This window comes from Sander vitreus, chromosome 3 (assembly GCF_031162955.1).
Source record: "Sander vitreus isolate 19-12246 chromosome 3, sanVit1, whole genome shotgun sequence".
NCBI lineage: Eukaryota > Metazoa > Chordata > Actinopteri > Perciformes > Percidae > Sander > Sander vitreus.
Genome location: NC_135857.1, coordinates 10618157 through 10690245, shown reverse-complemented (window position 1 = coordinate 10690245; position 72089 = coordinate 10618157). Strand labels below are relative to the sequence as shown.

The 72089-nt window shown below is 40.2% G+C and overlaps 5 protein-coding genes across 7 annotated transcripts in view; 3 read left to right on the top strand and 2 right to left on the bottom strand.

Annotated features, from left to right (window-relative positions):
• The window catches only part of tmprss5 (transmembrane serine protease 5), a 9823-nt gene extending 5480 nt beyond the window's left edge, over window positions 1–4343 (top strand). Inside the window, exons 5-14 of the mRNA XM_078245010.1 lie at window positions 155–235; window positions 785–898; window positions 1290–1425; window positions 1632–1745; window positions 1849–1892; window positions 2051–2213; window positions 2358–2542; window positions 3671–3769; window positions 3891–4033; window positions 4176–4343. Coding sequence (XP_078101136.1) covers window positions 155–235; window positions 785–898; window positions 1290–1425; window positions 1632–1745; window positions 1849–1892; window positions 2051–2213; window positions 2358–2542; window positions 3671–3769; window positions 3891–4033; window positions 4176–4343 — 1247 coding nt within the window. The remainder of the gene's footprint in view (window positions 1–154; window positions 236–784; window positions 899–1289; window positions 1426–1631; window positions 1746–1848; window positions 1893–2050; window positions 2214–2357; window positions 2543–3670; window positions 3770–3890; window positions 4034–4175) is intronic.
• A 1116-nt stretch (window positions 4344–5459) lies between these two features.
• On the top strand, window positions 5460–8305 carry pih1d2 (PIH1 domain containing 2). The gene is made up of 5 exons (XM_078243357.1): window positions 5460–5651; window positions 7093–7219; window positions 7310–7540; window positions 7678–7952; window positions 8105–8305. The coding sequence occupies exons 1-5, from the start codon at window positions 5469–5471 to the stop codon at window positions 8243–8245; spliced, it is 957 nt and encodes a 318-aa protein (XP_078099483.1). The 5' UTR covers window positions 5460–5468; the 3' UTR covers window positions 8246–8305.
• A 415-nt stretch (window positions 8306–8720) lies between these two features.
• Window positions 8721–19372, bottom strand: dixdc1a (DIX domain containing 1a). 3 transcript variants are annotated; one of them, XM_078245938.1, is made up of 16 exons: window positions 19013–19370; window positions 18727–18899; window positions 15181–15338; window positions 14944–15089; window positions 13655–13747; window positions 13353–13406; window positions 13203–13253; window positions 12833–12937; window positions 12659–12712; window positions 12472–12564; window positions 11678–11755; window positions 11225–11386; window positions 10956–11022; window positions 10662–10770; window positions 9543–9651; window positions 8721–9319 (listed from the first exon to the last, which is right to left on the bottom strand). In XM_078245938.1, exons 2-16 carry the CDS (start codon window positions 18747–18749, stop codon window positions 9236–9238), a joined length of 1386 nt encoding a protein of 461 aa, XP_078102064.1. In that variant the 5' UTR covers window positions 18750–18899; window positions 19013–19370; the 3' UTR covers window positions 8721–9235. The 3 variants fall into 3 exon arrangements, with proteins under 3 accessions (XP_078102064.1, XP_078102066.1, XP_078102065.1); XM_078245940.1 differs by lacking the exon at window positions 11678–11755 and having other exon boundaries at window positions 19013–19372; XM_078245939.1 differs by lacking the exon at window positions 19013–19370 and having other exon boundaries at window positions 18727–19002.
• Window positions 19373–27400: 8028 nt separating this feature from the next.
• nkapd1 (NKAP domain containing 1) lies at window positions 27401–31079 on the top strand. The gene is given in 7 exon segments (XM_078245936.1): window positions 27401–27476; window positions 27479–27508; window positions 27807–27883; window positions 28771–28859; window positions 28990–29130; window positions 29355–29408; window positions 30093–31079. Coding segments are annotated over 7 exon segments (918 nt in total). The 3' UTR covers window positions 30544–31079.
• A 6208-nt stretch (window positions 31080–37287) lies between these two features.
• Window positions 37288–43010, bottom strand: lrfn1 (leucine rich repeat and fibronectin type III domain containing 1). The gene is made up of 2 exons (XM_078243344.1): window positions 41608–43010; window positions 37288–39141 (listed from the first exon to the last, which is right to left on the bottom strand). Exons 1-2 carry the CDS (start codon window positions 42981–42983, stop codon window positions 38241–38243), a joined length of 2277 nt encoding a protein of 758 aa, XP_078099470.1. The 5' UTR covers window positions 42984–43010; the 3' UTR covers window positions 37288–38240.
• Window positions 43011–72089: the final 29079 nt, after the last annotated feature.

The window sequence follows — 72089 nt, the reverse complement described above, 5'->3', positions numbered from 1 at the left end:
ACAGAACATAGCTTAATAATGTCTGCCTCTGTCTCTGTGCTGTGTGTCATTGTACTATATATGTAACAGTTTAATTTAAATAACATTTAATTATTCTTCTCAGCTCATATCTGGGATCAGGGCGCATTAACTCCAGTCTTAATTGTTGCTTTAGCTCACAGGCTGGTGAGGCTGCTGGCAGTGGTGTGTGCAGTTGGACTCCTGGGAGGCTTAGCTGTAGGTGTCTGGTTTCTAGGTGAGTCATTGTGTTGAGATAGAATCAGTAAATTAGCTTAACTGTAACCAGGAGCTGTTGAGACGAATGTGCACACGTCTTGCTACAGCTACTCAAGCTTCTGTGCATTTTCAGGACACAGCAGAGCCTGACAGATACTGGATTTTTGAGGGCAATATAATCAGCATTTGAAAGGTTTCAAAATTTGATATAGGGCTGCAACTAACAATTAGTGTCGTTATTGATCGCTTGTTTAATCCGATCAACAGTCCAAAACAGAAAAGATATTTAATATATCTTAATTTACAACAAGGGAAAGCAGCACATTTTTTTATAAAAAAAGAATCATGTAGAGTATTGTTTTAGTGAGATGTTTTTCTAATCAGCAGAACTCCTAGATATGAAAATATTTCATGACATCCCAATGTCACATGTTTCGTTTTGCTCTAGACAGACTGTTGTGAGTACTTCAGAAAGTCTGGTAATGTTTAGTAGAAATAAACCCATTGTTGCTGCCTGTCTCACTGGCCGATTAAAAGACTGATCAAGTACATCTTTATCTACATATAGTTAAACTTTTGCTGAGGCCTTCCGATTCCCAAAGTCCAGTGGGACTTGGGGACACAAAGGAGACACCTTTCTGCAATGTGACAGAAGACATTTCTATCTCTGACGCCAGAAAAGGTCTGTGTTTCGTCCTCTCTTTAACGTTTGTTGGAAAGCAGGCATTTGTTTCACTGATTTATGAATTAACAAACAGTGCAGGATTGTGTGGTTGCTCATTGTTATGCGACTCATCATACTGGGTAATGAATGGTTCACCTTCGAAGTGGTTTTTAGTTGAACAGTAGCAAAATTAGCATTCAACTGCTGCTTCTTGTTGCCTTTTGTTCACTCTAGAGAGATGCCCATTGACTGACACGAAAACACCACACATAATGACCTGTTTGTATTGACGACATTGGCATAGATACTTGTGTTTTTCCTAATCATTTCCCACTTATAGAAGATACCTGTTTCATTACTGTTGACTGAGAGCTTGTCTCTGGAGAGATTTTCAATCAATCAGGTTCAGTGTTTTACAGGATCAGTCCGGAGAACTCCCTCCTGGAGATCCAGCTGGGGAAGCTGCCCACCTGGCTACCAGTGTGCTATGAGAGGTGGAACTCTTCACTGGGAACGCTGGTCTGCAGACAGCTTGGTTATCTGAGGTTTGCAGGATCACACACCACCTCAGCTCTAGAAACTGTTTCGTCCACTCACTTACTTAGTTTTGTCTTAGCCTGCTTTGCTAAGGTTGAAACCTTGGCTTATTTATGATTTTCTAATACCTTATTTGCATTCTTGCTTCACTTGTTATAAGTCTGAATTATCTTAACACGTACTCCCCCCTATTTTGCATATGTTCTCTTACCAGACTGACCAAGCATAAAGGAGTGAATCTAACTGATATCGGGCCAAACCATACTGACGGCTTTATACAAATTACCTCAGAACACAAGAGCAATCTGGAAAATATGTGGCAATTCAGGTAAGGCAATTTGTGCGAGGACATCATACTCGTAATGATGCAGAGAAAATTGTGGCTACAAACACATTCATTATTCATGATTAGTTACACAATTTATTTCCAGGGGGAACTGTATCACAGGGAAGGTTATCGCTTTGCAATGTTTTGGTGAGCAAATTAAACTTAACTTTTTGTTTGACTTTGCATCTAACACCAAGCCCTTTAGTTTCTTAATAATACTTCACAAAAAAAGCTTCACATCAGCTGCAGACAGAGTGAATGATGCGGCAATCCGACACTTTTTTGATGAATGGATCTCTGTGTAGAGTGTGGGACACGAGCAAAGCTGCCCAGGATAATCGGGGGAGTCGAAGCCACGCCGGGCAGGTGGCCTTGGCAGGTCAGCCTCTACTACAGCAACCGTCACACCTGCGGAGGCTCTATCATCACCAGTCAATGGGTAGTCACAGCTGCCCATTGTGTTCACAAGTAAGACAGCTGACCTTACCCGCACTAAAAGGTCCGGGACGTCAAAATCAAAGGAGAATAATCAGACAATAACAGCTGCACCAAACTGGACACATTCTCTCTTATCAGTATCTGCCTCCTCTTTTTTTCTCCCTCAAATGTCAGCTACAGGCAACCTCAGGTATCCAGCTGGGTGGTCTACGCTGGTATTGTCACCCGCACCTCGGCTAAAATGGCTCAGCACACAGGATACGCTGTGGAGAAGATCATTTACAACAAGAACTATAACCACAGGAGCCACGACAGTGATATAGCCCTGATGAAACTGCGGACCCCGCTGAATTTCTCAGGTTAGTCTGGGAGTCTTTGCAAGCTTTTCACTCAACAGAGAAGGTAGCACTCAAAAAAGACAACAAGGAGCGACCTCTAGCTCACCCAGTAAGATCGTTCACCCCGTGTTGGCTGAGTCCTGCAGCGGCACAGGTTTGAGTCCGACCTGCTGCCCTTTGCTGCGTGTCATCTCTCTCTCTCCCCCTTTCATCACTGTCACTACTTAAAAAAGAAAAAAGCCCCAAAAAAATAATCATAAAAAAAAGACAACAAAATGCCAATACTAGGGCATCAGTTCACCGTTTTATTTTCTTATGCCGACACATTTAAGCAAACAAGCCTCCACCAGACCACCACAAATGTGGTATCCTCCTTTTTTTTTTAGAGGAAGAACAAGCAATGGTCTAACTTCTGTCACCATAATGAACAATGATATACACTTTTAATCAACCGGATACAAACATATGTTGCACCAAAACAGTACATTCCTCTCTGCAACCACAATATTTCAAATGTGGGCATACAACCTCAACAAAGTTTAAAGACCCCCCCCCATGTTTTAAGACATATAAAATAATAATTTAGTAATAATTTGTGTCTAGTATGGTTTGTCCACACCAAGAAAATCCAGTTACCTTTTTTAAAAACATTTCTAAATTTTATTTACGCTTTGTCACTCAATTAGTCAGTGATGAATCAACGAATACTATTACTATATTTTTCATTTCAAACGTTTAACTACTGCACACAAGATGTCCAGTCAATTCTCAGTTTATGTGCACTGGCGGTTTCAAGTCTTCACATCCCATTTCTGTAAACTGCATATTGGACCGCCTTCCGTGTCATAGAATCCTGCTTGTTCGTACATGTTTTAAACCGAGTTTTAAGGCGAGCACAGAGAAACGTTTCCACATCAGCAGATACATGTGAAAACAGCCTTCTAGTGTCAAACTCTGCACATTCATCATTCTGGACAACCTAGTGAAGCAACAATAAGCAAAACACATTTTTTTATTGAAGATATTCACAGTACAAGATAAACGTGAGGAAGCCCATCACAAGACAAAACCACAACAGGAGAAAACATGACGTATGTGTACGTTTCTCCAACCTGTCAGAATTATTATGTAAATCTTCCCTTTAACTAGATACAATTAGGCCCGTCTGCTTGCCTCAGTACGACTATGATCTTCCAGGAGGTACACAGTGCTGGATCTCTGGATGGGGATACACACAGCCTGATGGTGGTGAGACGCTGCTGCACTGCTCTCAAACTAATTTACATCTACTGCAGGTCTAATTCACACATGATGACAGTGTGCCAAATGTATTCACAGAGCAGTATTAAATGTGTGTTTTCTCGCTCAGTGCACTCACCTGACACCCTGAAAGAGGCGCCAGTTCCCATAATAAGCACAAAGAAGTGTAACAGCTCCTGCATGTACAATGGAGAGATCACGTCACGGATGCTCTGTGCCGGATACACAGAGGGAAAAGTGGATGCCTGTCAGGTCAGATCCGAGTTTTGAACACTACCTTGCAGAGGCATTTTAAAGATTCATCCTCTCTTGTGTGATTTGTTTATGGTGAAACACTGGCATAATGAAGGTTGGGTGAGTCTATATTGAACAGTGTTTGTGTCTACCTCTCCAGGGGGACAGTGGGGGTCCTTTGGTTTGCCAGGATGACAATGTGTGGAGGCTGGTGGGGGTCGTCAGCTGGGGGACAGGCTGTGCTGAGCCCAACCATCCTGGAGTTTACACCAAAGTGGCTGAATTCTTGGGATGGATCTACGACATGATTGAAACAGAGTTTTCTTAGAAATTCTGTGGTACAAAGTATTCGTACAGTACAGAGGTACAGTACTTTATTTGAATATTTCCATTTTAAGCTACTTTATACTTCTACTCCACAACATTTCATAAGAAAATAGAACAACTTTTGAATCTATTACACTTACACTCTGTAGATGAAGATACTACCCACAACAAATATGATCATCTTATTAAATATGATGCAGTAGACTAGAGTACTCAACACAGTATGTAAAGTACTTCAAATCAGCTTTGCCTTGACTAACATTAAAGTGCTGCTTACACAGTAATAATAAAGATAATCACCTCCGGGTTTATTTTGCTGCTACATTTTGCTGATAAATTCATTTAACTTTTTGAATGCTGGATTTGTAATTATAATGGAGTATTTTACATTGCTACTTCACTGCAGAAATATCAGAGAGCCCTGATCAATTTCATACACAGCCATTATCATGATTTTTATATTATCAGCAACAGGAAGGAATTGCAAGGAAACTGCACAATGGAATTTAAGTAGGCCTACAGTGTTTACATTGCTTGCTTAATAATGATGTTTCTCTTTGCAGAATTACTGAGGAGGGCTCACGATGCACAACAAGCAGAGGATGCTAAGTTACTGATATTACCGTTTCAGACATTTGAAAATCATATTTCATATTTTTATTTTAAATGTCCGTTATATAATGTAGACATACTGACAGACTGGAGACATCAAAATGCATTTCTACGTTATATTTTTCATGTATTGAACATAAATTATGGCTCTCCTAAAACTGTGTCCGGTGTGATTATTGAGCTGCAGCTCTGCCTTTAACCGCCAGGTGGCTTCCGTGTAACGGGTCTTCTCATCTGGTTTCCATAGCAACTGACAACATTAGCTAAGCGAGCCTTGATTTTTTTTACGTTAGTTGTTACTTTGACAGAAATTAACTACGTTAGTTTGTTATATTTATGTTCTATATTTAGAGACGCTTTGAATAGCATAATTCATTTGTGATACTGTAGACAAGCTGGTTTTCTAACGTCAGCGTTTCTAGTCAACCTCGTGTTTTTCTTTTCAGACAGCTTGCTAGCATTACTAACGTTAGTGGCTAGTTCGCGTTAACGTTAACTCCAAAATAACCTTAAGATGTCCTCCATTGGCAGTACAGCGGATGTTTTACAGCAAGTCAACCAGTTTTGGTCCATCCTGGATGATCTTTCTCAAAATGACCCCACAGCCTACCGCAAGTTCATAGAGAAACAGATGAAGGAAGGAGCTGAATTCAATGCACCGCCTGAACTCGACTCTTGTTTGTGCACTGAAATAGTGGTAAGTGACGTCTGTGGCAGCAGCTTAAACATAACAAGTTTTGTTGTCACTGCAAACGTTTTTAAAATTATTTTACTTTAAAATTACAAAAAAATATTCTCCCATTGTACTTGGAAAGTGTTACAAATTCTGATAACGTTTGCTCTGTAAAAATACAATTAACGTTAACGTTACGGACGGCACCTTCGATAAAAAAACAACAACGTAGGGACACAATCTGATGGGTTAGCTACATCATTTGATATAACACTGAGCACGTGATGAAATGCATTATTACTAAGTTATACTTTTTTATTAGGCTTAGTGAATATGTCCACTGTGACAAAGGTCTATCAGATTGATTTAAGTACTCTCTACTAGAGGTGCAAGATTCAGAAAATGTGGCGATTCGATTAGATATCGATTTTCAGAACCAAGAATCGATTCAAAATTGATTTTCGATTCAAAAACGATTCTCGATTCAGAAAACGATTCACAGTATGTAAATGTAGTTACTTTTCCCATGTGATTGCAGTAGACATACATTTTTTTTTTTTTTTTTTTGAATTCTATGAATCGATTTTGAATAAGTAGAGCTTGAATCGCGATATGAATGTGAATCGATTTTTTTGAACACCCCTACTATCTACCTACTAGAGCAGAGGTTCTGAGTCTTTTTTCAGCCAAGGACCCCGGTTTACAAGATTGAGAATATACGGGGCCCCTCATGTCCCTTGGAATAATTTGACATAACCTTAGCCTTTTTTTCTACACTTTTATAGTCTTAGTTTTGTGAAAGAACAACACAAGATAAATGTATTAGAAAAATATTAGACATGTATTAAACATATTGCAGATTCTAAGAGTTGTAGATGTATTAGATTAGAATGTAATGTATAAACAATTATATATTTATAAAATCCAAATATATTTAAACATTCAAATATTTGTTGAACTATGAAGCCTTTTAAAAAGAATAAAATAAAAATGATATCTTGCTAATTTAAATTAATAACTCTGAAAACTTTTCACAGACCCCCTGGCAGAGTGCCATGGACCCCACTTTGTGAATCACTGCTCTAGCGCTTCAACTATAGATTCATTTAATTATTGATTGATCTACATATCATTTTCTCAAGCAAATAGTGGATGCCCATCACAAGCTCCCAAAGCCTATTGTAACATCTTCAGATGTCTTGTTCTGTCCAACCAAGTATAACACCCACAAATATTCAATGTACTACCACAGAGGAGTAAGAAAACCAAAAAAATATTCACTTTTCAGAGGCTGAAACCAGTAATTATTTGCCATTTCTGCTCAAAATTGTTGATCACTTAATTGACTAATCACTTCAGCTCTACCGGCGACTATCTCTCAATACAAAAGCTGCCACACTTGTGTGCATTTAAGGTTTAAAGCAAGGGTGTGTTTTGACAAACGGTACATCTGTGTCCTCAACAGGAGCCCAAGAAAGGGTCACTGTATATCAACATATGCAGCTGGAAACGTGTGCCTGCACCTCAGGATCCCAGCAGGCCTTTACCCGTGTGTGCAGGAAAACTGGAAACAGACACAAATGAAGGTCAAGGTAAAATACAAAGCTGTGCTGCATCACACGCTACAGAACTGTTACATGATGTAAACAGGAAAAACAATTAATTGTGTTTTTCCTTTGTAGGTTCCTTTACTGTATTGGATGTGGCATTAAACCCTGCAGTGCTACAAGAGAGTAAGAAAAACAAAACAGAAGTGTATATGCTGGCCCTGAGCTTTGCCCAGCAGCAGCATGGGATGAGGTTAACTCAGCAGTACACTGTCGTCAGCTGTAGCCCAAAAAGTAGCCCAGATGACTTGCACCGCCGGCTTGGGTTTCGGCAGTGGCCTAACACCTCCGGACAACCAGACATGGGTAGAGCAATTAGTCCTATACCCCAATAAGCTGCTACAAGCTGTTTATGTCGGAGCTATTTTCCTTTGCTGCTGTAGATGTATCATCTTTCACCTTCTCCTATAGTTTCTAATAATCCATCATGTTCCTTTTAACAGCCAGTCAGACCCCAGCTGCCCTTCTGCAGCAGATCTCCTCTCTACGCTCAGAGAAACAACATGAGGACCCAGCAGCCCAAATTATCAGCAGAACTCCGGAGAACAAAAAGAAGGATTTGATCCAGGTCGTCTCCAGTAAATTTGTGCCGCCTCAGAAGCCAGAGTACCAACTCGAGGTGAAGACTGATAACGAAGGAGTTGCTCGCAGCATGGAGCTGAAAGTGGAGCTGCCAAAGGTTTACTCCATGTCAGAGTGCCAGCTGAGAATCTCCAAGGTTAGTGGTTACACACTCCCTTGAACAGTTAGAATCAAGCACTTTACAATCCAATGTGTGTCACTGCATAATTGGATGTCATAAAAAATACATACTACCACTTTCCACATTTGTGAGTCAAACAGCGTGCTGAATGTATTTTTTCTCCACAGGACGACGTCTTGCTGGAAGTGGAGGATGTCTACTATTTGCTTTTAGAATTCCCCAAAACTGTGATTGAAGACACTGCATCTGCCATTTTCAACAAGAAGAAACGAATGCTTACTTTGAGGGTGGATGTGGATGTTTTCTGACCATTTGCCTTCATGGAGAAACAAATGCACACAGTAGTGATCAGTCGTGCTGGGAATGTGCTGAAGAAACTGGGAAGCTAAGAGTGAATTCTGGAACTGAGAATCCTCAAAGTACATAACCAAAACAAGCTAAATAAGCCTTGTGAACACATTATACTACGGAGGGACTCATGCTCTGCCTCAAAACTTCAGCTAACAAACAATAAACAGCTCCCCTGTAAACTGATCCGCTCCTAAATCTAAAATGATGTTTTTACTGAAGCAAATATTTCACTGTGTCCCTTTGTACAGTGTGGGTTGACCTTCAGCAGCAAATGTAATTCTTCCCCCCCCCAAAAAAAATTTATTAACTTTAATAACAATCTGTGGGTTTTGTTTATTAATGTGTGGTTGTATGAGTGGAGGTGTATAATGGCTAGGAGCTGGTGTACAGTGTCATTACCGTACTCCGGGGGAATAATTCACAATCAAATGATCCATGCAATAATTCATGTTTATTAAAACATTAAAATGGATGCAGAACAACAACATCACTATTTGGCAATCTGGAACATGTGAAAAATGTCAGTAAACATTTATTTTAAGGTTTGCATACTATGCACTGATTACAGCTTTTTAGAGCACAGCTTATGATGTGGGATGTTATTTTTGGAAATCACATTAACTTGCTTTCATATTTCAGTTTCAAGTATCACAATACTGACCGTTAATTGGTAGTCTCACATATTAATTAATTTATGAGCTGCAAACAATGTATAATATCCATTCCTTTAACAAAAAAATAAGTGGTACCCAAATGTCAAGTCAAATTCTTCATATGAAACATTCAACTTTGAAAACATGGTTTTGTATCGAAATGGTGTTATACCCATTGGTCCCAGTTAATTGTATTATAACTTCTCTATTATGGCATCACAAGTATTTTCAGTGAAATCCTGGTCCAGTGGGAACAACTGAGGTTTGTAGTGGTGATATTGGGTCTTTTGAGCTCTACCTCCTCTCTCCGTGGTCCTCCTCCACCCACGCTACAATCTTCCCTTCCCAGCCAGGCACGACTGCTCCATCCTGGAATACCTGAACAGCCAATATCCAGCATTTACATATCTAAGAACCACTCACGTCTATGACGTACAAAGGTCTGGAGAGAAAGTGAAAATGACTTCTCAGTCCTGCAGTGTTTTGAAGTATAGCGCAGCCACAGCTATTATTAGCATATCTTACTCCATAACTGCCATTTTATATTTGCCTGCTGAAGCTGATATAAAAAGAAGGGCTATAATTTTACTCCCACGCCTACCTCCTCTTTTACTGTGCCAAACTCTGGGTCGAGGGCCTTGAAGTGGTATCTGAAACTGCCTTGTCTGTCCACAGCGGCCTTGAAGTCTCGCAGTGTCACCTCACCCAGCCTGTAAAAGCACACTGTCAGTCATGACCTATGCACACATACACCCACATAGACATTAAGCTTTTCTAGGATAAACATTTAACCAGCACAGATACTGACGCATCTACAGTATCTCACAAAAGTGAGTACACCCCTCACATTTTAGTAAATATTTCATTATATCTTTTAATGGGACAACACTGAAGACATTACAGTTTGCTACAATGTAAAGTATTAAGTGTACAGCTTGTATAACAGTGTAAATGTGCTGTCCCCTCAAAATAACTCAACACACAGCCATTAATGTCTAAACCACTGACAACAAAAGTGAGTACACCCCTATGTTAAATTCCCATAGAGGCAGGCAGATTGTTTATTTTTAAAGGCCAGTTATTTCATGGATCCAGGATACTATGCATCCTGATAAAGTTCCCATGGCCTTTGGAATTAAAATAGCCCCACATCATCATACCACTTCACCATACCTAGAGATTGGCATGGTTTATTCCAGTTAGCCTAATAGCTGGTTTGATTTGCATTGAGAGATGATCTTATGGAAGTACCCATGCCAATCTCTAGGTATATGGTGAAGGGTATGTGATGATGTGGGAACTATTTTTTAATTCAAGGCAGAGCCTCACGAGATGCATATCATCGTAGTAACTGACCTTTAAATATCTGAGTACAGAGTGTACTCTCACTTTTGGTATCCTTGTTCAGGCACAGTAAAGCAATGTGTTGGTCTTTTGAGGACCTTTGACCTCTGTTGCTGTACATTTAATGCACATTGTAGCAAACTGCTGTGATATTTCAGTGTTGTCAAATATAATGGTATTTACTAAGTAATGAGGGCTGTACTTTCTTTGTGAGACTCCCTTGTAACTCAGTTCATGTCTGAATCAAGCCATTTGTTTTTAGCGTGCAGCCCAAATCCAAACAGCAATTTGCTTAAAATTCATGCGCGCTACAGTGAGGTAACAAACAATAACACTGTTATATAAACCCATTTTAAAGTGTGTGTTTGCTTTTCACCTTTTTGGGATGTTAATCAGAAACGGCGTGAGCGAGCGATCAGTGAAGTAGAGCACTTTAGTGGAGACGGCGGTGTCCAGTCCCGGGCTGCTGTGTGAGTGCGCCATTTCTGGAAATAATCACAAAAAAACAACAAATACTGTTTTCCTCAGCCAAAGTTTAAAATGGCTCTAGCCTCACAGCCGATAATACCTAGCAGTGAAATTGAACGGCACAATTTGATTTAACAGCCAGAGTTGAGATGTTGCAGGGGCATGACAAATCCTAAACAAACAAGGATTTTGTTTGCCTCACTTGAGCTCTGCGGCCAGGAGTCACGGTCTGTCGAGTTGGCTCTGCGTCCTGGTGATTTAAATTCCTCCTAGAAGAAGAACCAATTGCTCATGGTAAACACTTGGATGTCATTTGTTGTTGACTCACTCATCAGGTGACATATGTGTTGCTCCTTTTTAAGATATACTCTGAAATGGTTTGTGTGTGTGTGTGTGTGTGTGTGTGTGTGTGTGTGTGTGTGTGTGTGTGTGTGTGTGTGTGTGTGTGTGTGTGTGCGTGCGTGCGTGTACCCCTCTATCCTGTCTGCGCTGGCTGTCCAAAGTGTGTAGTCGGTCCATGAGACTGGACATGCCCTGCTCCAGGGTGTCCAGGGTGTGATGTTGGGGGTCATGGCCAGAAAAGCTGTCCCTCAAACTACGCAGCGCCTCCCTGACCAGCTGCAGCTCTTCCCCCTGTGACAAACAGCTTATTGATAATCATACAATTTCTATAAGGCTAAGTGTGAAAGCCCATTTCCATCAAGAAAAAAAGCACACAAATGCTAATAATTGACTTATTATGTGTTTTTTCATTTTTGTCCTGCAAATTGTTCACCTTTTTTTTCTTTTCCTACCATAAATGAACTTGCATACAATAATAATAATAATAATAATAATAATAATAATAATAATAATAATAATAATAATAATAATAATCACATAGACACAGTAAAGAGCAATTGATAGTATTGATTAAAGACGTACTGGTGCAGTGTGCTGGAATACTGCAGGAGATGTCGAAGCCACTGAGTTACTGTACCCACCGCTTTCAATCCTGAATGACTGCAAAATGAACAAAACATTTAAATACATAAATAAGGCTGGTGATTTTCTATAATTATGAACAAATGCCATGAATAGAACAAAATCCAACCAGTGTAGCCAAAGCCTGATATACCTTATTCCTCTGTGCTTAAAGCCCCCATTGTTGTCCCAAAAACTATTTAAAAACACATCAATGAGCCACTGTTGCACTGAGTAACAGTTGCCAAAAATCGACCAGCTGTTATGGGACATTACTGATTTGATGTTATCAAATTGATATAGTCAGTAGGAACCAACAGGCTTGGGGTTGAAATCCACAGAGAGGGTAGGGTCGTTGGAAAGAATTGAGGAAATGAGCAAGACATTGTTGGTTATGATTTTCTTGGGATTTTTTCGACAGTAACAAAAACACAAAAAAAAGCCTGCCTCACCCATTTAATCTCTTAGTAAAATGTACTTTTATTGTAGAGCTTTTGGACTTGATTTTTTTTTTTTACTTGTATGTATTGATATGACTGGAAATGGTTTTACTTACTTATTCTGATCCAGTTAATGCCTTTTGTTACCTGATTTCAATTTTGTATATTTGATTTTAGAATGTGTTGATTTTAATTTGCTGCACTGTGATTTGAAAAAATGCTCTATACATAAATAGTATTATTATTATTATTACATATGTAATTGACATCCAAATATATATTGTTGAAAGACTTGAAACGTATCACGATCCCTACCCGTCCAAGGCCGACTTCATGAGCTTTATGTTGAGCGTCATCGAGCTTTTGCTGCTGCTGCTGCAGTATTCTGTCCTTCCTCCCGAGCTGCTGCTATTGTGTGAGAAACATGGATGGCATAAGTCCGCATATGCATGTTTATGTATCCAAAAGAATTCATTGAAGTGTAAATAATAAAAGACAATACCTCATATTCACTAAGTAATTTGTTCCGTTCACTCAACTTGCGATTAAGCTCTGCCTGCAAACAGATATACGGCATGATATATGAGTGGTATATTGCTCTCGCATACACCTGCATCCCCGGGTCAAGCAAGTCAAATATTTTATCGTGTCAAATGGAAATCATCACTTGTCTCACAGTTTCCCCTTCCAGCTGATCTTTGGCCATGTTGCACCTCAGTAGTTCCTGCTTTAGCTGCAGCACAGCATCCTCCTGCACTGCCAGGCGCTGCTGCAGAGCATCCTAATGAGAAAGAGAGGGAGATTAAAGTAAAGTCCCAGAGAAGACCTGAATACAGATATACTGCCTCCACCTGCCTCATCGACAGCATACACCATCCTCCAAAATGTATTATCTTCATAAAGAAATGGAGAAAAAAAAACAAACATATATTGTGTGTGATAGAAACCGCAGAATCAGTTTGGAACACCCCAAGAGTGGAATAGATTGAATGAAATGCTTTAATCCGTTTTAATTTAATAATTCAAAATTTGAGTAAGAGGTTTACCCTGATGGCCTGAAGGTGGCGTGCCTCCTGTTTGTTTCTCAGGAGTTCCCTCTAAGAGCCACAGAAATGAACAGAGGCATTAGAGAAAGAAATTGTTTGCTTGTAAGGCAGCTCATCTATATTAAACCTAATTACATTTACTAACTGTACCTTAAGATCAAGGGCTTCCTCCATGCTTTGGTCCAGACGACTGCGGATTAGAACCTTCAAAGGGAGAGGGTATGAGCAGCGTAATTAGAGAATGGAAAAGTGTCAGAACGTATGAGGAGGCAGTGGGCCGGTTTGACAGCGTGCTAGCAGATCAGAGAGATTCAATTGTGCTCTACAGTAGCCGCTCTCGAGAGGAGTGACGGCTGCAAACATCATCAAAACAGAAGGGCTGACACTGACACTTCACGCAAAGTGGCGAGCAAGTGTTGGTTTCTCGATTTAGCAGAGAGAAGGCACTGTACCAGCTGCTGTTCAGCGTTAGCCACCCGGTTATCTCCCAAGCTCACAGATCCATCCTGGTCCTCCTCGGGGAGAGAGCCATGGAGCAGCAACGCCTGAGGACAAAACACACGCATGCACGCAAGCACGCACGCACGCACACACACACACACACACACCCACACACAGAGTGAAGGCCTGTAAGCAGTCATAACGACATAGACATGGCAGAGAAGCCTGATTTATTTCTGTATTTGTAAATACGGCAGTTTGGGATTTTTATACTTGGCTGCACAACAAGGTTCCCATTTCTGCTAATAAAGTCGGGGAATTGAACTGTATCAAATTGAAATAATATTGAAAAGCCTGCAGTAGTACAGACAGACTTCATCCTCTCACCTGCACTAACCCACATATACAGAGGAGGGTAATATTCTAGAAAAAGATTAAAGTTGTATATTCAAGAGAAAAAAAACCCCGGATATTCTCTGAGACTATAAAGTCAACTGTATTTTTGTTGTTGTCAAGGAACCACATTGCAAGGTAGGATCAACCTCATCACACCACAGACACTGCTTCTTGCTGTTTATTATGCCTGCAGTGATGATCAGTCATATTGTATCCTGCTGTTCCATAAATCCCATTTGAATTGCCTGTAGATGTAACCAGTGATATCCTTATTTGTCCATTGCGTTGTAGTACTGGACACTGGGTCGAGAAAAAGGGCGGACAATGAGACTTTTTGTCCACCAACTTTCAGGTGTTCTGGTTATGGTAACTCTATAAACCGGTGGCGCCAACTGCCAAGTGTGTTGGGAGTGTGCCAAACAGACTTTTGGTAATTTCGTGGCCAGGCTTCCTTGGTGCACTGGTGGAAAACATGGGCACGGGGTGGAAAAAAAAAGAAGGCATTATTATAGGTGGGTGCATTAGAGGCTGTGGCAATCATAACATTTACTACTTTCACCCCCTTTAACCTCGGAGAAACGTTACCAGGGATGCAACGTGTCCTTTCTCAGTCAAATGTTTCAACACAGCAATAGAGTCAAGAGCGAATCAGGTGTTGATTTGTTTCTTCATTATTTGAATGAATTTTTATTATTTTATCCATATTCTTTCAAATGTATTGAACATATTTGAACCAATGAAAAACATAAAAATGTGGGCAGAAGATCAGAAGTCTGGAACCAGGCTAAAATGTGTGCTATATTTGAGCGGTTATTTTCATCTGGTGCATTTGCATTCTGTGTGCCTTCTGTCAATGTGCAGGAGCAGTAGTTTGTTTTTAAAGTGTGTCATCACCAGGACTTACCTGGAGGCGGAACACCATCCTCCTGGCTTCCTGCATCTCCCTCTCCAGCTGCTCTTGGTGGGCGTCCAGCTGCTCCTCCCAGGACTTCTCTTCTTCCTGCACGTCGTGCCCGAGAGAGGGACACAATCCACACAGAGACACATCCTCTGAAAGGAAGAGAGGTACAGGGGAGATGTCTTTTTAGGGATTCATTGCATCCCATATTGCTCTAAAAGAGTTGATGTGCAGCCAACCAACCTGTGACAAATTTTTTCTCTGTCAGCTCAGATTTGTCATCCTGAAGTTCCCCCTGGTCCTCAGACTGATCATAGAGTGTTTCTTCTTTCGGGGTGTCAGCGGACTGGGTGATAACATACTCCTCTTTCGGGGAGTGAGCAGGGCTGGCTGAGCTGAGGCTGAAACAGATGGTGGGCACAGGCAGGAATCAGTGTATGTGTTTGCATCTCTGCCAAATGAATGGCAATAAATAAGCCGAGCAAACATACGCTTTAATAACGCCCCAAAGAGCATAAAAATGTGAATTAATCCCAACTGGGCTAAATATTTTAAACCATATCTGCTTTTAAACACGCAATGCCCATAAGACTAAAGTGTATCACAGACTATTTACAAGTGATAAAATTAACAAGAACGCACGACATAAGATTAAAACCTGGAGCGGGAATGCATGCAACTCTGTCATTTTTCTCACAGGAAATTCTTTACATAGTTTGCGGCCATAATTTCAAAACATAAGGCTAGTATGGTTTCTGAGTGGCTGGTTGGTTTTTGCAGCTTGTATGAATGTGTTTTGTGTTGTCTGAGAGCATCTCCTGCCGCCTCAGGTAGAGGCCGGCTGTCATCTTCACTCTGCTGTGTTTGTAGAAAGAGGATACAGCTACTGTGACCTGTGACCTATGGCATTATGCATGGTCCTTTAACATGGGATTCCTTCTTTTCTCCCTCTGTGTCTGCATGGGAAAACACGCCTGCTTCTGGGGAAACAGATCTATACTCTATGCTAGAGAAGGGATAGAGAGGCATCACATCATCACCCTGCTCCCAAGGCCAAAAAAACTAAGAGGGGGAAAAATAAACTGTGGACTTAACTGTGGGATAAAACTGTTTAGAAACCAAAGACTGTCCCGAGGGATTGCATTTGCACAGTTAAACATGTTTTTCCCATACATATGCAGTGAGATTTCGATTGTAGCCGGTGAGATTTTCTGCTTATCTAATAGCATTACTCAGCACAAGCTAATACCACAACAGACAGTAAGCCGTTACACTTGTATTATCCGTCACTTTTTGAGTTCACGCTGCCTCTTTATGGAGTAATTGTGCACGTGTTCCTGCGACTACTGACCATAATGTGCACCTAAGTTCTGTCTCTCAGCCACCAAAGAAACTGGAATCAAGACTAAGTGTCTCCAGCCATGCTAGCGGCTTTGTGAGGCTGTAATTAGGCACAACTTTGAGCTAAATGCTGAAAATGACAATGCTAACATGCTGATGTTTAGCAGGTATAATGTTCACCATTTAAGCCATTAGCATGCTAACAACTAAACGCAAAGTAAAACTGAGGCTGATGGGAATGTTTTGCAGCTTTTGGTCAAGTATTGGACTAATTAAAAATTTGACAATCAATCTCACCATGCCCTCTAACTGGGTTATTTGGTATTACTCCTGAGTCTAGCCATCTAACTAAGGCACAATCTGATAGCATTGCATTTCTTACTCTTGTCGCTAGACAGCTGATTTTGATGAAATGGAAAGACAGCAAACCCCAAACATTTACACACTGAATCAAAGATGTCCTTTATTTTCTTAAACTTGAAAGAATTAGATACTCTTTGAAAGGATCAGCAAATAAGTACAATAAGATATGGGGACCTTTCTTAGATTATGTTAGGGAACAAATCACATTGCCTGACTCCCAATAGAATGAGTAGAGAGATGCTTTATATTTGAAGTATGTATTTTTCATTTGTGGATATGTATGGAAGTTCCGCAATGTATGAGGCAGTAGTGTTAACCATACTGCAGTGATGGTTTTGTAGACAGTGGTCACTCCCTTTCCTTCGTGTGCGATTATCCTTTTCGCTCCTTTTTTTTTATTGCATTAGTGTTTGTTAGTGGTGTTCAATGTAAGAATGTCTCCTTGAAATGAACAACCTGTCATGTCCATGTTGAATTGCAATAATAATGATAATAAAGAAAATAAACAGAAAAAAAAGATTAGATTAGATTAGATATTTGAACTGATGATGGCAGATGATGAAAGTAAAGGGATTACCAAAGTTATTTTTATTCATCCAGAGGGAAACATGAATGTCTGTACCAAATTTCTTGACAATCCATCCAATAGTTGCTGAGACATTTCCCTAAAAACCACAAATGTCAACCTCATGGTGGCGTCAGAGGTAAAGTCAGAGTATCACCAAAGTGATTGGATATCTGTACCAAATTTCATGGCAATTTATGTAACAGTTGTTGAGATATTTCAGTCTGGAACTATAAGTGAAGAACCAACCTACGGACTGACATTGCCCTCTTGCTGCTAGCATAGCCAAAGAAAGCGTATAAAGATAGAAACTTTTATTTTAGGTTTTAATTTTAGGTTTTTGAGTTTGGTCACATAAACCATACACCACACTGAGAAACTGTTAGTTTTGATCCTTCCAGCTTCTCAGAAAGAGTAATTGCACCAGGTCACGTAAACAAAACATGAACTGAGCGTCTTATCAGATGCTGCTGTGATTATCCCTAAGTGTTTCTGGAAAGGGGATCAAAAAGCAGCTGCCTTCAACTCATCTTGTCATTGCAGACGATGACATTATCAAGACACCCCCTATTATTCTCTCAGCGTGCAGCAGTTCAATAAACTAACAAATTAATTTTAGATGTTTGCTGCCGTTGCAAAAAAAACAAAAAACAAAACATACATACTGTACATATTTGGAACATATAGGTTAAGCTAAAACTTATGCGAGGTACTTGTATTTGGAATTTTATGTATTGCAACAGCAATTTCCCTCGGGATAAATAAAGTTTCATCTTATCCTAAAATTATTAAAAGAAAGTCCTAAAACTGACTACACATTGGTGTAGCAGAAACTGTGTGAGATAGGCTTGGTGGAGGTCTGCACTCTCTGAATGCCCTTCTACTGTAGTTACATTATGTTTTGGAAGTTTTACTTAAGTATCTGTGTATTTCTATCACCAACAGTAATCAGCATGAAAAGTCTATGCATTAACCGGTTCATTTTTAAAGGATTAGTTCAATACAGACAGCCGACAGTTGACGTGTCTGGTAAATACTGTACCAAATCGAGGCAAAGATGGTGTTTTTTTTAAATATGTGCACAGTCCAAAAGTGAGCCATATTTAACTGTAGACAAAACATTTTGTATTTGTTATTCCAATATAATTTAAAATGAATAATGTTCATCCAAATCATGAAATGGATAAGCAGGTAATGGAAGTTAGACAGTGGTTGCTAGGCAATAGCAGCTTAGCTCAGACAGCCTGGGACACACCCACACCTACTGCACTGTAAACACTGTGAACAATGTGAACAATAACCTGCACAGTTGGAGGTATCAAAGTCATATTGTTGTGGTGAAATGCATTGCGAACACTGAGACTGAGACCAACATGCGGATCAAGATGATTCAGATGATGTATAGTCTCCTGAATTTAGGCCTGAAGTATTTATATCTATGCTACCGATGCACTCAGTAGACAAAAATAGCATCCTGGATTGACATAATGTTAAAATGATAATTAAAAAACAGCTCTTACCATTTCATCTGTTTGGCTCCCATGCTGGTGTTTACAGACTTAACCTCCCATACAGTCAAAGCCCCGCATCTGGGCAATGCTCTGCTTCTCAGTCAGGACCATAGCCCAAACACAGCCAGAGATAGCAGGGAGGGGAGCAGCCCTGAAATCAGCAGGCGTCTCCACTTCGCACACTGTGTTCAATCAGAAATAACAGCACGTTCAAATCCTCTCCAGCAGCATATTCCTAAAACATAAAAGCTCCAAATCCCAATCAAAAGCCCTGAACCCTTCCCCTAAATCATACCAAGTCCTAGCTGGCAGGGAGTGACAGATAGAGGGAGAGAGGATTGGTGCTCAGCAACACCAGCGAGTAAAGTCTGCCTGGTTTCTCATTGCACTCGCCTTGTGCTTGAGCTCACCAGCTCCCATTCACGAACACAATGTTTTTTGTTCTTTGCGGACGAGAACTGATGCAGCTCTTGTGCATCTTTTTCACCCTTTTTTCTCTGCCGGTCTTTTTGCATTTATTCCCTCTGCCCTGCCTCCCTCCTTCCCCTCTTTCTCGTCTGCTCGGACGCACTGGCTTTGTATCAATCCTTCCTTCTTTCAGTGAGCAAGGATGTCAGACATGGCTCTGTCTGGGTGTGTTTACCCTCCCCCCTTCTCCCTCATGTGTCCTCCCTCCTTTCCTCACTGCTCTCTCCTTTCACAAGGAGGAGGAGGAAGAAGATTTTCTCCTTCTCCTTTCCCTTTGCTTTTTGTGTACTGTATGTCACTGCAGCTAAAATCAGAAACAACCATGTGGATCGACAAAAAGAGATGGAAATCTATGTGGTCTGTTGAAAAAATCACAGGCTTGCATAACAGCATACCACACTAGCCAAAACATGTGAGAGGTTAATGATATAGTTACACAGTCACAGGAAGTATGGGGTTACTTGCTTACTTAAAATGATATTTATAGAATGCCCACATCAGCCTACATTCTTTTTCTGTTTTTAGTAGACTTCATTATTGTCACCGTGTCTTTACAGGTCTCTGTAAAAAATCAGTCAGACAACTGCAGCCTATTCAGAACGCTGCTACTCGAGTTCTCACAAAAAAGAGTCACACATCACCCCTGTTCTCAGAGCTTTGAACTGGCTTCCTAAGGATCAAATAATTGATTTTAAAATATAGTTATGCACAAAGCACTGAATGGTTTGGGGCCAAAATACATTTCTGATATGTTACTCAGTTACGAGCCATTCGGACCTCTAAGAGCATCTGGGACAGGCTTGCTCACCGTCCCCAGGGTCAGAACCAAACATGCAGAAGCAGCTCTTAGTTTTTATAAACTGGAGATCTGAAAAAAACTTCCAAAACACTTTAAATCCGACCCAGCACTGTTCTTTAGGCTTAAAACGTTTGCCACTGCTTTTCCTGAGGTCATTTAAAAGATGTTACATTTCTATTGTTTTCTTTTCTTGTTTATGAATTGTCTTATTTCCTGTTTTATTTGTTTTTTATGTTGATGCTTATGTAAAACACTTTGAATTCCCTTTGTGTCTGAAATGTGCTATATAAACAAACTTGCCTTACAATTACAGCTCTTTTCATTATTGTGTACTGTATGCAGTAAAACGCATTTTTACTGCAACAAAAAGTTATTGAGAGAATGCGCTGAAACGTTAGAGCCATCACATTAAACCAAAATGTAAAAAGGGTCATATTTAGAATTTGAGCAGCAGGCAACAGAAACAAAAGGGCATGTGTTCCTAAGTGTTGAGTACTCTTTTGAAAGGCGTTTTGGCTGAGCACGCTGTCATTAAGCTATTAGAAATGTTGCTGGTGTCATCAGTAAGTATATGAAATAGCTCTCTATGTGGCGGCTTTCAGTTTTGCCCAGAACTAAATGACGATGTCTCAAATTCTGTATGAGCACCATCAACACATGCTTTACTGAGCTACTTCACTGTAGACTGATATTACAGAGCCATGGAAATGGATGCAGACCACCAGACTAAGGCAGCCTTAGATTTACATTGTAGTAAAATCAAACAGCTGAGGCAATACTCCTCACATTAGGGTCATTAGTTTTATTTAAAGCAACACTAAAGCACTTTTCCCGCTTCGGTCCCCCTACAGGTTTGAAGCGGAATTGTCCATTACCGCTGTCGTAATGGCTCATTACGTCTCATTCGAACTACAGATCTGCTACCCGATCTGGCAAACTTGCATAATGTAATGTAATGGACAATTCCCCTTCCAACCTGTAGGGGGACCGAAGCGGGAGAAGTGCTCTAGTGTTGCTTTAATAAATAAGAGGAGACAAATAGTTTCTTTTCTGAAGAGCCATTTTGCTATAAACTTGAATTTACACTAAGGGACACTATGTTAAGAAGAAGAAGAAGAAGAAGAAGAAGAAGAAGAAGAAGAAGAAGAAGAAGAAGAAGAAGGGTCTATCTACAAGGGTCTCATTCCATTTCGTCAGTGCTCTTAGAGAAATAAAACAAATAATGTAAATACAAACCAGGTGCGGCGTTGCACTTTTACAACTGGCTCACCCTAAATGACAGAGAGCTCATACATTTTAACTAACTTCTATTTTTTTAACATTTAAAGGCACAATAAAAGACAAAACAAAAATGTTTCCCTTTCTAAAAAAAGTCAAAAGACAACATTTATTACACTATCATGTGTGAAGTCTGGACCAATCGCATGAGGCCATTTTCCGGCGGCCCAGGGCTGTTAAGCCCGCACATCGACCCTTCGCACACGCACCTAATGGTACAAAGGTTGGTTATCAGCAGATGATGGTCAAAATAAATTTGTTTGAAAAATATATCTAATGTTGTAGGCTACATCTTATGAATGAGATCCAGTCACTTAACAATTAAAAACTAGTATTAACTTTAAAAAAAAACATTACAGGGGTTTGTTAAGTGTTAATTACATATCCTGACATGTTTTCATGTTATCACAACAATAATCATTGCCTATAGGCTACATAATTTTCGCGCTAGTTAACAATTATAGTCCTCGCGGTAACTACCGATATACAGGTTATATTTGCCTCTTGTTATCCTGATTTTCTGTGCAGGCCAAAACAGAAATGTCCCACCAGGCAAGTGAGTTAACGTGATGTGCACGTTCATGGATTTGCTGGAGGGATTAAATAGCTAGATTCAAAGTAGCTCTTTCCAACACTAGAGGAAAAACAACTCAGTCTAAGTATTGTTTCCAAAGAATGAGTCGCATGAATATTGGACAGAAGAAGCTACTGGTAGAGTGTTATTATCAGTTTGGTAAATTGAGTAGCTTTTGGAAAAAAACTTTCCTGAAGCAGCCTTTATAAAGTTTTCTTTTTGCACTCATTCCTATTTGAATGTTTTCGCTCCAATATTAAAAAGGCAAGGACAAACTCAGGGACAGGGCAGGCAGATGATGACGATTGGGCAGACCAAGATGTGACTGAGGGAATTGGGGGAAACAAAGTGCTTTTTTGAACGGACAATATTCTATTTATGCATGGGTGATATATGAGGAGCGACTTTGCTGTTCAAAGTGTGGCGGGAAAGTCAATGCACCACTGGGGAGCCAGGAGGTGAGAAGAAAGCCGATTTGCCACAGGGACAGCATGCAGTCGCCCAATTTGTAAATCAAATGAGTTGTTAAAATACAACAGATTGTTTGCATGGTCACCATGGATTCGGTTTTGTAAATTAATATTTTGCCTGCCATGAAACAAGATTCATCCATCTTTTTTATTTCAATGACCTTAAAACAGACATGCATGAAGCACTGTGGACTGATTAGATTTTGTCCCAGAGAATCCCATCCATTTATGTTGTCAAATACAATTTAGAAAAGAACTCTGTGGCTGTTTAGGTTTATTGTCCGGGAGAGAGTAAAAGATGGTTGAAAGCCAGTCTCTGTCACTAGAAATCAGCTATTGTCCAAAATATCTTTGCATTAAATTGCTGCCATAGTAAAATAAACAATTTTGCTCTGAAATGATCAAGCACTTAGAGTTCATACCTCTGCCAAGGCTGCACAACCTTTGTTTCATTCAATTAAGTAAAATACTTAATAAGAAGAAGAAAAAAAAACATGATCAAAAATCATGTCTTATCTTAAGAAATCCTGTATCCACCTGGATTCATGTCCGAACACAAAAACGTCCACCAAATTTCATTGAAATCTGTCAACAAATTGTTTGTATATCTTGCTTATTAATTGCTTACTAACAACAAACACGTGATTGTGAAAATGACCTCCGAAGGGTAAAAAATGGCGGTGGTGGAGGAAGTATTCAGATCCTGTACTTCAGTAGAAGTACAACAATAAAACAGCATAAAAACTTGACTTAAAGTAAAAGTACTCACTATGCAGTCGGATGGTAGTTTTCAGTGTTACATTCTTCCCTTGTGACCAGCTGCAACATTAAAGGTGCCGTAGGTAGGATTGTGAAGATCCAGGACTTAGCCAAAAAATTTGAACATCGGCAACTTCTCAGTCCCCCCCCCCCCTTTCCGCTAAAGCCCAAAACTGTCTCCTAAGCCCCTCAACCCACAAGGGAGAATGAATACTGTGCATGAGCAGTGATTGACACACAGTTAGACACCCCCCCGGGCTCTGATTGGTGCATCTGAACAGGGGGCTGTGGATTTTTGCAAATCACACTACAGGCTGTAGGTGGTGCCAGGGGAGCCGGATATTTTTTAAATTACCTGCTTCATGTAGTTCTACTGGAACATAGGGTCAGTTTCAGCAAATGTGACTTATGAGTTTTATACTGCACCTTTAAAATGCTGCTTAGATGTTGCAAAAGTACAATATACCTTTGAAATGCAGTAGTGTAGTAAAGTGTTAAGTCACAGAAAATGGAAAAAATCATGTAAAGTCAAAGTACCTCAAAACTTGTACTTAAGTACAGTACTTGGTATGTGGTTGGTTATTTCCAATCACTGATAAATGAACTCTTCTGCAACTTTAATATGAGAATTGTCTTGCTGTTAAGTAAATGTTGACCGTTGTCTTCAACAGTTTAGTTCTCAATGTCTAAAATGTTGTACATTAAACTACTTGAACAAAGACTAAAGGCCCTACTTTAGTGAAGTTTGAACCCATGATCTATTTTGAGAGAAATAAGAAGACTATGATTTGTGTCAAAGATTGTCCACAGTAACTGGTGTCGGAACTTGAAGGACCTCCTGTACAGTAAGCACAAATGTATTGGAAAAAAATACATATACATGGCTAAGGAGAAACAACAAAATCCAACAAGGTCTAGCTTTTCAGTTGAAAAACATGCCCGTCTCTGTCAGTGTGATATTTTAGCTCAAGTGAAATGACTTTAGCCTACTTGTGTGGTTGAGCAGCAGATTCAAAGTCAAGGTCTAATAAAATAAGATGAAACTTTGACTCCCACCGGTAATATTAGGAGCACACAATCATCTTCTCAGTGAGTGGTAATGTGGAGCTGCTTTATACATGTAATCAAGTAGACTATTTATTAAGTCCTGTAAATAGGCTGCTAACCCTCTGAAGACTTTACATTAATGGAACTGGGTTGGGCAGGATGGAGCTACTTTTCAGATGTAGCTTGTTTTTATTTAGGCCAGATATAAATCTAGACCAAGGGGGTAAGCTTCTCCTCACAACGAATAGATCCTATGGCGCCTTTTTGATGCTAACAAGCACTCACCCCCCGTTAGCATTCCATTGGCTGCCATTCACTGCTTTTATCTCACGTTACGGCTCACATTTTTGTAAAAATAGGCTAACGATTGTGTCATAACCACGGGACTTACTGTCACATAGTAGAGGAATTACCGTATAGTGCAGGAGAAGCTTGCAGGCAGTTTGGACTTACATTAGCTGTTTAAGTTTAATTTCTAATGTTAACTAGCATTTTAGTTAGCAATAATTAGCCTGTGCCTATGTTATCTCCTTACATATACCTACACTCTCCGTCTCTGCAATATTCGGAATGATTGAGATTTCTCTTGGCACAGAAGACTTACAACTTTCAGACAGGTTGCTCACGTCACATTTACATCGTCTCTCTCAGTTGGAGGCTGCGCAGTAACGCTCAGCGCTCACCGGTTTATTGCGCAGTTAAGAAAAAACTATTTTATTTATTTTTTATATTCTTTTTAATTAAGGAGAAAACTGCTTAAATGCCCAGACTCATCTGACCTTGCCCCAACAATCAGCACCATGGGTTCTTCTAAGCAGTTGTCTAGAAAACTGAAACTGAAAATAGTTGACGCTCACAAAGCAGAAGAAGGCTATAAGAAGATAGCAAAGCGTTTTCAGATGCCAATATCCTCTGTTCGGAATGTAATTAAGAAATGGCAGTCATCAGGAACAGTGGAAGTTAAAGCAAGATCTGGAAGACCAAGAAAAATATCAGACAGAACAGCTCACAGGATTGTGAGAAAAGCAAGTCAAAACCCACGTTTGACTGCACAATCCATCCAGAAAGATCTGGCAGACACTGGAGTTGTGGTACACCATTCCATTATAAAGAGATACTTGAACAAATATGGTCTTCATGGAAGAGTCATCAGAAGAAAACCTCTTCTACGTCCTCACCACAAAAATCAGCGTTTGAAGTTTTCAAATGAACATATAGACAAGCCTGATGCCTTTTTGGCCGGAATGTGCAAAGGCACGTTTGGAGAAGAAAGGGCACAGAATTTAATGAAAAGAACCTCTGTCCAACTGTTAAGCATGGGGGTGGATCAATCATGCTTTGAGGTTGTATTGCAGCCAGTGGCACAGGGAACATTTCACGAGTAGAAGGAAAAAATGGATTCAATAAAATTTCAGCAAATTTTGGACGCTAACTTGATGCCATCTGTGAAAAAGCTGAAGTTAAAGAGAGGATGGCTTCTATAAATGGATAATGATCCTAAACACACCTCAAAATCCACGGTGGATTACATCAAGAGGTGTAAACTGAAGGTTTTGCCATGGCCTTCACAGTCTCCTGACCTCAACATAATTGAAAATCTATGGATAGACCTTAAAAGAGCAGTGCGTGACAGACAGCCCAGAAATCTCAAAGAACTGGAAGACTTTTGTAAGGAAGAATGGGCGAAGATACCTCCAACAAGAATTGAAAGACTCTTGGCTGGCTACAAAAAGCGTTTCCAAGCTGTGATACTTGCCAAAGGGGGCAGTACAAGGTATTAACTTTGCAGGGTGCCCAAACTTTTGCAGACGCCATTTTTTGTTTTCTGTTATTTTGAAAGTGTAAATGATGGAAATAAAATCTAACTTTTTTTGACATATTATAAGAATGTCTAATCTGTCATTTGATGCCTTTTGGAGATTTTTCCATCTTTTCTTGGCTTCTTTATGCACATTAATACAAATTTTTACCTGGGGTGCCCAAACTTTCGAGCCCCACTGTATATGGGAATAAATTAAAATTAGCCCCACATTTACCAGCTGCAATATTAAAGTGATTTACACAATAATTCATCAATACTCCAATAATATTATACACATTAATATTCTGAAATGAGCCATTCTGCAAAATAAGTACTTTTACTTTTGGTAATTTATAAAAAAATAATTATGTTAATAGTTTTTTACATAGATCTGAGTACTTCTTCCATCACTATGTCATGTGACTCATGTCATGTCATGGAGTCTCACTGTACCTGTCTTAAAGTTGGAGTTGTCAGCTTTGCTTATCTTGCACATTCTCGTAGTGCTGAACTAAACCAGTGTGACTCATGGATGTATTTGTGGCTAGCTTGCTGCTAGGTTAGGAAACACGGTGTTTCCTTTAGGATTTTTTTTTAGCAGTGGGGCCAGGTCTGTCCGAAAAACAGCCCTATTTCTGATACCGTGGTGGCAGAAATTTTGCCATGGTGGGCCACCACTACAAAATCCACATAGAGGAAACACTGAAACAATATACACTTTAACAGTAAACTACTTGGGAGTTGTTTTCACTTTTGATGGAGGCTGGCTGTTTCCCGTTCAAGGGGGTAACGTTAATGTTAGAGTTGACACATTGTCCTCTCCAGTTTAGATTTGCTCATTAATAACGTTACGCTCAAGTAGTTGGCAGAACAACTCCAAAACAAATTCACAGAAACATGTTGTTAAGGCTAACTTGTTAGCCAACAGTTGGATACTTAGCTACACATCTCTTGTTCTTCCTTGCTACCACTTTGGTGTGCCCTGGTTCAGTCTGCCAAGAGGAGAAGAAAAAACATATATATATTTGGCTTGCTAAATATTTGACTTTCTTCATCAGTCATTCTTTAATGTTTTGGTTTGTTGGTCAAGCTAACTTAAATAATTAGCTGGAGCTGCACTCTCAGTGGGACTATCAGCATTAGCGTCCATCTCACATTACTGAGTGAGCCATTTGATTCAAATACATTTGCTAATAATGCCTATATTTGTTGTATGTAAGATTTAAAAAGTGCAAACGTTATTTTTTTATTTTGCTGCCAAGCTTTATTTGTTCTTTAATCAACTGCTGGTAAGCTTGTGTCATTAAGAATTTATTTATTTATCGTTTCAATGATTCAAAAAACAATCAGGTATCGCTAATTTTGCAGTTAAAACAGTTCCAGTGTTGAATATCCACCAACTGGAACGGTTCTCAGCTTCTACCTCGGTTATTGACGGACCATTGGACCAATCACGGTTCCCCTTTTCCAATATTCAGTGACGTAGGATGTGCGACATCGTTACGTATGTCATTAAAGCGGAAGTGCCGGTAGAAGCTGGGTGTAAACTGTTAGCAGTATTTTTTCTCTTCTTGAATGCTACTCGTTTTGGAACGGTACAGTTTGTACACATTAACGAAATTACGGCGGAAACGTTGTAGTTTATTCATATTTTAAACAGGTCCATTCTTGTTGCTTGAATTATATTTTTGTATCTGAATATCCTATAGTGTTAGCTACCGAGCTAGGCTAACAGGTGATGTTGTTGAGTGTTCATGTAACAGAGTAATTATTACAGCTATCATGTATTAAGAAGATGGATCTGTTCTTGTTACTCTTATCTTTAGGCTTATTAACCAGAGATCGGTGTATTCTGTCGATTATTTAGTGAATGAATGACTTTACACATGCCAGGTGTCATCATGTCAAAGCAGCCGCTGGGGAAGACGTTGTTGAAGAATGTAATCCGCCACACAGATGCCCACAACAAGGTGCGTTTGAGTTCGTGTGACTGGTGGGAAACGTACCAGTTGCTATTACGTACACCTAGCTAAAACTAATGCAGCTTAATAAAACAGCCTTGGAAAATAGTTTGCCTTCATTATGTTAAAGAGGCCTGTTGATTCAACTCAATTATCATTTCGGAGGCTGTTGTTTGTGGTGCTGTTTAATTGTATTGCGTTAAACTGATGATGACTGGCAACTGAGTGTGAACTGTAGACTTGACTGAGAAACACTTACTTTTCCCAAGTATAACCCTGCTCTATGATACCCTGAAAACAACTATTCACATTGTCTGAAGAACACGAATCTATAATTTCTGTTACCAGTTGTACAGCTACAACTATTATTTTCATTAAGTAATCTGCTTATTTTTCTTTTTTCAATTAACCGATTGTTTGTTCTATAAAACATAAGAGAATTGTGAAAAGGGCCCGTCACAATCTCTTAAAGCCTAAGGTGATGTCGCTTAGATTGCTTGTTGTTAAGGACAAATAAATGCAGCATATCATTGCATGGAACTAGGTAACGTTTGGCACTTAGGTTATAAAAAACACTTAAATGGTAACAATTATTGAAATAGATACGTTTTTTTTTTTTTTTTTGTCAAGATTGTAGTTTGATTTTGGCTTTTTCTGATGCAGTCATCCAAATTCAGGCCCTGAGTACAAATATCAATGAGCTTAGATATGAATGTAGGTTAGTGATATTTGGCAGGTTCACAAACTGAATGTTTTTCTTCTTTTTTTTTAAAATGTATTTAACCTCCTATAAGTATTTTAATTCTGTATATCCAGATGCTTTTGTTGAATCCAAATAAAGCATAATATGTGGGCAGTCTTTAATGCACTTACTTACTTTGTTGACCCCCCTGCAGATCCAGGAGGAGATGGAGATGTGGAAAATGCGAAACTGGGAGGTCCACACGTCCCACCCCAAACATTTGTCAGACACAAAGAGTGTGAGGTAGGAACACTGACTGTCCCACCTCAACCCAAGTGACACCAACACGTATTTGTTTCATAATGTAGCTCTCAGTTTAGAGAGTTGTGACCGTATGTTGCCATTTGATGTTTTGATGATTGTTGTTTTCCAGGGGGCAAATGCACTGTGATCGAGTATCAGATCGGCCTAGAGACCTGAGTCGCAGCAGAGAGCGAGTCTCAGAACATGATGACAGAGAGGCTCGATACTGGAGTCGAAAACTGTATGAATTTGAGGCCAATGATCCTGACAGGTACAGTACATGTCATAATCTTCATCTAAGTAGGTTTTAGTTTTTTGCATGTCTGGGGAACATCTCAGTGCTTAATTTCTGAAAGGTGAAAAAGATTAAAGTGAATTGGTTTCCCTATTTGTATTCTACACAGTGCACATTTATCCACAATATAATGTAAACGTAGGAGAGTTAGACGAGATTGGAAAGTCTTCATTATATCGTCTTATGTGTTCACATCACAGGTGGGGACATAGTGGCTTCAAGGAGCTTTATCCGGAGGAGTTTGAAAGCGACAGGTAAGCAAATATGCAGCACTGCATCAAATAAGCAAGAGATAAGAATTAAGCTACAAATCCGATTTTAAAGGGGCACTCCAGATATTTGCCACTGTACTTCCATAAAGTTGAGGGTCATGCGAGAGATATATTTACAAAATAATTGTTATTGTCTCACATCAGGCAATGACCATCGCTTAATGCAATTAAACCCACATTTCTTGGATATGGTGTTATATTATCAATACACAGTATTTTAGTCCTCACAAAATGAATTCCGTAATCATACACATCTTGTTGACATGAACACTCTCAGGTCGTTAACACGGAAATCTTTCGCACCTCTACCATCCATGCCATATGATGTGTGAACGTGGCATTAGATCCTCCCTGCTGGGTAAATGCAGTATTTAAAAAAAAAACAAAAACAAACAAACAAACAAACGTCTGTCAAAGCAGACTCTGTTAAAACATTGATGTTTCCAAGCCAAAGCTAAAATAACCCTGACGACATCAAGAAGGGTTATTTTTTTTCAGACTTTAGAAGGCTCCTCCAGATCCCCAGAGGAGATTATACAACTGTCTCACTAGTCGAGTAGTACCCCATATGACGCGTAAACTGATCTTGATGTGTTAAATCGGTGGATTGCCCCGACTACACCAGTCTAGCCTGCACTTATTTTGTTCAATTTGTCTTGTCTTTAGTGAAAAAAACAGTGCCACAAAGAAGATTAGGCGCCACAAAATGAAAAAGTCCAAGTCTGCCACAGAAGCAAGCTTATCAAAACGATCAAAAAAATCCTCTCGGAAGAAGAAAAAGAAGAAGAAAAACGAGGAGGAAAAGCATAAGAAAACAGAGTGCTCAAGCAGCGACAGCAGCAGCGATGACAGCAGCGCTACTAAAGACAAGCAGCGGAGGAAAAGGACTAAAAGTCGACATAAAAACAAGAAGGCGGCAAAAACCAGGGGGAGAAACCAGGAAAGCAGTTCAGGCGACGGTAATGATGAAGTAGAAAGGGAGAGACGGACACAAAGGCGCAAAAAGCGAAAGCAGGACTCCCATAAAGACTCAGACTCAGGGCCCAACTCAAAAAAGAGCAGAAAAAACTGGAAAGCAGCTGGCGAGGAGAGCTTGGATGATAGTTCTGGAGATTGAGATTCAAAGACATGGATAGATGCACAGCTCAGGTAACAACCAAGAAAACTACTGCAGATTGTTTGCCTTAACTTCAAAGAGGGCTTTTCTCTGCAGGGCTGTTATGTATTGTACTTGTTAGACATCAACAAACTTGTGCGGTCTGCCCTGTCTGTGGGCGCTCTGTGTAGCAATACCTCATCCACCTCTGCAGTGGCTCGAAGCACACTGTACGGCACTACAGGCAGCATGAAGAGAGAAGATGGGACATCCGCCACCAGCCTCGTTAATAATTCTGTCGGCTGCAGGCTCATTGATTGATTATTGTGAGTGACTCTGGCCTCAGACTGTCTGCCTCACAAGAAGACCTTCTGTCCTGAATTGACCTGTTTTGTATAGCACATTTTATTCGAGAAACGGGACAAATTATGCAACTTTCCTGACAATGATAAAATGTGCATTTGCTTTTATTCATGTTTTTTTTTAGTTTTGTAAATTTTAATTTTTGTACGCAGCACATTGCCATTGGTGAAAAATAAACATCTATGTTGCTGTTTTCTTTTAATATTTTTTTGTTAGTTAAAAATGGTGGAAAATACTTTTTTTCTTCTTCTAAGCGATAAGTCTGGTAATATTCTGTATTTTTCTGATTCTCAACAAATCCCATTGAAAGAGCAAAAGCAACAATGAATTTACACAACTAACACTCGTCTGTGTAGCCAACATGTCATTTAGCTTAGGAACTGTACAAAAACAAATTTATTTTTTATTTCAGCCATTGCAATTTAGTCAATAGTTACATCAAAAAGACAATTTTCACTTGTGCCACACTTCATTAAAGGAACACGACGACTTATTGGGACTTTAGCTTATTCACCGTAACCCCCAGAGTTAGATAAGTCCATACATACCCTTCTCATCTCTGTGCTTGTTGTAACTCTGTCTGACGCACCCACCGCTAACCTAGTTTAGCACAGATCCTGGAGGTAACTGGTTCCAACTAGCCTACTGCTCCCAATAAGTGACAAAATAACGCCAACATGTTCCTATTTACATGTTGTGATTTGTAGAGTCACAGGGTGTACAAATAACAAGGTCACATGAGACACAGCCATCTTCTAACTGTATACATACTGGGAACTATATTCTCAGAAGGCGAAGCACTGCTACTTGGGCGGAGTGATTTGATCACAGCACACAAGAAACCCCGTGGTGAGGAGCAGAGAGTTTGCCTGGAGTTTGCTCAGCTACTGTGAGCAAATCACTCCGCCCAAGTAGCAGTGCTTCGCCTTCTGAGAATATAGTTCCCAGTATGTATACGGTGGGAGTGGAGAGCCACATGCAGAGGAGAGCAGTTCTACCTCTGTGTTAGTCTTTGGCGATTAGACTCCATCACAATGTTAAATTATGAAGGGGTATAGAGGCTGTGGATATATAGGAATGTCCCCCCGATGGAGTCTAGACACTGGTGGAGGTGATGAAGGGATAAAGGAAGCCTGAAGATCTGGATGGATGTGATGTGAAGCGGGGCTTCTGATGAAGGAACACCTGGGTGCTGGGAATGGGGTGAATGGGGTGGAGGAGGGTCACAGTGATTTTTGCCTGAAATGACAACTGACAGCAGCAAAGAGTAGACAGATTTAAAGTTTGAATGCAACAATGCGATAGCTCAGAGATTGTGGCAAAATCTGGTTGGTTTAACTGAAAGAGTAAACTCCCACATTCAGCTGATGACAATGCAGCTGATTAGGTTGGGAGAGAGAGAAATGTGAAGCATAGTAGTCTTCCTGAATGAACTTACGCTAAGCTTAATTCAAATATTATGGTTTAAATGTGGGTTACTTATTAAATGTGTTTAATTTTACACATTATTTTGATGTGAGGAAAGTCTTAGTAACCCTATTAGAAAATAATACCGCTAACTGTATCCTTTAACAGATATGGTAAAATGTGTTGGTTCCTAAACATACTGTAATATAAATTTAAGAAACAGTTTCTACCTGTGTTCGGAGCCAAATACAGCAGTGTAATGAGGTGGAAGTTTAAATCTAGATGAATGAGTTAATAATTCATGCATTGATTTTTTGGAAATAACCAAGGGCATGAGGAAAACTACATTTCCGATTTGTAGTCTTGCGATTTTTTTTTTTTTTTTTTTTATCTGTCAGGCTGTTTGTCAAGAAATACACAGATGGCAGCGTCCTCTCCTTATAGGCCGTCATTGATCAAAGAGTCCTGTCCCAGAACATGCAGTCTTTTTAATGATGCAGGAGATATACCTTAATAAGCTGCTATTCATGATCAAAGTGAATAAATGTAAGGATTTGACCAAGTGCTCTTCGACTGCTGCTCTAGCTAAAGAGCACGCAGTGGTTCAGATCTATACTGAAGAGCAGTAAGGCTCTATTGCTTAGGTAATGTACTTTTCAGAAACAGCCCTGAACATAAAAAGTGAACACAACACTCATTAACAACACTAATCAAGCCAACATAATGTTCTGTGGCGCTGGTTAGTTCCCTCCTACCACACTTTCCAGACTACATTTGTATTTAACTAAAATAAAGTAACCTGGTAACAAGTAGTACGCCTGTGCCTACTGGGTATTTTTTAGATAATCTGATGCTGAAGGAATTCGTGTTGGTAAACCATTTTGAAAGTGTTTGCGTAGTGGAGAAGCCTGAAGCACTTTACCGAGTCTGTGTCAATAGGCTAAGTGTTCACTCTAAGCAGCAGAGTGTGGGCTGTGTTGAGCTTTGCTGCAACTGCCCAGATCTTGGAAATGGAATAAAGCAAACCAAACCCAGCTGGTCAAATCAGTATTGACGGAGGTTTTTAAAACACATTGTTAAGGTTAATAAGCATTTGGCAAGAGGGCAGAATCCCAAATTCAGTGTGTTTTATGGTCGCACGTATCTAGTTAAGACAACTTCTTTATAAAATAATTATCTAGAAAAAACAACAACTAATATATAGCATTATGTTCTTGCTGCATTAAAAAGATTGACAAGTAGTTGTGCACTTGATACTATAAAAGCCATTCCTCAATACAAAGTGCAACTCTTTGCTAATGTCTGTTACTGCAAGTCTCCACAAATGGTTAAGATGGCAGAAGTAATGGTGTTGTTTCCACAATTAACAAAACTCGTATCTATAGTTTTATTCATAACTGTAGATGGTCAGTCCTCCACACTGGTCCAGACTAAAATATCTCAACATCTACATGAAGTATTGGCACAACATTTTGTACAGACATTGGTGGTTCCCAGAGGATGTACCCCAATGACGGCTGTCATTATTTGTCCACACATTCATGTCGCCCTCAGGATCAATTGTAATAACTTTGGTGATCCTCTAACTTTAGTGGCAATTAGCAAATGTTAGCATGCTAACAAGCTAACTAACATGGTTAACATCCCCTTAGCTGTGTCCTCAGAAGCTAAACTTGTGTTTCTGTGCTGGAGACTAGAGAGAAAGCTCTGTGCTCAGCTCTCAGTACTACTGTAGCTTCTATCTGAATCTCTGTGGTTTGGAGTTCAGTTTCACTCCTGTGTTCCTGACCCGTTTGTACTTTCAGATCTCAGCCTTATTCTTCTGTTTATTGACCGCTGTCAGACGTATAGGAGCGGTGTTAAGTTAGGCTGATTCACATTAAACGCTTTCCACCGGCAAACCAGCGGGATTCTTTCATTGGGATTCTGCACTATTTGGTTGGTCAGATCAGTTTAAGCAAGAAATTGCAGGGGAGGAATAGTACAAACAGTACCAGCTACAGTGAGCTGAAAATGGCTGCCGGTGACATGCTCTTACTGTGGTTTGTGACTAACACAGCAAGGTAAACAACTTTGCCTTGCTGTGTAGTTCATGGCATGGTCCCCTACTATGGAAAAACCCTAATTGTGAGCATGTTAGCAGGTTCATGATTTATAGATCGAAGCAGTTAGGCTACAGCGTCACTAAGACTCATAAATGCAAATTAAAGTACCAGTATAATGTGTCTGAATTCGCATCTTGCTACATAATAAATAATGAAATATGTATGCAACTCATACTGTAACTCTCAAAAAGCCATTCCTCATTGTGGATTGCAGCTTTTGTCCATTAGCCTACTGCGAGTCTCCTCAAATGGTTGAGATGGCAGCAGATTTAGGAAAATGGCCTAATTTAAAGTTTCAGATACAGAATTTCTCTCCACAGAAAATGTATAAAGTATGTTGATTAACTCCAGCAACACAGGGATCCAATTGGAACCGCAGGTGTTATTTTATCATATTTAAGTAAATTAAGTAAAATCACAGAAACAATTGATTCACATTTTGCATCAGTGAGATTTAGCACAGTTGGAATATGGTTTGTTGAAAAAAGTCATGATATTGTAGAGCATGCATGGTTAAGACTTTAGCCGTTATACCTTCCAAACCAGAGATCTTCAACAGGGGGTCCAGGGCCCATAGGGGGTCCTCAGAGGGGGTGGGGGGCACCAAAAGATTGTTAATTTTTTTAAAGTTTTTTTTTTTTAGAACAGAAAAATACTTCGCACATCTATAACGTGAGACAGAGGGGGATAAGTCAAAAGCTGTAGAGAAACTCCCACAAACTGTCCAACTTGCAAAAAAATATTAGACCATTATCAGACGAAATGAATGAAGGGAGTTTCTTTGCAACATGTTATAAGCAAAAATAAATCAGCTTATTTGTGAAAACACCGTGATGATAGGCTTACTGGCTTATAGGTAAGGTAGCCATCCACATACAGTTGCGCCACGTGTATTTTTAATTTTTTACATTAAAACATGATTTATAAACCTTTCTATGCACTAAAAAGGTATGTATAAAGGCTTTAGGCCACCACACACGTTATTTTAGGCCCAGTTTAATATGCAACTTGATTTTATACAATATGTAGTAAGGGGTCCCTGCTCCATCTCTCTTTCAGGTAAGGGGTCCTTGGCTTAAAACATGTTGAAGACCCCTGTACTAAACCATGTTCAGATTCAATCAGATTGGACTTTTCAAACACACATTACTATGCATTAAATATAAAATGGGATCTTCAGTGAAAAAAACCTCTCACTGGGCACTTTTTTGTTGCAGTCACTCAGAACTGCTGATGAGACACAACACGCTTTGCTGTACCCCCAGTGTTCGCTAGTTTGACTGCCCTGGCTAATTTTGAAGACTGGCTGAAGTCTCAGCCTCTTCCTGCCTAAGCACATTTTGTGTTGAATAATGGTTGCACATATGAGCAGAGAGAAACGCTTCTCTTGCTGTAAGAAATGGTCAGCAGCACATTTCCACCCTGGAAGCTATCAGTAGTTAAAGAGGAGATGGACAGGGGTGGGAAAATGTAGCTAAACAAATTGACAGCTGAGCAATAACACTGTAAAGTTAAGTCTTCTTCTAGCTGTAAAAACAATATTTCAAGCTAAAATGTGAATGTTTTTTGGCTGAAAGCTGGCTAAGAATGATGAGGGGAAAAAAGAAGGGATGACCCCGTTCTTAGACTCAATCCTCTCTTTCACTGAGGATGCAAATAGGAGATGCAAGAGGATTGAAACCCTCCAGTGTGACTTATCTCTCTGCTCCATGTTTGATCTCTTTTCTGTCCATGCAGCTAAGTTTCATCTCAGCCTGTGCTAAGTAGCTGTAATCAGAGGGAGAGGGTGGCAGCAAACAGATATCCCTCATCCACCCTGATCTTATCTTTTCACACTGTCGTGCCTTTTTTCTGGAGCACATTATTTAACCCACTGTATTTGTGGCCGTTAATTCAGTATACAAACAACCAGTGATGGTTTATAACACATTACAATGTGGTTGTAATCAGATATAACTACACTTTTAAGTGTTTATGAATCGATTTGTCGACAACGATGGCTCCTTTTATAAAGCATGGCGTATTTACAGTTACAATATAACACAGCTGTAATCATACAAAAATGTCTTCATGCCTTCTATTCGATTTTATTTATCAACGGCGTATTTATCTATTTGTTAACATGTCTTATTTGCTCTCTGTGACAAATGCAGTGAAGGCTGTGAAACGCGGCTTAAAAGCTCAAAATGTCTTCATGAGTTTTAAACTTGATTATAAACTGTATTAAATATGCCGGTGAGTGATTTTCTTCCATCTGTATAAACTGTTAATGCACGTTTTCTAACGCTCTTTATGGATTTGTCCATGTGTGTAATCACATATCATTAAATATGATTACAGCTGTGTTACATTCATCATTATCTGTTACAGATGCTTCACAAAAGGAGTTATGAGCCATGTATTGACTGTTTACATACAGTACTGATTATAAGTGTTAAATAGGTAAGCTTGATCTAGAATTAGAGTTTGAGGGAAACTGAATCTTAAAAGGAGGATGCTACACATGGCTTCTGCTCATAATGGTTATTATAGCATCTTACCTGCAGTCTGCAATTATTGGCAACTTTACAGCGCCTGGTCTCCCCCTAGTGGGATGCAACAGATCTTACACCCTTGTTTAAAACAACTGGCTGCATTTGAATTCAGCATCTTGTTCAGTTATCGTGTCCAAGGTCCACACACCACCGTGCTTCCGTGGCCGTTGTGCAGCTTTCACAGAAGCCTTATAAATAGTCCTCGGGAATCAAATATTTATCATCTCAATTCGTGTGGACACACACTGCTGCTCCTGAAGCACAAGAATAAAACGCCACTGATACACTTAACCCACACAAAATTTAATACCCTTCGGGGATAAATGGTCCAAACTTTGACATACTAAATAGGGAGTGGTGTGATGACACAGGTTTTTAATGTAAAAACTTGCAGCCAACACCCAAATGCTTTGTAAAAAGTCATGTGAGATATGACTTACTTACTTACATAGTTAGTACACATACACCAATGTTTTAATATACTTATATGTCTTTTTTGTATGTTGTCTTTTTATCTAGACCAGCCAGATACAGTACCGATTAATATACAGTCACATCTGGAACAATACGTATTTAACATCATACAGTCCGACCGTCAAAGAGGAATCCACGGTTGGTTCCCAGGTCCATCCTCTCTATGCTAACATTAGAAATCGGCATGTGTAAAATCCTGTTCTTTTTTTTAATTATTATTATTGTATAGTCTGGTAGTGATACTTGTCCTTGTATCTCGTGTCTTCTGTGCAAAAGTTTTTTTTTGTTTTTTTTTTAAAGAACCCAAAACATGATTGACATAACAGGATACCTGGTTGTTCACTTTACAGTTATGATGATGAAGTTTTTTTTCTCTTGTTTTTCTGTTTTTTTAACAATTAAACAGTCAAATCCAAATGCCACACCCCCTTGGCATGTCACAGAAAAAAGGAGCAAATTAAAAATCCGAAGAAATGCTTCCCAATATCAGGGTGGGAGGCAATGATAAAGAGGACGGTTTATGACTACAGTCAGCAGCATCCTCCATTCGTACATTTTTTAGAATAAGGCACTGCTGCGTAAAGACAGGACATGGCCAACAAACCTCTCTGGGAGTATGATGGGGAGGCAGGATGAAGGGAGACTCTGTTCTTCTCCAGCAACTGACAGAAACTTTGCATGTGTACGTAAATGTGCTTCTGTTCCGGTTTATCATTTGCTGTGTGCAGGAAAAGTGTCTGTTATATGGCATGTAGACATATTTGTGTTTTTACATGTGTGCTTATGACTGTGTGTGGCTGAGCCGGGGTTATTTTTGCCGGCTACACTGCTTTCCTCAGACTGTGCTCTCAAGCATCCACTCAGTGCTGCTGAACGTAACTCTCCTGTTGGCGAGTGGCGATGACTCCATGTTGAGCTGGTTGGTGGACTTGTGCCACCTCGTCCTCGCTCTGCGTGGGTAACTATGACTCTGAAAAATGGAGTAATCCCCCCCATCAAAAGAGAATCTGTGCCTAGTTCGTGCCAGCTCATTTGGGAGCAATCCCATGTTGGCCAGGGCAGCTTTCTTGTCCTTAAGCCTGGGAGCCTCCTTGGTGCCAGCGTTGGGGCCTATGAGACACAGGGACATGGTGGAGCCTGTCAGGCTACTGTCCGTCTGCGTGTCCTCAGATGGGGGGCCAGAGCACTGTGCATCCAGGCTGGTTCTTCTCTTCATCTTTTCTACAGTCAGGGGTGGCATCTCCACCTCCAGGGTGGCAGTGGTGGCTGCTGGATCCTCCTTCTTCTCATTGTCCACCCTCAGCACCAACGCCATGCACTCTTTGGGCGCGTGAGCTTCCCGCTGACCCTCGTCAGACGGTTGCTTGGAGGTGGAGCGCTGCAGCCGCTGCTGGCTGCCATTGGTCTGCGAGTGAATGCAGGAGCTGACCTTGGTCTTGCCGTCCTCTGGGCTGCTGTAGGCCTTGTAACGGATCATCAGAATGATAATGAACACCAGCACTGAAGCAACAATTATACCACCAATAATGATGATCATAGTGCCTCCCAGGAACTGGCTGTGCATGAAGCGGCACTGGCTGACCTCACTGGCTGTGTGGAACTGCACACAGCCGACCACACGTGTGGCCGTTAGCGATGTGATGCCGTCGTCGTAAACCGCCAGCACACAAAGGTCATACTCCCGCCCTGCGGCCAGATCATTGATTAAGAAGTTCTTGCTGGTAGATGGGATCATTCTGCAGAGGAAAGAAACATAGTGCGGTGGTGAAGATGTAGATGATTAATCATCGGAATTACAACGCCCACATTTACTGATTTGCATAAGGCATATTAAATCACATAAAAGTGTCAGTTCCACACAACAGAAAGACAACAGGGCTGTCACAGCTCCAGCATTAAATATCACTCATTCTGGTGGACAAACATAAAACGCACAACACTTTGTTAAAGTTGACTGATGTGAGAGAATATGTTATATCATAAAATAGCATTGAGAAGTTGCTCTATTTCCATTTTCTGTAGAAAATGAGAGCAAGGGTAAACTGCAAGGTGATAAACAAGGCAGACTAGGCTCGCTGTCTCAAGAATATGCCACAACAGCTGCAGGTTGCAGGACAAGTTAAGCATGATGTGAAGACAGGTTTGATGTGTGAATACCTAAGGTCACATTTTTCGACAACTGCAAGATTACACGAGTCTAAATAGGATGGAGGAAGGAGAGATTGTCTTCAGGTCAACATTGGCGTTAATATAATTAGAAGTGTGTTCCTTTTCCCTAAAGGGAGACTTTGATGGTTATCATTTGTTGGTAATAATGTACCTCCTAAAGACAAAACAACACTCAGCTCCATGCCTAAACTGGATGGGAAAATTATACAGGAGTGCGACTCATTATATCTGATAAAAAAGAGAAAGTCAACGACTATTATTAACTCGCTCCATGAATACATAAATCCTGAAGTGCTTCGCAGTATACCAGATTCAGTTCATGTGCGTCACATATTGCATTAGAATCACATCAAACTCATTCTCATATTTAAAACAAGTACAATTTTGACATATTTTGTATGTTACTTTATACTCCTCCTCCACCACATTTCAGAGGGAACTAATGTACTTTTTACTCCACTACACTATATTCATTTGGCAGCTATACTCACTAGCTACTTTTTAAGTTTTTATATACAAAACATATTATAGTCAGCCTATAAAATATGGTCGCTCCACCTCAACTATAAGACACTATGTTAAGTTACATTTTGTTGCTAATACTCTCTGGTGGAAAGTAATTAAGTACATTGACTCTTGATTATTTCCATTTTACACTTATGCACTTTATACTTCTACTTAACTACATTTCACAGGGAAATATTCTCTTTTTTAATGTGACAGCTGTGGTAATTAGTTCTTTTTCAGATTCATATTTTACATTTTAAATATGATAATCTTATAAAATACAAAGCATTGTTTTAAATTTAAAACCAGTGGTTTCCAACCATTTTCATACTTTTTGACCTTTTATATAAAATCAGAGTCTGGTTGGGTCTTGTTGCAATATGTCAGATGTCTATGAGGTGTTAGCAGTTCCACCAACGAGTGATTTCCCATCTAAACTTCTCAAATAGTTTCAGTTAAATAACTACAGTATTTGAGGCCCCAAAAGGTCAAATTATCCAATAGTAAAGTAAAAACAAATTAATGTATAGTTATGTAGCAGAAATGGTTGCGAAACATTGGACTAATCAAACTACCTGTATATAAAGTAGTTAAAACTAGATCCACCTCAACCAGCCACTACACTGCTTAGAAATTTTGTGGTATTGCTACTTTACCTACAATAACTAAATGATCTAAATACACACACACATATATATATATATATATATATATATATATATATATATATACATACATATATATATGTATTTATGTGTGTGTGTATATATATATACACACACACACATATATACATGTATATACACACATATATACATATATACATATACACATATATATATATGTATACATATATACACACATATACACACACACACATATATATATATATACATATATATACACACACACACGTATATATATATATATACACACACACATATATACACACATATATACATACATACATATATATATATACACACACACACACACACACACACACACACACACACACACACACACACATATATATATATATATAGACAACCACATCTAACACTCTGTGCTTCAACCAATTAATGCAGGAACTTTCTAATGATACAGTTACATGTAGTGAAAAAGTTGGACCTCATGTTATTGTTTATCGTCATATTATGTTTTAATGATGTTTTACAGGCCCTTTAGTCCATTAGAGTGCTGGACTCCACAGTCTCTTCAGCAACAACCTACTCAAATATCAGAGATCGAAACATTGTGTGCATATAATTATTTCAATGCATTTTAATGCATTATACTTTATAATGTCCCTGCTCAGTTTATCCCCAGACTACACTATAGGGGATCTGCTTATTTTTGGACATACTTAATCATGTTGCATCTTTGGGATCTGTCAATCTGCCGTAATGAACTGTTGTGTCATTCAGCAGATGGTAACTCCAGATGCCTCAACTTTCCTCATGTCCCTGCTCTACCTCCCTCCCCTCCCCTCCCTCCGTCCATCCACCCTCTGCACCGTGGCTTACCTATACACCAAAGTATCATCTGCCGTGCTGTTGTACTGAATCTGGTACATCCTGATGCCGGGGATATGGCGCTCAGATGGCCAACGGAGTACAGCGGAGGAGGAGGTCAGCTCAGTGACCATCACCCTCCTGTCCTGCTTGTCGTAGCCTTTGGTGTCATTGCCAGATTTGGAGGAGGTGGTGATGTCTGAGAGGCCCGGGTCCTCACGCATGTGGCCTGTGTTGTTAACAAACAAGGGTAAGGGGATCATGTTGATCTCGACAGCAGCTGTGGCGATGCCTGCAGCATTGGACGCCACACAATTAAATGCCCCGCTGTCCTTCAGCGTGGTGATGAGAATATCAAGGGTGCCATTATCATACAGGATGGTGCGGGAGTTATTATGCACCAGCTTGCCATCTGGTGAGCGCCAGTGAATCTCTGGGTCTGGATCACCCACTGCTTTGCATTTCAGAGTAACACCCTGGCCTTCCATCACAAAGGGCTTAGTGGAAAGATGTTTGGTGATCAGCGGAGGCTCACAGATAAACTCCTCCTCTTGGATCGACCAGAAATACTTGTCCATGAGGTGCTCTGGCGAGGCACAGGTCTCCAGATCATCCTCTCTCGTCAGCCTGCGGAGCCACAGCAGCTCGCAGTTACAGTGGAGAGGGTTTCCCCCGAAGCTCACCGCCAGCGTGGAGGAGCTAGAGCCCGTGGGCTCGGACAGGACCTGCGCGTGCTGGAACAGGCTGTCTGGCGGCAGCTTCTGCAGCCTGTTAGACGTCATGTCCAGGCGGACCAGCTTGGTGAGCAGCGTAAAAGTCCCCGCTCCAATGTGGTCGATCAGGTTGTGGTCCAGCGTGAGCGTGTTAATGTTGGTCATTCGTGCTATGGCTTCCCAGGGAAGGGTGCGCAGGTTGTTATTGGAAAGATCCAAGTCCTCTATGGTAGAAACAAACTCATCAAAGGAGGTGGGGGCCACCTGGTGGATCTGGTTGTTTCCCAGGATGAGGTGCCGCAGGTTGATGAGGCCTTTAAAGTAGTCTGTCTTTATCACACTGAGGCGGTTGCCATCCATGTGTAGCGCCCGCAGCGATCTCAGGCCGACGAAGGCATGGGGGGTGACCTGGCTGATGGTGTTACGGGACAAGGTGAGGTGGACCAAACTAGTCATGTTGAAAAAGTCTTTCCTGCGGATGATGGTGATGAAGTTGTCCGTGAGCCGCAGCTCCACGGTCTTGCGGTCGATGGTGGGGGGCACAAACAACAGGCCAGTCTTAGCACAGAGCAGAGTCAGAGTGGGGGAGAGGTGCTGACATATACAGCGACCGGGGCAGCTGTATCCCTTCACCAGGGCTGCACACAGCAGCACACACAGAACCAGCCGGTCCATTGTTGATCTCTTTCTAGGTCCTGTGTGTGAGACAGACAAAAAAAAACATTGAGAGACATTGAGTAAAAAAAAAAATAGAGATCTTTCAATTAATAAATAGCATCAAAGCCTTTATGAGAGCCTGCTGCAAAACTCAAGACTCTGACCAAAACTGCAAAGACTGCCAGCAAGGTATCAATCACAAAATGAAATGGAGCTTTTCAGAAATAATGGCACACGGGATGATGAAAGGCTGCACCAATGCTGTCAGAAGCCCATGTCTCTATAGCCTTTTAATGGAAATAACAGAATGTTTTTTGTGCCACCAGGCTGCATCACCATTGAACCATATCATTTCTTGAATGATCACAGGACAGTTTTCCTACTGTATATTAGGAAACTGCCATGTACATTTCCATCACATAACAAGGCTTGTGTGTTTGTTTTTGCTCTGAACTTCACATCAGGATGGAGAATTAAGGGTAGAAAAGGGCGCTTGTCAGCAGCGCTCGAGGATTTTCATGACCTTTTCATGCTCTCTGCTCTCCCTATGCTTCTGAGATGTATTGCAAAATTAGACAGAAACCTGTCGTGTAAATCATGGCAACAAAAAGTTAAAAGGTGAAAACGGCGGAAGTAGGGGTTGTATTGAGTCCGTCCGATGGAGGCATTGAGGATGTTCTGATTCTCTGATTCCCATTTAGAGGTATTGATTTCAGTCTCAGAGAGAACTCGCCTGTGGTGATGGGAGTAAAAATGTAACCTTGGCTGTAATAACCATAAGAGACCCCAGTGGAACACAAATGGTGATGTGCTGATGCCACATTGTCAGTGGTTTTTCCTTTTGATTTTTAACGCCTTAAGCTTCACAGTTGATGAGAGAGCCTGTTAGTGCCGATAAAGTAAAGAGATGACAACTACAGCCCACTACTCCACCCAACCCCACAGGGTGACACTTTTGATCTCCCTCTTTTTTAGAGGTCCAGCATAATTATTTTTTAATTCCCTCTGGAAAAGCTGGCTGTGGATTTCAAACACAAATAGTGTCAGTTTTTCAGCATTTTTGATGCTTCATCCAATTTGTCATGACTAATTTTAGGGACTCTTTATCTACATTCCACCATGTTGAGGTGGTGCTGACGTCCTTTGCACCACTGATTTTGTCCCCCAGTACGCCCAAAGCAAAAGCATCTAATGTCTCAGTACAGATAACCTTAAATTGAATTTGATTTAAAAATGCCTGCGGTTAGATTCATGGAATGAATTAAATGCCACGTATCAAATTTCGTAACAGAAATAAAGCACAAGCCAAGCACTCCACCTCCATGTCTCAAGCGTTGCCTTATTCATAGTCTTTGCACGAAGAATATGTTTTCACTCTTCAGTCTTAAATTAAAACTGGTCTGATAAGAGTTGTTGTTCAAGACAGTGAGAGAAATTTAGAGTGATTTTTTGTCATTTTACATCAACCTGTGTTGCATTTGACCAACCAGTGCTCAAAACCTCTCAAACTTCCTTTTTCCGCTCTCTTGCACAGACACACGCTCAAACAGCTGTCTGGCTACTGTTGACAGACAACAGGGCACCTCGTTAACTATGAAATACTGCTGTCCAATCAGAGCTCTCATTAAAATCTGGGTTTGTATTATGCCATTTTCTGAGAGAAGTAGGACAGCTTGGAACACAAGTTCACAACAGTGGGGTAGTTTCTCAAAGTTTGTTGATCACAATAACTCAACATTGGCTGTTGTATTACTACATCGCTGTAGGGATCAGCATTAGACTGTATTTAAGAAATACACTGGACCCAAACCTTCGCTTGCGTTGTGTTTACACTTCCCTCCCTCCCTGCTATGACTGCAGGCTTAGCTATGACTTCCATCTTTGAAATACAACCACCTTAACCGTTTAAAATTGAAAATAATTTCTCCATTGCAATTTATTCAACAAAAAATATACAAGCAAGATAAAAATACAACACACACACACCCACCCACAGTTGAACCATTTCAATGTGCAAAAACACACACTGGGTGGTACACTGTGTGAGAAAATGCAACCCCCCCTGAGAGAATTTATTTATTTAGTGATGCTCCTTTATTGTTGGCAGCACAGCGTGCCCGCCTTGTCTAAATTAATTCCCCATATTTTCTTTTTTTAAAGATGCTGGGGAAGCTAAAACAATAAAGTAGGCTACCGCAGTGCAGACCATACTTCCTATTAAATAGATCCCTATATAAAAACTATAGTCGGGTGAGATCATTTCAACAGTATTATGATCTTTAATTAATTAATTTATTCTACCACGGTTGCCCAAGTTTGTATAATGAGTGAGCTTGCTTGATTGTGTTAGTTTTCAGATGGTAACTAGGCCACAAAGCTCATAGTTTCTCAGACGACCATCTGTGTCAGAGCATTTCCTCACCGTCGAGTATACTCTATTGATCCTTCAGCATCTCAGGGAGGAGGAGGTGAGGGGTGACTTTGTTGCCACGGCAACTCTGGTGTAGAATGTAGGTCTTTGAATTGCATTAAGACGATTTTGAGCTGCCCGAAACTAAAGGCCTCAATCTTAATGAGAAGGTAAAAAGGGACGTGAACAGATGTATGAATGGCCGAGCAAATTAAAAGAAAAGGGCAGCTCCGCCTCACAGTTTTATGGCCTAATATTAGTGGCGGCCACCAAATCGATAACACAGGGTGAACTGGAGTTTAGGTTTTTGTGTTTTTGTGTCCAGTCATGCAGCAGCACAACCTTTCACAGAGGATTCCTCTGATGGATTACTTAGACTTGGATTCACATTCTGACTTATTCAGAAACTAAATCAACTGAGGTAAAAATTAACAAAATCCCACATTAACATATACCCATGCATACAGATATAAATATGCAAATACTATATATATATATATATATATATATATATATATATATATATATATATATCCACCTATATTCATAAGGAGCTGTGAAACATTTGCATACTCCTTCCGTTTGAGAGCTTCAGGTTTTATAATAAAGTTACAAGTAAACGTTCTTTGTAAACTCCACTCCCTATTTACCTGAGATGAGCATTATAATTCATTATGATTAAAATTTGAAGATTTGCACCCTCTAAACCACCCAAGAGTGAACCTGACATTCAACACTATGCTCAAGTTTTCTAAATCTACATCCATCCTAAACCCAGAAATCCATCGAGCTTCCTTTGGAACATCTGTTGCCGTTGTTCGAGTTGACGTCAACTCGGCGGCTCCTCCTCATTTGGCTCTAGTTTCTATCTTTGTCACGCCCAAACATTTACATAGGCTACACCACTGATCTGAGATCAGGTAGTCTTCTGAATAGGTCACACAGAATTTTCTACATTGTTCATCTGCTATTTTATCACTAAATTCACTTCTGAGACTTTTTTATGCGAGAAATCAACTACGTAGAGGTCAAATATGGGCCGTTTTACGAAAATTGATGGCTAATTGCAAGTTTTGTCTGACTGTGTGTCGGAATTCAGCGGCTGGTGCTGCCTGGGTTGCTGCCTTGCCGTCCGGCCTGTCCTCCTTGACAGACCCCGGCTCCATCACGGCCGGCAGCCCGCGGTGCTCCATACCCTCGCAAAGTCACCGTTTCTGGGTTACTGGACTACCAAACGCCACTGCCCTGACAGAGCTCCAGGGCCTGCAGCTCGCTGCTCTCCCTCCCCTCTTCCTGCTAAATGGCCGGTGTGTGTGAGTGAGAGCGCGGTCAGCGAGCTTGTTACGCCCGCAATCTCTTACCACAGGTTCCAGTTAATCTTATAATGGATATGTGTGTTGAGTTATTTAAACAAACGATCGGGGAAATAAACGCTTCTTGTCCTGAGCTGGATGGAGCTCTATCAACGAGACCTCTGAAATTCACAATAATGCATTAAATTGAAATCGGACAAAAGTGTTAGCTTTGTAAGACCTTAGGGTAGCTGTGATATACATGCCGTGACGAAATTCAAAGTGTAAATATATGATAGTTATGTCGGCAGCTGGCAGCCGGCCAGAGTCCAGTAACCCAGAAACGTTGACTTTGCCCTGGGTATAGAGCCCAGCAGGCTGCCGCTTTCTCGTCAGACTGTGTGGAGCTCCTGAAGTCAGACACGTCTTACCAAATTTGCAATTAGCCCATATTTGAGCTTTATATAGTTGATTTCTCGCATAAAAAAGTCTCAGAAGTGAATTAAATAACAAAATAGCTGACAAACAACGTATAACGTTGCAGTGTCTGAAATATGAGACCTACTGTCTCGTCTCCAATGTATGTGTATGTGGTTCGCTCAACCAATCAGCGCGCAGCTCATCTAAATATTCATGAGCATACCATATTTGGAAGAAAAGCTGTCGTTCCAAATAGAGACATTCCACCGGGATGCATAAGGACCCAAAGAATAGCACCTGGGACATTTTCAGCCCAACCAATGTTACATACCCTATTAGGAGACCTTAAGGAACAGTGTGCACACAAAACTACTTGTTGGTCAAAGAGTGTAAAACAGGCAACCATCTCAACTATTGTGATATACATGGATGTGAGATAACACCTGGATACAGCGTCCAAGGCGACAACAACAATGAAAAAACAAAGAAACCGATTTCAATGAAATCCCTTTATAGCCTACCAATATGTCTATTTTCTGATAAGTATGCCTATGATTGTATAACATAACTGTATCTGTCTTGTGAGTAATGCATCAAATGTGTGTAATCAATCCTTAAATAACTGTTTCATAGTAATGGCGGGAGGGGCAATATTAGTGTTCTAAACTATTAGTGGCCTATTAGAGGCCAATGAATGTTGTAAACTTGGCAGAGGGGCAGTGAATTTACTCTGTGTAACTAGGAAAATGATGTAGAGGGGAGACTTAATTTGTTTTATTCAGGAACTACAATTTCTCAACTGTGTTAGGGCTTTGAGTGTCATCGACGACATCATTGGTCCAAAACGATACAAGCCTCGACACGCGCTTCACGCAAAACTTCCTAGATTACTCGACACAGCACATGACATCACTACTGCAGACCTTTAGAAACAACCTAAGTATGAGCAGCATTTATATCTCAAATAAATACAGTTTATTATGAATTAAGTCAAAGTTAAAAGCACTGCATGAAATATTCTGAGAATCAACAGCAAATTGTTAACCTGACGAGCCAGGTGGTTTGTATGGTGGCCGACAGGGGCAAGAAAACACACACGAATAGACAAAACACAAGCAAATTAATAAAACAACTTCATTAATTTGACAACACATGCGCAGCATTCAGCAAACGTGCTGCAAATGCACACAACCAAATACATAAACGCTCTGCAAATACACACAACACAACCAAATACATAAACGCTCTGCAAATACACACAACACAACCAAATAGATAAACACACTGCAAATATGAAACGATGCAAAAAGAAAAGCACACAAACCCAGAAAACAAATACAACAAAAAAACGCAGCATCCAGATTACACAACGGAAGTTCTCCAGACCTCTAGAGGGAGCAGCTAGTGGAACAGCTGGATTTTTGACCCCACGGGGAGAGAGCGCTCTGCCTTTTTATTAGAGTCTCTATGGAGAACTCCATAGACTGTATATTAAATTCATATTATTATTATTATTAATAACATAATATATTAGTAATATACAGTCTATGCTCCCGTCTCATGCCCTCCCGGCTGGTGCCGTCCCCGAGCTTCGGCTTTTCAAAATAAAAGCTTGCGTCTGGTCCCTATGTCTTCGTACTTTGGTGTTTTGGATGTTTTTGAACTAAACAGTACGACAATCATGCTAATGAATACAATAACTTTTTCAGCAGATGTCTTACTTACAACACGGAGTTAGCAAAGCAGTTTTGTGTTTATATGTGCGAGCGGGATTTATTCAGTTTGATAAATCCCACGGTAATTCCACTGGTTTACTAAACAGGGAGGGACTAGAAATCCTGTCTGTTTTTTGTATTTCAAGAGCAAATTGCTCCACAATATGAATACAGATTGATCACTTATTTTGTTGGTAACCGTTGTTGTATAATCACAATATTACACTTGAGGAGGCCTACACTTCAGTAATGCGCCTTTCGGACCTCGAAATTAAACCCTCTCATTTAATATGGCTTAAACAAACGTCAACGTTAAACGCTGATGCAGTTTAAAATGTTTTATCACCACGAGTTTACAGACGTCTCTGCTGATTGAGTATCACCTGTGACCTGAGCAAAGACACACCCACCAAACGAGAGAAAACATATCTCAAACATGGACTTAATAATTACAGTCTATGCAGTTTCTCTCTCTCTCTCTCTCTCTCTCTCCCCGTGGGGTCAAAGCTGTTCCACTAGCTGCTCCCTCTAGAGGTCTGGAGAACTTCCGTTGTGTAATCTGGATGCTGTGTTTTTTTGTTGCATTTGTTTTCTGGGTTTGTGTGCTTTTCTTTTTGCATCGTTTCATATTTGCAGCGCATTTATGTATTTGGTTGTGTTGTGTGTATTTGCAGTGCGTTTATGTATTTGGTTGTGTTGTGTGTATTTGCAGTGCGTTTATGTATTTGGTTGTGTTGTGTGTATTTGCAGTGCGTTTATGTATTTGGTTGTGTTGTGTGTATTTGCAGAGCGTTTGCTGAATGCTGCACATGTGTTGTCAAATTAGTGAAGATGTTGTGTGTGTTTTCTTAAGTTGCAGGGCATTTGCCCCTGTCAGCCACCGTAGGTTTGGCACACAGAATCACCTGAGAAGCCGTTATTGGGAATGAGGAAGAAAAGGGCAACACTTTCAAAAATTAACTGGCAGGTGATTGAATGAATCGGTCTATCACGTCCGCCATTGTTGTTTTGAATGAACAGTTGCTGCCATCACACACACCTAAAGCGCGCCTGTAGCTGCCAGTAGCTCCTCACCGGACGCCGATTGGTTCGCTCCGCTGCTGTTCGGACACAAACGCATTACTTAGAAGAATGCCAAGATGAATTTTTGTGTGATATGTGATCCAGCGATTCTCGCGTGATCTCGTGACACCGCGAGAATCCAGCTGCCGTGCAAGGTAAGCAAATTGTGAAAAAGAGTAAATTATTTCTTTCATTTCCCTTATATATTAATTCATATTTAATATTATGCATCTGCCAATAAAAGGTCCTATACAATTTTTGTTCATCATGTTTTTATTCAATTTTGCCTCCATGACACAGCTTAAAATGCATATCAGAATTAGTAAAGAAACTTCGGATGACTCATCTGTGTAAGAGGTATATTTGAGTAGGTGGAAAAACAACCATGAATAAAAAAAGACTTAATTTAAATGCTAAAAGGTTGTGTGAGATAACAAGCTGCTTTTTTTCATGGTCAGTGGCGGGTGAAGGATTTGAATTAAATTTGAATTAAACTGTTTGTGCAATGTCTTGACACCTTTGTGCTAGTTGTGACTTCAGTGTGTGGGCATTTGATGTGGGGAAGAGATTATTAGGAGGCTTTTGGTTCTTGTCTGCTCTCCTATTGGTGGGAGCGACCTCCCTTAGGTTTGGAGCGAGCCTACATATTGATTACCATGCATTTTGAATCTGAGCTCTACAGTAGTGTAACCAGTGGGTGTGTGCAAACATACTGTATAATTCTTGGTTTTGAGGGTGGTTAACCCCTGTACCAGTGGGAGCTGTCCTTTAACCAACTGTGTGGGGGTTCTCTGTCCCATGGTGTACTCTCAGATCTTGAATGAGTTTATCTTGGATAAAGGTTGTAGATCTTTCTACTTAACATCTGGCTGTGTGGGGGATTCTCCTCTTGCCTCTGACACTGGATCAAACTGGAAAAAAAAGACTAGAGACAACTAGAACTGAAATTATTAGTCAAATGACAATTCAAGAAATGAATTGTTGAAAGCTACATTGTGTAAGAATTTCTCCCATCTAGCGGTGAAACTGTATATGACAACCAACTGATTATTACTTTCTAGCCCTTCCCATTCCGAGTGCGTTTTGACTGCTACGGTGGCCGAACCCGAAATTAGCTCTTAGTATCTCCATCGTTTACAAGCAGCTGTTCTAGCCCCGCCAATATTAACTTTGGTCTTGTTGCTTTGCCTGTCGCGTTGTCGTTTTAATTCTCTTTTTCGCTTCCCTGGCGATTCTGTTACATGTCCTAGAGAATAGGTGTGATCCTCCATCTTCAACAGGCTTTCAAATCTGCCAAAAGAACAAAGGGTTTTTTGCTAAGAATCAACAACAACAAATTACACAATGTAGGTTTAAGTCAAGTATCAAGTTAGCAAGTAGGTTATCAAGAATGTTTTGGTCCCAACTTCTCAAATGTCAGGATTTGATGCTTTTTTGTTTTGGTCATATCTTTGTAATGATTGATTGATTGATTGCAGCTCCTCTTTTCACCCTGTGTGTTGAGCTCTCCATTTTAGCTACAGAGTGAGGCATCTCACTTCTGTTCAATCTTTGTTGGGAGTCGCACATGCGCAGTAGCTAGGTAAGGACTACTAGCCAGTCAGAAGCAGAATATGAGGGAGTGCCACGCTAGCAGCTAGGCGAGCATTATAACGTGTGTTACAAAGTGACGCACGTTCGTCACGGAAGTAAAGGCTGGACTAGGGATGTCACGATACCAAAAATCTAGTATTCGGTACCGATACCAACAAAAGTACACAATACTTGATACTAAAGTCGATAGTGTGTGTAAAAAAAAAAAAAAAAAGGAAGAAAAGTCATGTCACTCTTCTTTCACTCTACTTTCTGTTATGGTGTGGAGTGGAGGGAGCAAGGAGAGCGTGATTTACAAAAACAAGAGTCTTCTGGACCCCACAGCCCATTGGTTTGAAGCTTGGCATCACCACACAGCCAGCGTACGGTACCGTCTTTCATGAGTTCACTTGGAACTCCCAGACAGCAAGCATGTCTACAGTAGTTACATCTGTTTCTCTCTGCCGTTGTTGTTTTTCACAAAGAATCGCAGGCTGGTTAAAGTTAACTGATGTTATAGAGGTCCGTTAAAACAAGCGCTATCAGAGCACACGTTAGGTTGTGATAGACAACGGCAGAGAGAAATAGACTCACTTGCGGTTTGGGAGTTCCAGGTGAAGTCGTGAAAGCCGCTGCCCTAGATCTACGGTAAAGCCAGAAGCTAGAATGCGGTCAAGCCGTACAGGGAGATGAGGGGCTATTCGCTGTTTTTCCGTGGTGGTCGGCAGTCTAGAACATTTTTTACGTTCCTGGAAAAATGAGTAACGGCACGTTTTCAGAATTTTGGTACAGAGTTGGTACCGAAGTATCGGTTCTCGTGACATCCCTAGGCTGGACTACAATAGAGCTGTTTGGAGCAGTTTGTGAACAGTGTTTTCTGTTGGAGATGGTAAGTCCCTTTTAGAGCTTAGATCGGGCCCAAAAAATCAAGCCCGACCCCCGGCCCAGCCCGACAAACAAACTGTAATTATGACCCCGAGCCCGATTTAAAACCGACAATTTTTTAATACGTAGGCCGTTATAACTGACGTTCTCAACTGCAATTCAGAGTTGTTTGAATTACAGAAATCTGTTTAGAATTATCTTAATGAATACCGGTAATGCAACAAGGACGAAGCATGTAAACTGCACCGTTTCTTTATTCAGAATGGAATGGATCACAAAAACCTCGATCCTAGCTGCTCCCTCAACCGAATAGTGTGGGTAACAGATCAAGGCAGCAACATAATCAAAGCCCTGGAACCATATAGGAGACTTTCTTGTCTCGATCACCTAATTGGCCGACAACAGTACTGCAGACAACTTTACCTCACACTCAAGTCAGTGCAGGACACACACCCAGAGCTACGGGAGAAGCTGGAGAGGCATAGCTTGCTCCCCACCAAATAAGGCTAATAAAGTAATGATTAAAATGCTTGTTTGAGGGCCCGGCCCGATCATAGCGACGTAAAATGTTGGCCCGGTTCGGGCTCGGGCAGAGAATCTAAACTCTAGTCCCTTTGGGGGGGGGGGGACTTTGGGCTTTTTCACTTTGTAAACCTATAACGTGCACAAATAAGATATATAACACAATAAAGGAAAGGGGAAAAGCCAAAAAGCATAATATGAACACTTTAATAATTACAATAATCATATCGCTGCAGCCATAATGACAACATTGTGCTTCTCTGAAAGTTCTTGCAACTTTTCGTCTTTTTTTCTTGTCTTATAATGTTCATGACAGCTGACCAATTGGAGCAAACACAGGATGTGAAATGAATCAGGCTTAGCTGGTCATAAAAATGTCTGGATCATTCTGATCCCGATGTTGAACGCAGATACTATTAATAAATATCTTTCACTAAACAAAAGTGACAATCCTCACATGAAATTTACATACAAGCACAATTCGCAAAAGGCGCGTACACATGAGCACATTACAACACATATCCGCCCACACACAAACACAAGCGAATACACATCCATGTACACCTACACATGAACACACAGACATACTGAACAAAGACAGAAAGCCGAAAATGCCCAAGAGGAGAAAACAAAGAGGAGAATAAATTAACTTAGTTTCCAAGCTCAGACGTACAAGTATAAGTAACTGTGTTGTTGAACATACTGTACCAACAAAAAAACATCAACAAAAGATCAACTTGGCTGCTTCTTAAAAATGCTTATGGTTCACAAATTCACAATAGAGCTCTGTTAAAAGAGGAGCAGGCACGCCATAAACAATGCAGTAGAAATCAAATAAAGCTGAAAGATGCCACAGCTCGTCCCATTTCTGACTGTGAAACACCTTCCGGCTGCTGAATTCTTAACACATAGCATCCAGTTTACACATTAAACAGGACAGGCAGCTGCAAGGATGATGACGTATCTTCGCAACATCTGAGAAAGTCATGAAATACATGAAAACAGCAGTCCGTCTTTTATAAACTAGAAACTTGCTCAGTTACTCCCACATGGCGTAACTCCAATATCAGCCGCTGGACATTTTAATTAGGGCATGCATGAATTCACCAGGATATTCTCCGAATTTAATAACCAGAAAGAAGTAAGGGCTTTTATAAATTCAACAATTATTCAAAATGACTTAGAATATCTCGTAAATCACAGAACTGTCGCATGAGGCAAACACACACCCTAGTTTCAAAAAGATTAAATGCACCGATCAAATAGTGTCTCTCAAATAATTGTACTCTGTGAGAATAATGTATACGAGTTTAATTACCATCATTAAACTGTCCTGGAATGTGCGATTAGCTGCCAGTTTATATTCACTCAGGATGAAATCTGACTTACTTTATGTAATCTTGAAATCATAACTTGGTGATGATACCTTTCTTTTGGAGGGCAGGCAAACCCCCCCACTGGCCATTAAAATCTTAATTCATATGAGATTACAGTACAGATGAATTTATTAGTCGATCAACAGATAAATAATCAGCAATTATTTTAAAAATGGACGAACTATTTGACTCATTGTTCTGGTATAAATGTTGACTATTACCTAACTCAACTCTGAGGACTTGTTGCCTTTCTTGTCTAAAGTGATAATGAACTGAAGATCTTTGGGTTTTATACTGTTGGTATGTTTTGACTTTTTATAGGCCAGGTTAATCGAGTGAGTCTTTAAGTCAAAATGACAAAACTTCACTAGTTTCAGCTCCTCAAATCATACACTAAATCAGCCAAAAAAATCTTACTTGTTTAATCGTTTGAGTCTTTTTAGTGTTATTAGGTGTTAGTTATATTTAAGTATTTTTGACATTTTGCCTTCATTCAAAGGTGGACAGTAGAGAGGTGAAAGGCAATGAGAGGAGAGAGAGCGAGAGAGAGAAAGAGAGAGAGAGGGAATGACATTCAACAAAGGTACCAGCTCGTGAATGGAATCAAACCACGGAGTTGCAATAACAGAATATTATTCATTTCAATGAGTAGGCCACCACAACACCCCAGTTTGAGTCATTCTTCTAAGACAAAATGACAGAAATGTAGACATGTTCTGGTTTTCTATGGAAGTACACTGAATACTAAGCTTCTGGAACATTATGATGGGCATTTCCACTATTTAATAGACCAAACAATTATTGATTAATCAGAAAAATAACCAGCAGTTTAATTAAAAATGAAAATAATCGTTAGTGGCAGCCCTAGATTAAAGTTACAGTGAAAGTAAGTTGAAGCTAAAGCACATTTTTAAAGTGACATTTAAAACAATGATCAAACATTAGAAAAACACCTGCCCAGAGCTGGTGCATTGTGGGGATGTTTTCTGGACATGACTTTGTCGGGAAACCGTAAACGCCAATTAGACAGCGCAGGGAGTGGACTGACAGCTGACCTTGTGCGACTCTTGTCAGGATGCGGGCATAATTATTGACAGCCTGAGTTCATCGGAGTCGGCTCCGTCTCCACCAGTGGATGCCTTAACCGAGGCTCCACAGCCCCGGGGATTTCTGGTCGCATCTCATCAAGGGGGATGTGGTGTATCGTCGTAAACAGGAGGAGCATTTGCATATTATAAAGATGTCTGCATGCAAAGACAGTCTTCTCAATTACATTCCATTTAAAACTTTCAATGAGGAAGAATTGAGAAGCACAAACTATCACAGCTCCATAAACTTTAATTGTAAGAGCTTCCCTAAACCAGGTAGAGAACATTAGGATTACATTGGCGCTGTGTAACTACAGTCATGCACGTCACTTGTTGATTGAACACTTCAGGTGATTGTTACCCTTTACCTGCTACCTGTTCTTTTTATTTGAACACCGCCCCTCACAGACGTAATCAACCCTAAATGCCTGCTGCTACGCTAATAAATTACTTAAAATGCTGTTGTTTTCTAATGGAGCTTTTCAAATTAAAAAAACAATAAATGCAGCTAATCAGGTTTGGTGAATCATTTTTACAACTGCTTTTCAAAAGTGTCCCCTTGAATATTACCTGCTAACAGACGAGTAACAAGTATTCGCATGTAAAAAGAAATAATATGGGAGGTATTGAATGACATAGCCTACCTGTGATTAATGTTAGCTTTAGCTACTGTAATATATCTACTTGGTGCTACTATGACAAATGGCGCAGATCAGCCTTATAGAAGGACAAATTTACTGCAATTAATCTGCCAATTGCTTAATCAATCAATTGTTCAGTCTATAAAATATCAATTGTGAAAAACTCCCATCAATTTCTCAGAGCCTTAAGTAGACATATTTGAATTGTTACTTTAGTCTAAATTACAGTCTAAACCCCCACATATCCAATTAACTATCACAGAAGATGAAGAAAACCAGAAACTATTCAGAAATTAGTACGATTCATACGATTGACAATCATTTCTTTAAGAATTTCTTTACATCTGACACTCTTCACAAATACTCATGCAATACAATGTTCTCTACATTTTTCAGACCACTTAAATTAATTAATTAAAATTATCAGGGGGCATTATCTTGATTTACATGAATGACACATGAATGCTTTTCTATGTGAAGTGATTGTTTCCTGCTATTTAAGTCTCACACACTACGTTTCTGTACTGAATCCTGAAAACTGTACATCCACTGCATTCTGCACTGAAATAGTCTCACTAATTATGAGCACCATTAGCCTGACAAGCCAGACCCACATCCAGATGTTGGGTCTGGGAACTCACCATTGGCAGGGCTCAATTCGAGGGGCGGGATAAACGGTTGTCTTTCAAATTCTCTCTGCACGCAATAGGATAGCGCTGCAACCAGGCAGAGCAACGAAGAAGGTAGCAGAGCTAGTTGATAGATTCAACTTTTGCCGTATCTGGTCAGCAAAACTCTGAACACATCTTCCTTTTTTAAGAATGACTTCAGTGCCGTTCTTTGTTCTTTTCTCAAAGAAAATCTTAACTCAAAGTCTTCCAGAGTTGCGGCCAAAGCCGATTCGAAAGACCATAAGCCCGCCCACCGACTCTATACACGATGTGATTGGCCCGGCCAGAGTTTGGTTTTTCCAGCTCACAAGCCAATGGAGAGTTGCTAGACCCCCCTGGCTGCAAATTACATTTGCTGCCGCTAGGGTGCGTCTAGATTTCTAGGCTAGAGCACCATATGAATCTGTATCTTTAAAACATAAATAAAAAAAATTAGTCATTGCAAGAGCTCAGCCTAAACGTGTTCTTTTTTCTGAGTCATTTCAGGAGGGTAGCATGTCCTAACATCAACATGTGTCTCAACAAGAAACGTGTGGCTATTGCTCTTTTCTGTTTGTCGCAGTTTCACTGACACATTCCAAGATATTGCTGAAGTACAGTCGACATATTTGTCAAAAAAAACAAGAAACAAAAAGCACAGACAAACAAACAAGCCATGATAGAAGCAGAAGTTGCTAACAAAAAATACGAGGACAGATGGTGATTCTGAATGACATCCACCTTATGGGATTTCTATTTCTAGGCTGAGTTATTTAGAAATGCAGTGACAAGAATTGATGATGTACAAACATTGCAGCAGCATGATAGTCTCTTCTATATGTAGCTTCTGCATGTCCTACGAATTGAAGGTTTTCACTCATTGTTTGTCCTCTACATTTATCATTTTATCCACTGACTTTTTGATTCAGACGTGTTATTTTATGCTCGTCTGCTTGTTCTGGAGCATAGTGGCTCCATGCTCCTCCTTGCTTTGTGCAGATGAGCTGAATAGACCCTTTGAATTGGTGCCTTGTGGTGTCACTTTGTGCTACAGTGATGCTAAGGAATCCACACTTGGTTTCAAATCCTCCTCCCAAGGCTCCTATACTGCATTGATCCTGCTCTGTATGTACCCTTCCAAGGTATTATACATGCCTGTTATGTGCTCCACTGCCACAGCAGACTCGAGCTAAGAGCCGATTTACAGAAAAGAGAAAATGTACCTGATGGCTGAACTTAAAACCTTTTCTTGGTTAAAATATACCGTATTCATTTTACAACAAGACAGTTATACTGAGCATTCATTAATATAAGCTGTTTCATGTACTGAAGTTGGATTACTGACCAGTTTGTGCTATAATAAAGAAACCATGTCTGAAACAATGAAGACCAAAAGCTTATCGCACATCAGACATCACAAATAATGACTTCCTTTAAATCAACTATAACAATCTAGTTACAATAAGGCAATAAGGGTTTTAATCAAACACAAAAATGCATGCATACACACAGACCAATTATGTTTTTGTCATTAAAGGTATAGTAAGTGATGTTAATCCAATACACGTTTTGTCTCCACACAGTCACCTAGCTCTCTATTTTCTGTGTACTGTGTTTGGCAGTAGAGTTCAAATTTCAACAATCTCTGCGAAGAATCGCTTACTGCACCTTTAAGGATAAAGGCACTGGAATTTACAGTACTTTTTTTTTTTTTTTTAAGATACATTGTTGATTGGTTTTATATTTTTAAACATACAGAACAGACAAACACAACTGAACAAGAACAACAACCCTCTCCCACCCCCCACCCTCCGCGGTCTCGAGGAAAACAAAAACAAACAAACAAACAAACAAACAAAAACAGAAATCACACCTTGCCTAGGCGCCCACCTCCGACTCCCGTGATGCTGAGGTCATTAGGACTGCTACTTGTGCTGCTGCGTTTTTCCATAGGTCTATAGTCGATGATTTGGCTTTGTTAATCCTTGATGTGGAGAGCTCAAGCATAACTATGTCTAGAAAATACGCCAACCACTGTTTTATACAAAGCCAGTGGTGGGGGGGGGGATGGGGCGCAGCGTTGAGCTATCATTTTCTTGGTTGCGGTTGATCTGGCTAGCCAAATTTTCTTCTGTCTCCCAAGTAGGTGTAATTTGGAGTCATCATTAAGTAACAAAACAATCGGGTCAGTAGGAATTCGACATCCTATCACATCAGATATTATTGATGCATCTTATCTTTAATCACGGTAATGACACAGCTCTAGGAATGGCAAGCAGGTCCATGAAGCACTGAGGTGAAACATCTCAACAACCATTGGATGGATTGCAATACAATTTTGTTCAAACATTCATGGTTACCAGAGGATGAATCCTAATGACTCTGGTGACTTTTTGTTTAGTGCGACCAGCAGGTGAAAGTGTTGGGGACAAAACTTTGGTACAGATGTTTTCCAGTCAATGTATCCTCATAACTTTAGTGATCCTCGGCCTTTTCCTCTAGTGCCACCATGAGGTTGACATTTGGGGTTTGGAGTGAACACTATCAGATGGATGGTCATGAAATTTAGAACAGAGGTTCATGGGCCCCTCGGAATTAATTATAATAACTTTTAGGATCAGGTCAAAGTTCGAGTTTGACCAGGACTTTGGTTTATGGCACAACACCTGCAAAACACATGACATTTGCCCCAGCCTCAGCTGCATGCTAAACTAAATGGTGAACATGGTAAACATTACACCAGATAAATGTCAGAATGTTAGCACCATCATTGTGAGCATATTAGCACGCTGATGCTAGCACTTAGCTCATAGCACCACTTTGCCTAAGTGCAGCCTCACAGAGCTGCTTGCATGGCTGTAGACTCCTAATCTTGTTAAAGTAGTGCATTGGGTTGCTTTCCACCCAGACCCTACTAAATGTAGATGACCCCATTAATCATTTTGTTTCTTAAGTCAAATACAAAGTAAATACCCAGTATGTACCTTGTCTGTTTATGACTAAAATATCATCTAATTAACAAACACGATTGAGATTTATTACCAATGGGATCCACATGAATGAATCTACAGTAGAAACTGGACTCAATAATGAAAAACTCACACGGCCCTAATTGATATAGAAGAGAGTGGCCGAAATTCACTCAAGGCTGTAATGCTTATGATTGTTTGTTACAACCTCAGAACGAGGCAGCTACGATTGCATGATTCACTTAGTGCACACAAATAATGGACCGAACAGCTTCAATTTGACACATTTCATAGGAAAGCTTGTGCAAAGCAGGTTTAGGCAGAACTTTTGTCAAACATATTTTGTGGGTATTATATTCATATATACAATACAGGGCATCTGAGCTTCAATTATCCCGTCTCTGTGCCAAATAAAGCACCTTGCAATGTTAATACATACACAGTGGCAGTGGGGCAGTAAATACACATACGGTGTGGATTTATCTACAGTTGGCTTTGTACCAAGAGAATGAAGTGAATTAAAGTCAACACTAGCTGCGTCCAACAACATAATTCTATCACCACTGCTATGTAACAGTCCCTGTACTTCTTTACTGTGACTCTACTAAAAAAAAAAAAATTGCTCCTATTCTGTGCATCTGTTGCTTTTGTAAAAGCATTCGCATATTTGCATTTTTCTATTTGCATGTTTTGTATCATCCTGATCTTGTTTTATGTTTGTTCGGGATGCATCATGAAGAAGTGGTGTCATGATGGTCTTTTCTCATATTCTTTAAGTGTAATCCTTAACCTTTCACACTTTAACACTTTCAATTTAAGTTAACCTGGCGTATTTCCCATAAATGTGGCTATTATGGCTCTGGGTTGTGCTAACTTGCTGCACTCGCCACCTACTTTGTAGAGATTCGGGAAAACAAGGGCTTGCTCGTATATCGGGCCAGGCTTACAGCTTTCCAAATAAACATGGTTTTTACATTAATAATTTTAAACACTTGTCTCTGAGTCCAACTGAAATTAAACACAGAAAAAAGATGCCTGGAGCTACATCTGGGGCAACTTGCTGGCTGGCCCAATAACTCTGCATATTAATTAGCTGGTTTGTTTACATGTGTGATGATAACTTTATCTGCAGTTTACTGTCTCAGAGAAAAGTGTTTGAAATGATTAATGTAAAATCCATGTTTATTTAAGAAGCTTGCCCCGATATATATGTTGTTTGTGTGAGTCCTCGTTTTCCCCGAAACTTTACAACGCAAGATGCAAGTGCAAAGATATCACAACCCATGGAGCCACAACAGCCACGCTTATAAGAAACACGCCAAGTTGAAATAAACCGGAATCATCTTTTAACTACAAATACATTAAAGTCAAAGTAACCCTGTGGAGTTCTTGTAAACACAGTTATGTTTACATTCAGTGGTTCTCACCAAAACACATTGTGTATATCCTTGAGACACATGCCATGTCAAATGTATTTTTCTCCCCAATAAAACATTTGCAGAGCCAATTTTGTGTGTCCTTTAGATATACACAGGATACTAACAACATGGTGACCCACTCTTGACCCTCTTGACATTGCTCCGTAATGTTAGTAGTGGTTAAAAACTCCACAGAGTATCTGTTGGGTAAGTTTACCCAACCTTTCTGTAAGGTTTCCTCATAAATGGCAATAATGAGCTTACTAAACAAATGTTTCCATATAACATGCATGATAACAAGTTACAGTTCACAATGTGTAAAAAGAAAAAAAAAGAAGAAGAAAAATCCAATTATGGCGCTTTTATTTACAAGCCATGTCTGCCAGGTTCAAACACAAGTCATGTTTTTATTTTTTATTTTAAAGATTAATTTTTTCGGGCCTTTATTTCCATAGGACAGATGAAGACATTAAAGGGGAGAGAGAGGGGTAATGACATGCAGCAAAGGGCCGCAGGTCAGAGTCGAACCCCCGGCGACGAGGAGTGCGCCTCTTTATACGTGCGCCTGCTCTACCAACTGAGCTAACCCGGCCGCAAGTCATGTTTAAAAAGTCTGATGTGCATGATGTTCTAACTTAATTAGATCCATATTTGCTATTTCTGCCTCCAATTACATTTTTTTAGGGAAACCAGGTCAATGTATTAAATCCATGACATATCAGTATAATTAGTAATTATGTGACTGTGACAGCAGACAAGCTCACCCTGCACTTTGTGAGTCCCTAGTCACAAACCTGTCAGGCCTGTTATTTGAGACTGAAAGGCATATTTAGCTTTCTCTCATCAGTCACATAATTATTATTTTTTTAAATATATTTTTTCTTTTCATAGCTGTGCACAAAGTTAATATAGCTGAATCCTTGTGAAACAGTCCATTTTACTTTTTCTATAATGGCTATTCAGTGTTACAAAGAAAGGAGTAACTGCTGTGTAACATTGTTGACGTAAAAAAGTTGCCAAAGGAAATAGAATTGATTCAAACTGGTCTGACATTTGAACCTCCATCCCCGTCTTCACGATTCAATTTAAGTTACTGTAGTTGATATAGTTTTTAACCTTGGAAATATTATACTGTATCATTATGGTTCATCGTGCTTGTGGCTGTACAATATATAATTAGTTCACAACCCATTTGATGGAGGCATTATCAGAAATCTCTCTTTATTTTCCATCTCTAGTTAATTAGTATATTTGATAAATTAGCTGGTGAACCAAATTGCAGTCCAAAAGCTGTCAAGTTAGGAACAAATTAAGCCTGAAAAATGAGGACATCAGAGAACATTCAGTGAGACTGAGCGGGAAAGTGCTTTTTTGGTTTTGTTCCCTTTGATTGAGGGAAAATGTGATTTTAATTCAAAAAGCCTACATCAAGCAGTGTCTACATATTCAACGCCTCCCAAATGAGTGCTGCTGCCAAATTCAATGCAGGTGCATTCAGTTCAGGAAATGGATTGTAAACAAAACCACTGTCTTGGATTTGAAAAACGATTTTATGATCACTTCCCTAGGTTTGATGAACGATCTAAAGCAGAGAGGGCAGCTCAGTAGCTCCTGTGTTTTTGTCTTTTGGTTTGATCCTCCGCCGTGGCCCTCTCTTGCGTATTTTCTCAGCGTTTGCGTGGGTTTCCTCCAGGTGCGTGACCTTTCATCTAATTAATTACAAGGAAATGAACATATCACTTGCTAATAAGCGGGATGCATAACAGAGTCTTTCAGAAAGACGGATGTTTTATTTGTTTCATGTATTCTTTTCAAATGCTGCTGGAGACGGGCGCTGAGCATGAGAGAATAATGCAGCGATAAAGCACATAACACCCATACTGAATGTGACTGGGATAGTTTCAAACACTACATTTCTATAATTTACTTCATGCACTACCACAGACAATAATTCTTGGACAGCAGGGCAACCTGCTCAGCGCCATTATTGCACTTTAATATAGCTCTGCCCAGGCAACTTGTACATAATACTATACCCAGGCAAGCTCATTGTGCTGCCAGGACCACTTATAACATCCCTGCCTCATGTGCAGCTCCTCCTCCTCCTCACTCTTCTCTGCCTATGAGCCAATGCAAATTACAGTAACAGCTTGGACGTGAGTATAATCTCAAGCGGTGCGAGCTGGGCTCCGTGGCGAGGCATGCAGGCAGATGGAAGCAGAGACTCTGCCAGGCCTCTTTAGGAGCTCCCACTCTTTCTCCAGCATGCTAGACAATGAAGGAGCTGTGGCTCATAACCAGCTACTCGTCTGCCACTATCATACAATATATTTGGTAAATGATATGAAGGGAAGGGAGCTCCTGTTGTGACCTTGTTTGGACCAATGCACACATGGACACCAACACTTGCCACTTTAAATCATGAGCCAGGGGGTAGAGACTTGAGGAAGGATTTTTGGACATGTACTGTATGACGAAAGAGGAGTAAAGGGGGAGTGCAATAGGTGCATTTCTGTATGTGTCTTTGCACAGCAGGTGGTAGAGGCTTTCCTTTGAGCTACGGTAGATATCTAAAGATAGCTCTATTACAAACATAATTTTCTATTTGCATAAACGATCATATCTGCATTCAGTGACAATTTATTTTAGCACCCTAAAAGAAAAGCTTTGCAGAATACAATTCCAATGAGTTCACCTCTCCTTCCAACACTGTACATACATCAGCCATACATTATTCATACAATATACACAGTTGATTGAGCCTAGTTGAGATACAGTATACTGTGGGTCTGGGTTGTATCAGGGATAAAATCCATTTGTTTTAAGTGTTCAAATGCTTTTGCTTCTGTCTGTATTAGTAAACTCTTATCTCTAAATTCAGTAACGAGACACGACAGTTTGTCCTGCTCTGCACTTTGTGATGCCCTGCTGATTTCTGCAGCGGTGAATGAAATGATAAATGTAGAAAGGAGAACTGTGAGTAGGAACTTTTCCAGTGGTTGCGGATACCCTTTTTAGGTTAAGAGCTTACCTTTTGGGATTTAAGCACTGCAGTAAAAGTTGCATCAAAAATGAAATGCACCTTTTATTTTGAATGAATGAGCTTCAGGCTTTACACTTGCATGACAACCCAGATGAGAGATTCTCTGTTTTGCTGCTCTGGGAGAGAGGCTTTTTTATTATGCTCACAAACACCGATTGTGCTACTCTTGGCTATTAATGTAAATGGATTCTTAAACTCAGAGGTGCTCCTAGTCACTAATGAGGATTATGCAATAAACCTGCACATCCATGTGTCATTAAACATTGCCCTGAATGATTAATCATGTGATTTAGCTCCGAGACAAACATGTGTGCCTTGGATGAGTTCAAACAACGCCCTCCCTCCCCGTATACATACTTTAGGCTACATAACAACAAACGGTACAAAAGAATATGATGTATGAAGAAATCAATAGACTATGAGTCAGCCGTGTGTCAAGATGAGGCTGTTTAAGTGACTCAGCCTTCAATGTGTTTGCCAACCCTGAGTGCATCGGCACTAACAAAAAGATATTTAACTGAGGGAGCGAAAGCGGAGGAAAGCACCAAGACGCTAAGCGCAGCTCCCCTGGAGCTACACATCTATTGTATCTGACTTGTGCTCGCACACATGCAGGTGTGTTTGATTTTAACACAAATTTTCTCTACTATCATTTGAAATAGCTTCAGCTACACCATTTCAAATTCACAAAGCTCTTGTGATTCGGAGGCGTGGATGACATGGAGCATATTGTTTACAGTCATTCATTTCTGTGGATAATTAGAGCTGCAGGAAGAGAATATGATGTGATATCTTAACATGGCAACATGTGCCGTAAACCTAAGGGATACTCTGAGCTGCCACTCGACACCACCTGTCACTGCCTTCAATACTTGGTATGCCAGGAAACACTGACAGCGAGACTCAGATTACTCTGACAGGAGAAGCAGAACACAAGACAGGGGATAGGAGGCTGTATATGCACAGTGTCGCCACTGGAATTCTGAATACGTGAGGATAATAACTTGACCTCCTCTTCACTCTCCCCTCAATCCCTGATTAAAAACATGAACTACCTACTTACAGAGCGCCATTTTCTCAACTGTAGTACCATCATTTGAAACGATGAACTGGTGGGGGAATCCTGTTGTTACGCATCGTATCGGCCCCTCAAACTTGACAGCCAGGATTAAACTACACTCCAAAGATCAGCTGGGCGAAGATGTCCAAAGAATACATACAGGCCGGGACTGCTGTTCTTTTCCAAAACAAATTGTTATTATTTAACAGGAAGGGGTGAATTCAATTCTCTTAAAATTGAGTAGCTATTAGAATTAACTTTCTTTTTTAGGACGAAAACAGAACAGGATGTCTCACGGTGCACAAAATATGCAGAGTTATGCAGGCTGCATGACTGTTGTAGACGCGGCTTGTTAGGCGTACGACCAGGGGGAGGGAGAACACTGAAGGGAACAGCAGTTATGTTCAATTTGGTAACACAAGCTGGCTAATTAGCATTGACCTGCCATTCCCTTTGAACCAGAGGAGGACAAGTGGGAGCCATCATATTTCTTTGCTCTCAGCACTATGTGATTCCCCTGTGACTTCAGAAAACCACAGGGGTTCTGACCTCAGAGGGTCAAAGGTAGGTAAAATGAACTCATCTCCCACCCCCCTCCCTCCTTACTAGACTGCCCCAGGGGAATTACCCAGACCTTTTCCTCAAACTTCGCCCTCAGCAAAGCACAGCTACTGGCAGCACGATGCATCAGATTTTCAGGATGCAAACCTACTCCGAGAACACCAGACAGATGTTAAGGGGGATACAGGTACCTACTGCACTTCAGATGCACACAATTATTCTCGGCTGACTGCTCTCTGAAGACGCAGCACAGATCATTAACTCTATCCTCTCGTGTACCGGGTTTTAATTAATAGTTTCATGCTATATATTGTAACGACTGAAACATGAAACTGCGTTTATATACTGCCGCAGTGTTTTGAATTTGATGGCCCATTTCAGGTTAGTTAGAAACGTCTTTGTTGTTGTTATACTACCATTACTATGAAAAGCATGATAACCTGTTGCAACATACCCGGTAATTTTTTCTTCTCTTAAAGAACCTCTGACTTATTTGTGTCCCTGCACTTCTAAAACCAAACGTATCTAGTTTCTTTCCACACACTATTGCTCTCATGAACAGTTAAATCAGACGTCTGTTCCCAGTACAACTACCCCAGTACAACTACCCTGTAATACCATGACTAATATACAAATTGGGCTAGAAAATATATATAAAATATATATATTATCCATTATTGTGAAGTGTAAAGCTAAGCAGGCTGTATATAATGTCCATTAACCCCCTACTGTATGCATATAAAGTTACTACACATACAATATGTATCCACACACACACACACACACACTCTTTCGCTGTTTGTGACCCTGCAGCCACTGTATGTTGTTGTCCATTTGTTGTTCATATACAGTATGCTTTAGTCTTTGTTTAGATGCACAGTGTGTCTATGTACCTAACGAATAAAGGTGATTCTGATTTGACAAACTCCACTCTTATGTTGGCTGTTTAAACTGTGTAAAACAAAGGAAAAGCATGTGCACATTTGACCCAGTTCTGCTCCGCACCTGTAGTTTCACCATCTTTTTTGTATTTTCTGTAACAAATTCCCACCAGTGATTCACATAGTACTGCATCTTCAATCTGCTGATGCACCGCTGCTAACACATCATTTCCAGCATAGTTAGAGCTGGCCCAGCTTAATGCAGAGCTGCTCACAATCAATATGCAGTGACTTGGAAAACACGACAAACTCACCAGATATCAAGCGCCGGTCTCCATCACAGGTTTAACATCAGCATCCCGATCAGCTGGCGGTCAGAGAGTCAGAGCTGTGGCAGGCGACTCCCACTGACGTCACAGGAAAACACCACCTAGAGGACAAGAAACATGTTTAGTCTTTTTGTTAGAATTAGAACGGCTAACAAATTATTATGAGAAACTGGAGGAAGCCAGGAGAGCCCTCTTTCCAGGAATGGACCACAGAGCTGGCAAAAGTGGCTTCAATTCATTTCAAGGACAGGACTGAGAAATATGTGGCGAAATGCCACTACTGTGGACAGATCTAGATCAAGATGAGATCATGGTGCTTATTGTTCTAAGACTATACATTGGATCCATTAGCGTATTTCTATTTATTTATTTTTTATTTTATTTCATTTTATAATCTGATTTCTATCATGATTTGTTTAGGTTTAATTTATTTATTTTGATCATTAATAAGGGATACATGTACATATGTCACTTGCCGTTGACTAGAATTTAACAATGTTAATGTACACAAATTTAAATAAAAATAATAATTACACAAAAAAATAAGAATTAGGATGGCTGAGGTGCGTTAGCTAACTACACTACAAAACCCCGCCAGAGGTGTGATTGCTTTAACATAGGGCTGGGCAATATATCGATGTTATATCGATATTGTGATATGAGACTAGATATCGTCTTAGATTTTGGATATCGTAATATGGTAAGTGTTGTCTTTTCCTGGTTTTAAAGGCTGCATTACAGTAAAGTGATGTCATTTTCTGAACTTACCAGACTGTTCTCATTGTGTAAATAACATTTTGTTAAAGCACCAATAGTCAACCATACAATATCGTCGCAATATCGACATTGAGGTATTTGGTCAAGAATATCGTGATACTTGATTTCCTCTTTATCGCCCAGCCCTACTTTAACACATATTGGGATGTTTATCACCAACTTCTAGATAGTATTCTAGTGAAGGAGGCGACCTCCCTTAACACACAAGAGAAGCAGTCATACATTCATAATCTCATTGACTAAGCTTGCTCCTTTTTCCACTTGGCAGCCTTGGGTGCGATATGAACGCTGATCTGATTATAAAACAACAGGAAAGAAGCATGAGCAGCAGGAGAGGCTTCAGGAAAACAGAGTTAGAGATACCATGACTATGAATGTGTGTCCTGTCATTAATATTTCACTGCATCATTGGAGCCAAAGGAGAACAAAGAGTAAAGGGAAGCATAATGAAAAATTCATCATATTTTGACACAGCTTTGGAATGTATCTGTGCAAAACAAAGAACGGGGGAATCTTTCGCTCGTGATGAGATTTTGTGACTGAGAAAATAAGGTGATTAATGGGTGCAAATAATAACCGCATGCTTTAACATAAGGTCGTTGCCATGCACATATCTGATGAAAGTGTATGAGGATGAGGTTTTGTAATGCACCTAAGAGGCTACTTTTACTTCTAAAATTTTCCTTTCATTTTTGCTGTTTTTCTCAAGCGGGAGGGACGAGACTCCCAAGGTCACGGGCCTTCAGTTTCTCACTTGTCCCTAAAATTCAAAACAAGCTACATGACATGTCACAGCTCTGCCTGCAGTACAGCAGCACGCAACCCAAGAGAGATAACCATATCGCTAAAATTTGTCTGCAGAGAGCCTTCATTCATAAAAAAAAACAGAATTCTCCACTCAGGATCATCTTCCGGCTCTACTGTACATCAATTTGTATTCGGAGAGGGACATTAGGCTTGTCACCTTCAGCTATTCATCCAGCCAATGAAGTATTTATGACACAAGCTTTTGCTTTTTGATACGTCACTCCAATCCTTTTCAGTTCATCTCCAGCTGGAGTCAGTGCTGTCATGTCAGAGTTTAAGAAATGAAGAAGACACACAAGTAAAAGAGTGTAGGTGTCAGAAATTTCACAGTCTACCATTTCACAGTCTATCATGCCATGCATATTAACTGCTCCTACTCGTTTGTATATGGCGGTGCTGCGGCACACTCCGACAGCCAATGGGACACTAAGTGGTGTGTTGTGACACTGAGCAACCACTGGGAGGTGCACAAAGTTAATTTGTATCCCAACAAGAAGTCCGTCAGCCATCCACAATGGTCGAACAACTGATTTTTTATATTTATCTTCGTTTCCAGGCATCAAAGCATCACCTGGCTCTGTGTGATAAGTCCGGTGTCAGCCCGGGACAAGCCGGTCTGGCTCACTGGTCCACGGAAACATGGTCCACGCAAGTACGCAAATGCAAATGAAATCGCCTGGCCCTGCTGGCAAAAATGTGCGACGCTGGTGAACGTACTCAACATGTACTCTTAGGCTCCGCTAGGGGGGGGGGGGGCGATACAGAGATCATCAGAGCGTTGCCATGACCACAGCGGTAAACAAACGTGACGTCTGTGTAGGAATGTGTACTGCTGTACTTACAGCATAGAAGGAAGAAACAAATAAAACATAGATGATGGGATGTGTGTCTAAATGATGATGTGACAAAGTGTCATAACTATGCAGACGCATACAAGTGCTGACATGTTTCAGATAGACCTTCATCAAAGTGGTCAGCCGTGGCTGCTTTGAAGCCGGAAGTGAACACAAACAGAAGGGTGAGCTTTCTCTTGTTGTTTCATGTTATGGCGGCTCTAGTGGCACCTCATGCTTTTACCTCTCCATTTCTCATTCTATTTCTATCCAGGCCCTTATTTGGAGTTAAAAGACAGAAGAAGAAAAATTCTCAGTGCCAGGCAACTTTGGCCAAAGGACATACTGCGTCAAGTCATTATCCATCAGGGTGATTCCTTCCTATCTGGGCAACAGAGACAGTTGTTAGGGAGACAGTCATCCTCCTGCGCTGCCAGCTTTGTTACTTAAAATAATCTGGTATGGCAACAGGGGTGGCTGAGCCTTTTCTTTTTACCTCAATGCGGTTTTATTACTCTCTGTCGATCCACACACAGACGGCTTGATGTGTGTGGCATCAAAAAAACACATGAGGCCAGTCAGGTTACAGGAATGATGAGACACATTTATTTTTCAATCTCTTTCATAAGAAAACAGTCTTAACCTTGAAATTCCCCTTTCTATTCAACATACTGTATTGTCTTGAAAGATGAGCAACATCAATATGTATTTTATGGGCTTAAAAACAGACTTTGATTGTATATAGTCATACATGTACCTGCAGTGAAAGTATTATCTGTCCATATATAACAATTAGCTTGGTGAGAGAATAGCAGAGGCAAGGGGATATGATTTTATTAGAATGTGAAAGTGAGATATCTGAAGCAAGCTTTCTTCTATCTCGTGATTTGCTTGGAGATTTCCTTGAAAACTCTGCCTACAGCAAGTATCAGGAAAAGCGGATCAGAGCTACATTGATTTATTTAAAGATTGGAATAAAATAAAATTGCTATTTCATACGTTTTGTTGAAGCACACAAGATTACAAATTTAAAAGACAATGTCTGAATTATCTTTCTATTGGCTTAAAGAGAGGGGGTATTTTTTTCCTTCTTAGATATCAGCTCAGGGAAAGCAGCAAAAGAAACCTCTTCAAAAGACCTTCAGGCATCTCATTACATCAGATACTGCTGACCATCAAGGGTGACAAAAACAAGCCTTAGAGCTGCAATCAATTATAGATTTGAGTGAATGCATTGATATTGGAGATAGTCGCCTTTCTTTGTGCTCCATTACCCAGATATCGACAGAAGCGGTGGCAATTCCTGAGCTTATCGGCAAGAAAAGCAAGGACCCACATCATTTAATAGACCACAGCAGTATGGGAAATTAATTCCACCATAGCCACGATGTGAGGAGGTTTTTTGTATTCATTACATAATTTAATTATTTTTTAATTGCCTGACGGGAGTAAAGGTTTTGGTGAGAATTATTTTTTTTCAGCAAGTAACTGCAGCGATCACAGTGCCTAAAATGAAGACAAGCAGTAAAGCAGCCTGCTTATTAAAGGACATTCTGAATGCCATCATGACTCAGCAGTGGACTGACAGAGCCACTCGTACAGGAAACAGCGATGCTGTTCGGAGGTGTAGAGTAGCCTGATAGCTGTCATAACGGTGAGCTCAATCTCATCCTCAGCAAGATCCACGAAACTAAACGCCATAAGACCATTCCTCTTTTCCCCTGGCTTTACAGTCATTTACTCCTCATGTCAGGACTTTGATTAAATGCATGCTTTACACACTGGATCATATACGCTACATGGCAAGGTATCAATCATAGTGCTGCATGTATTCATGGGTTTTCACCAGCTGTGTTGCTACAGTCAACGCCTAATTACATCTACCTAATAGAGGTGCATGAACAGCAATGCCCCGAAACTGTGAACATATTGAAAATATGTCACTAAGTGTAGAGCTAATGTGTTTAAATACAATGAATATATCCAGTTGAATTATTGAGTGCAAAATCCTCAGTCAACTGGGGACAAAATAAAAAAGCTGTTTTTTTTGTCTGAGATGCTTCCGCTAATCTAAAACTTCTTCAGACTCTAATGAACGCTCCCATCACACTGGCCTATCTTGAACCGAGCGGAGCTCTTTACTTGAAATGAGACAAAAAACAGTTTCGAGGAAAATTGCTTGTAGGAATAGTTTGATTGAATAATTTCTACAAACCTTTGGCATTAGAGGTCAAGAAAAGACGGTGTGTGTGTGTGTGTGTGTGTGTGTGTGTGTGTGTTCCCCAGCCAATCAATACTCATGAATCCGGCGTTGCTCGAGGGCAAGGTTACCAAGAGAAGGGCTGGAACTAAAGGAGCCAGTTGGGATCACAAAAAACTATTCTCAGGGATAATTAAGGCTGGCTGTTGTATGGTTAGACTCCGTCAGATGAGGCTGTTGGTCACACGGTGAGGTCCTCTGTAATGCATTAGCTGAAGGTGCACAAGCTTTTCAATGAGACTTCATCCAATCACGTCAACACAGGTTAAGTTACAGGTCTAAACCAGTAATCAGATTTTGCTGACAAGTGGCCTCTTTGCACTACGCTTGGAACTCTGCAATGCAGTTCAACCCCAGTGCAACTAGGGGTCTGACTAACGATTAGTCTCATTATCCATTAATCGGCCAATTCTTTTCTTCTTCAATTATTTAATACATTTTCTGGTCTATACAGTGAATGGTTGGGGGTGGGGGGGGATTGTACATTCTGTATGTTGTTTAAATAATTAATAAAATTGTTAATCACAAAAACAAAATAATGCTATAATGTGGT

What these genes read in the sequence shown, in the direction of transcription:
- pih1d2 (XM_078243357.1), top strand. Translation starts at nt 5,469, where the DNA reads ATGTCCTCCATTGGCAGTACAGCGGATGTTTTACAGCAAGTCAACCAG. An exon ending in GTTTGTGCACTGAAATAGTG is followed by an intron (nt 5,652 to 7,092) that starts GTAAGTGACGTC and finishes TGTCCTCAACAG; the next exon opens with GAGCCCAAGAAAGGGTCACT. An exon ending in CTCCGGACAACCAGACATGG is followed by an intron (nt 7,541 to 7,677) that starts GTAGAGCAATTA and finishes TCCTTTTAACAG; the next exon opens with CCAGTCAGACCCCAGCTGCC.
- dixdc1a (XM_078245938.1), bottom strand. Translation starts at nt 18,749, where the DNA reads ATGGGAGCCAAACAGATGAAATG. An exon ending in TATTCCAGCACACTGCACCA is followed by an intron (nt 11,387 to 11,677) that starts GTACGTCTTTAA and finishes TGTTTGTCACAG; the next exon opens with GGGGAAGAGCTGCAGCTGGT. An exon ending in AGCGCAGACAGGATAGAGGG is followed by an intron (nt 11,023 to 11,224) that starts GTACACGCACGC and finishes TTCTTCTTCTAG; the next exon opens with GAGGAATTTAAATCACCAGG.
- lrfn1 (XM_078243344.1), bottom strand. Translation starts at nt 42,983, where the DNA reads ATGGACCGGCTGGTTCTGTGTGTGCTGCTGTGTGCAGCCCTGGTGAAG. An exon ending in GATGATACTTTGGTGTATAG is followed by an intron (nt 39,142 to 41,607) that starts GTAAGCCACGGT and finishes TTTCCTCTGCAG; the next exon opens with AATGATCCCATCTACCAGCA.